Source organism: Triturus cristatus, chromosome 2_1 (assembly GCF_964204655.1).
Source record: "Triturus cristatus chromosome 2_1, aTriCri1.1, whole genome shotgun sequence".
In the NCBI taxonomy this organism is placed as follows: domain Eukaryota; kingdom Metazoa; phylum Chordata; class Amphibia; order Caudata; family Salamandridae; genus Triturus; species Triturus cristatus.
In genome coordinates, this window is record NC_140581.1 from 60,571,724 (window position 1) to 60,643,812 (window position 72,089).

A 72,089-nucleotide genomic window follows, 5' to 3' on the forward strand; every position below is an offset into this window, starting at 1 on the left:
AAAAGAAGGAATTGAATGTTTAAAAATAAAATTTGATCAGATAGAAGAAGTTAAAGACATTTGTCGTTGTTCAGTTCGTTTCATGCTTGTGAAAGACTTATATGTGCGTAGAAAGCAGTTTCCATTTTCTCTAGCATATGCTGTAACTATTCACAAGTCTCAAGGATTGACTGTAGATAGTGCTTTTGTAAACATTGGTTCTACTGTGTTCAAAGAAGGTATGGCATATGTTGCTCTGTCACGAGTAAAAACATTATCTGGTTTATTTATGATAGACTTTGATGACTCAAAAGTTAGTGCTGATACAAACTGTGTAAAGGAGTATAATAGATTAAGAAGAACCTATGCTCCTCATTTAGGACAGTATCCTGTGATTGAAAAACATGTTGTTTCTCGGAAAAGGAGATTTGAAAATATCTGTAATGTGGATGAACAGAACAAAAAAAAAAAGGACAGTGATGTGATAGCAAGGAAAAAGAAAAAGGACAGTGTTGAAGAGGTTGTTGGTTGCCATTTTGAAAATAGCTCTGGTGTCAACTGCTATGCAAATGTAGTGCTGAATGTTGTATTTTATCTTGAAAAGTTGCTAGAACAGATAATAGTAAATCATGAAAAAAGATTGTGTTCTCTGCTGAGTCTCCTTTATGAGAAGCTGAGTACTGATAAAACTGAAATAGAAAGTGCTACTGATGTTAGAAATCTTTTAGATGTATGTTGTGGTTCTACACAGTTTAAAGAAAATGTCCAGCAAGATGCACAGGAATTCTTAATATATTTTTTGAGTGTACTTGAAGATGAAGGAGTAGAAGTAGAAAACTTATTTGGTGTCTCTTAGAAATGGGAACATTGCTGTGAAAACTGTATGAACACATGTAGTAGTAATGTTGATTCAGAAAGGTTCATATTTTTACCATTACCACAAAGTAAATCAGTGACTTTTAGTAAATTAGTTAAAGATGCCAATCACAACATGGAATGTTCTGAATGTAAATCTGACATGTTTTCCACGTTATTTTTACAGAAATATGGTCAGTATGTAATTTTAATGATGCAACGTTGTAGAGCTGATGGTTCAAAATTGGATACTTTAATAAAGAAGTTTACAGGACAACAATTATCAATTTCTGGAAAAACTTTTGTTACAGTTGCAATAATTTTTAATGAAGGACCTACTGTAACTTCTGGACATTACACAGTTTATCTTAAATGTGAAAAAGGCTGGACACTGTGTAATGATTCCCAATTGATTTTCAAGCAACGTTTGCCTTATGATTTACCCAATTCTTACTTAATTTTTCTGAAACCTAAATTTTGAAAACTAAAAACTGCATCTGAAGAAAGGATTTTTTGTAATTTTAAAGGATTATAATTGAAGATATCACTTAAAAAGGATTTTGAAATTACTATTTGGCCTAAAGGAAAAGTAATAAAAACAATTGTGGACTCCTTTGACAGAAATTATTTTGGCATGTGTGCTTTTGCGACAAGGTTTAAAGACGTTTATCTAGAAAAATTTTATTCATCTAGAAAAGTACTTGTAAAATATATGTAATATTTCTAACAAGGTATAATTTAGTGAGGATAGTTTTTGGGCTTCTTTTAATCAATCTTTCAGATTGTTTTTTTTTTGCCAGCTGTTAAATGATGAATACAATTGTTTTCACTATTTTAATTGAAAATTAAAAAATTCTGAAAACAGCAAAAAAAAGGGCAAAAAATTGCTTTGTAAAATATGTAAAAACATGTAATGCTTTTTGTAATGTATGATTGAATATTAATACTTTTTTGCAGAACTAGAAAGAAAAAATAAAAAAATAAATTCTGTTCCCTTGCAAAATACCAAAAATGTTTTTTTTCAAAATAATTTATTTTTTTTAAAAAAGAAGTGAAAAATATTTGTATTTCTCAATCCTCCCTTTTCAGGCTTCCATTTCTTCACCTCTTTTTGTACATTATTTATTTATTTTTTTTAATTTTAAAAAACATCCTTGGGTGCGCGCAGGGTGCGCGCACCCCAAAAAAATAAATAAATAAATAGATCGCCCAAAAAATTTGGGGGGTTAGTTTTTAAGTGGCTCTTAAAAGAGCCCTTGAGTTAATGGAGGGAAACAGGAAGAGAAAAACGAAAAAAAAAGAAAAAACATCTATGGCCTACTGCACTGATGCGCATCAAATTTTCTCTGATTGAGATCAAGACTGGTCTCACCCACAGAAATAAGTCAACCGCAATCAGTGCAGCGTGTGGACAACCTCGCAAAACAAGGTGGTCCAAAAAGAGGTGTGGAAGAAGGCAAAGGCACCACTGCAGAAGAAGTGCTCGCCTGAGCTGCCGAAGATGTGCTCGGCTGAGCTGCTGCAGATGTCGTCGGTTGAGCAGGTGGAGGGTTTGCTCCAGAAGCTCGACGAAAAGTCACTGGATGCATTTTGTCAACATGCCTCAACATAGTGTGAATGCTAAAAGAATACTTCTTGTTAGGATTCCCACGTGACAAGACTTTTTGACAAAGTACACAAGTAACTTTAGGTGCATTTACCTTTTTTTGTCCCTCTGGAAAAGTGAAAAACTGCCATATAAAGCTGTCTTTCTGCTTCCTGTTCCTCTGCCTCTCAAGAGTGTCCTGGTCACTGTCTGAAGATGGTTGCTGTTCAGCCATTGTCTCTCAACAACAGAATAGCTCCTTCTCCAAAGGAATCAGAACTAATAATGAGGGGAGTAGGTGTGGTTTGGGAAGAATATGGAACTGAAAGTACTTCAAACCAATCAAAAGTGATGATTCATGATCACATGACTTGCCATGAGGGGATTGGGTGTGGTGTTGAAACAATCAGAAACTGAAAGTAATGATAACCAATAAGAAGTGTTGTTTTATTAAGCATATAACCCGAGGTGCGCGCACTGCGCAAGCTCCGAGCGCGCACCTTGTGATTACGCATGCGCGAACGCGTAGGAGCGCATGAACATACGTCATATGCGCGTACATAACGCGCATACGTTGAACACGCGTATACGCGAACGTTATTGCGCGTAATTTAAGCGTATGCAGAAGTGAACCGCGTGGAGCGCGTATGACGCACGCACGCATACGGACGTATGTACGCATACGTACTGGGTGCGCGCTCCCAGCGCGCACTATAACCTATGTATGCGTATGTAAATAACGTACGACGGTATTCATAAAAAACTTACGAAAACATACTAGGAGCTCGCTCAGAGCGCGCACCCCAAGAATTTATATAAAAAAAAAGTGGAGAAAAATTAATTGCAAAAATTAAATACACTGTTCAACTTTATCCTAATTGAAATTTAAAAAAAAGAGCAAAAACAAATAAAAGGATACAGATAATATATAAATGAATACATAGGAATTTTATTTTTATTATAAAAAAAATATTTAATTTAATAATTCAAAAATTAGCATTTAAAAAACCGTACAAATTCACTGAAAAAACCAAAGGTTTCACACACGCTATAGTTAGGAATTAGCATTTAAAAAACGTTGCAAATTCACTGAAAAAACCATAGGTTTCACACATGTTATAGTTAGCTGGACATTTCTCTCATATAAAACCAATGAAATTCCCCCGTTATAGTTAGTTCAGCTAACTATAACTCGCGCGCCCGCAATGCACTGCTGATGACGTCACATATTACATCACTCATGACATGGTCAGTGACATCACTCATGACATCACTGATGACATCTCAAATGACATCACTCATGACATCACTGATGACATCATCCTTGTGATAGAGTGGCAGACCTCCTCTCACTCTAATATAACCTTTGATACACACACTCAAAAATAGAGACTAAACAATCGACATACCAATACCAGTTACAACAACCTGTTCAGTAATTCTAAGATCCACATACACATCCACTCATTCACCAACAGTCCTATACAGTCACTCATACATGTACTCACTCATCATATGTACTCATACACCTATACATCCTGTTACACAATGCCACTCATCCATAGAGTTACTCACACACAAAGTCCCTCATGCTAATAAAGAATCAAACATACATTTACTTGCATATACAGTTATACACACACCACCACACTTACTTCTATGGAAACTTACACATACTTAGTCTTTTAAACAATCACTTATAGAAACACATACTTATTCATACAGGAACTCTTTCAATCTCTCACTCTCACATATACTCACTTATATACACCGATAGTCACATATATTAGTTTAAAACATATGTAGTTACTCATAAAGACACTATTGAAACAGTCATTCACTCACTAACACACCCATACACACACTCATCCACCCATACAGTCCTGCACACATTCTGTGTTCAACACATACAAACAGTGAGTCACTCATTCATGCACCTATGCACTACGTAATACCCCCCACCGAACCATGCAGACACTCAGACTGATACTCAAAAAACGAACTAATAACCTATATAGACACCCATGTAGCTACTCACCAACCCATGCAGCCACTTATACACAAAGTGAGAGACTGATACAGATATTTACATATTTAAACATTACTCACTAAGCCATGTATTCACTATGATACACTTAATCAGTCAGTTACACAATCAATTTTTCAAAAACAAATCATCCATTTAGACACTTATATACCCATTTATTCTTCCATCGACCTTGAGATATACATATATAAAACATATTTAATTTTCAGAAAAACACACATTCACTGGATGATGTCATCAGTGATGTCCTCAGTGATGTCATTTGAGATATCATCAGTGATGTCATGAGTGACGTCACTGACCATGTCATGAGTGATGTAATATGTGACGTCATCAGCAGTGCATTGCGGGCGCGCGAGTTATAGTTAGCTGAACTAACTATAACGGGGGAATTTCATTGGTTTTGTATGAGAGAAATGTCCAGCTAACTATAACATGTGTGAAACCTATGGTTTTTTCAGTGAATTTGCAAGGTTTTTTAAATGCTAATTCCTAACTATAACGTGTGTGAAACCTTTGGTTTTTTCAGTGAATATATATATATATATATATATTAAGGGTGGGCGTAGTTCGCGAAGTAGCACTTCGCGAAGCTACGCAAAGTGAAGTTCGCACTACGCGAGCTACGCGTAGCACTTCGCGAACTGCGTAGTAACATGTTCGCACTGTGCAAGATGTTGTTTTCAATGATTGCACAGTGCGGACAAGCAACCGGCACTGTGCAATCATTGAAAATGGCATCTTGCACAGTGCGAGCTGTAGTTTTCTGCTGCTCGAGTAGATTTTTACTCGAGCTTCAGTTTTCTCAACGCGAACTGGTAGTTTCTCATCGCGAGCGGTCGCGAGCATACGCGACCACTCCAATGAGAAACCTGACCTCCTCGCGTTGGGAATCTCGCCGGGAGGTTTATTTTGCATGCTCGCGATCGCCAACTTGCAGTTGCTGATCGCGAACAAGGAAAATGTCTCGCCGGGATGTCATTTTGCTTGCTCGCGGTCGCCAACTTGTTGTTGAGGACCGCGAGCAAGCAAAAAATGACCGCAGCACTACGCAACACTACGCTACGCGTGTTCGCACTGTGCTACGTGCAGTTCGCGTAGTGCGAAGTAGCGCGAACTTCGCAAACTACGCGAGCGTAGCGTAGTGCTTCGCCCAGGCTTAATATATATATATATATAATATATAATATTTTTTTTAGGGTTTAGAGTAAGTGCTCATGGGAATTTGTGTTGTAGAAATTTTTTGGGTTTAGGGTGGATTTGGGGTGGGTTTGGGGATTTGGATAGTAAAGGAATGTTTAGAGTTTAGACTGGGTTGGAGATTTTGGGTGGGAATGGTGATTTGTGGGTTTAGGGTGGGTATGGATTTTTGGGTGGTAAGGTACATTTAAGGTTTTGGGACGGTACTGACCTGTCCCTTTCAACAGATTGGTCAGTGTGGACAAAAAATACATGTGCCTCCTCTTTGGCAGCTAAGGTTAATTTGATGCCTTCCTATTTTTCTCCCAGCAGCGGTTCAACATATTCGACACTACTAAGCGAGTAAATTGTTATAATATTTAACTGGGGTAGCTTTTACCGGTTTCAGCTTCTTCCCGCTGTCTAAAATGTCAAAGCAACGTTTTGAGGTATATTGTAGTATGAAGAAGACCAAGGTGCACTATGTTCTGGAATGTGCATGGATGTGTCAAGTGTAAATTATGAGTAGAAAGCAGACCATGGACTGCGTATGGGAATCTAACATTATTGTCTCATGCATGAAAGGTTGTTTCTGAGCCTTGCTTGAAAAGCTCCACGTGCTCATAAAATTGAGGTTGTTTGACCCTGTTGTTTCTTTTGGAGATGGTGGTCGCTGGCAGTCCTACTGTATCAGAGCCTTAATTAAAACAAAACAAAATAAAAAACAACTTAAGGAACTCTTTAAATAAAGTTTTCTTCACCAAACGAACAGTTGTGTAACTGATTTTCTGGTACTCACTAAACTGTTAATGACTATGCTATGCTGTTTTCTACAACTGACATAAGGCCACGAGCAGATCTTTGCAGCTAAGAATCAGTGAGCCTTCACTGAAGTGTCAATTGGGCTCAGCTGCATGTATGTGGCTTTGAACCGTTTGTTCCCCATGTGAGCTTTCTAAACTGTCAGTCTGGTGCTCCCAGGATCTTGTTAGTATGGACCCTAACTGTAAGCTCATATGGAAATAGGGCACAGCTAATGAATTAGTTGATCGCACAGAAGCAATGTTGCTTTTTAAACTGCTGCAACTAACTAAGGGGCATACCTACAAGGCAGCGATAGAAAATTATCGCTGCTTTTGCGGCCATTTTCAGCCGAAAAGCAGCGATTGTTTTATCACCTAATCAGCAAGGTCACGCTATCGTGTGAAACCTTGCATTACCGCACACATTCTTAACGCCCAGCTTTGCATCTCTAATGAGATGCAAAGTGGGCATTCCTGACCTTACATGACTGGAGAAATGTCGCTAAGCGACATTTCTCCTATAATCAAGCCCCACGCTATGAAGCATACCGGCAGGAAAAGTAGCGATAACCCCTGTTATCGCTACTTTCCTTACGCCTGCTTCAGGACTCACTCAGCCATGATATCCTATGGAAGGTGGATATCATGGCTAAGTATGTGAGGCCCTATTATCGCTGGGTTTCCAGCAAAAATCTCACGTTTGGCAGTTAGCACTAGGATTTTTATCGCTTTTGAGATAAGCGTTGCTAATAGCACGCTATCTCAGCGATAAAAATCCATGCTAGCCGGCGACAATTATCCTAGCGCTAACTGCGCTTAGCGATAATTATCGCCGGTTGTTGCTGATATGCCCCTAAGGGCCATATCTACAAGGCGGCGATAGAAATTTATCGCCGCTTTTGCGGCCGTTTTCAGATGAAAAGTGGCGATAATTTTATCGCCTAATCAGCAAGGTCACGCTATCTCGTGAAACTTTGCACAAATTCTTAACGCCCAGCATTGCATCTCTAATGAGATGCAAAGTGGGCGTTCCTGAGCTGACATGACTGGAGAAATGTCGCTAAGCGACATTTCTCCTATAATCAAGCCCCATGCTATGAAGGATAGTAGCAGGAAAAGTAGCGATAACCCCAGTTATCCCTACTTTCCTTACACCTGCTTCTGGACTGACTTAGCCTTGATATCCTATGGAAAGTGGATATCATGGCTAAGTTTGCCTTGCCCTATCATCAAGCTAACGCCAAACTTTGTCAGATTATCGCTGGATTCCCAGCGATAATCTCACGTGCGGCAGTTAGCGCTAGGATTTTTATCGCTTTTGAGATAAGCATTGCTAATAGCACGCTATCTGAGCGATAAAAATCCACGCTAGCCGGCGATAATTATCCTAGCACTAAGTGCGCTTAGCGATAATTATCGCCGGTTGTTGCTGATATGCCCCTCTACTTCTGCCTTTTCTGACTCTCCACTCCGGCCACTTTCATGTTTTATTTTTGTGTAACTGCATTTGCTTTGCATTTGCCTAGACGTCTCAATAACAAAAAGTCATTTTATCGGGTTTCACTTAAGCAGTTCACAACTCCATTCATTCAGGCATACAAGGTTCACCTCCAACTGAGCATGAATATCTAGAAAACCTATCTGATTTACTGGCTCCTCTTTATATCGCACTCCAATACAAAAATAAAAATATAAGTATAAAATAATGTCATTTACAATGCCAATAGCTCTAACTTTCACACATGTGAGACCTATTGCTTAAATAACTTTTTGCAAAGTATTGTGAAATGTTCTCAGAAGCCATTTCTTGGGCCTTCAAGTTGCATCAGCGTGCTGGGGGCACGGCAGGTGAAGACATTTGGCAGGCATGGGAGATAGCTGCAGGGGAGGGGTCACTGTGCAGTAGGACATCCCACCTTCTGTCTCCTCCTACAGTTGCATTCCAGGATCTTTAAAAGAAGAGTGTCTGTGGCAGAGGCATCCACTGTGCAGAGGGATCCTTCGAGCACAGACTGAAGCGCCTGTACCTGCAGTGACCTCTTCAGACACCAGGTAAGGGACAAGCAATGTGCGTGAGTCCAAACCAGCGCCCCTGCTGCAGGTACCTGAGGCAATGGCCTGGCCCTGACTGAGAGCAGAGTGTCTGTGCACAGAGGCGTGCACTGTGCAGAGGGATCCTTCGAGCACAGACTGAAGCGCCTGTACGTGCAGTGACCTCTTCAGACACCAGGTAAGGGACAGGCAATGTGTGTGAGTCCAAACCAGCGCCCCTGCTGCAGGTACCTGAGGCAATGGCCTGTTCCTGACTGAGAGCAGAGTGTCTGTGCACAGAGGCGTGCACTGTGCAGAGGGATCCTTCGAGCACAGACTGAAGCACCTGTACCTGCAGTGACCTCTTCAGACACCAGGTAAGGGACAAGCAATGTGCGTGAGTCCAAACCAGCGCCCCTGCTGCAGGTACCTGAGGCAATGGCCTGTTCCTGACTGAGAGCAGAGTGTCTGTGCACAGAGGCGTGCACTGTGCAGAGGGATCCTTCGAGCACAGACTGAAGCGCCTGTACCTGCAGTGACCTCTTCAGACACCAGGTAAGGGACAGGCAATGTGTGTGAGTCCAAACCAGCGCCCCTGCTGCAGGTACTAACCCAGACCAGTAACTAATGCAATGGACTGTTCCTGACTGAGTGAACAAAGTAACGCAGGGTCAGACCTGATTCTCTTATCATGTGTTTTTTTTACCATCTCTTCTGATTGTTCATGATAAACATTTCATTTCAAAATAGAGAAAGCGTTTTAGCTGTGCTGTTCTTAGGCAACCCCAAATGGGGAATGCAGCCAGGGGATTCGATGCCACACAGCCTGAAACAGTCAGTGCAATAGAGAAGGAACCAAGTAGAACAACCGCTGCCCACCTCAATGGTCAGCTGCACATTGACCATGCCTTATGCACATTAATCATGTCTCCTTGGATTATGTAAATAGGACACAGCATCTGTAAAGTTGTGTATAGTTAATATGTTTTTTTTTTAAAACAGTAGCATTTTAACTGTTAGCCGTACATATATTAAATCTTTGTCACACTTGTATTTTGCAGCCATGCTAAAGCTTTTTGTAAGGTGAAATGAATTGGCTGCGCTATCTTGAAAATATGTAATAAAGGAAAATCTGCACCATCGTGCAAGACCCATGTTTACTAAATGTGTTTATATTCAAGTGTTCTTGTTCTTAGGAAAGCCAGCTAGCAAATCTGCAAAAAATAAATTTGCACGCCTGAACTCACCGTTGATTACTTCACAAACTCCAAAAATGATGTAGACGTGACAATGAAAATAACTCATTTCCACCTCCGCTGCTTTCTCTCATATCAATGGATTTAGATGTGTGGAAATGTGCACTTGAAAGAACATTTTGTCCTGTTTTTCTCTCTAACGAGACAGTATTTTTCCATGTAGAGATAACTCTAAGAAACAGGAAGATTTTGACTACTTTAACTGTTCTGGTTTTTTTTCCAGTTGTCCATTTATATCGATACAGTAAGTACATGTTAGACTCAGTGACTGAACAAGAAAATATCTGGGCATGTATGTGGAATCTGTATAGCGGGAACCTCCCCAGACAGCAAGAGTGAGAGTTTCATGGTGTACTCCCATCATCCAAGGGAGAGGTGTCAGCATGTAGGGGGCTGGCTGCAGGGCCTTTGGTCATGCCAGGCAGGGGGTTGTATTTACATGGAATAGTTAGATATTACTTTACTTTAAAGAAACAACTTAAAATTAACTGAAAATAAAAGGTAAACAATCTATATAGTTTGGTGTGATAAAAAATACATGTTTTTTTTAAATACCTTACTAATTCACTAAGAAAACAAAAGGTTAAAGTAATGTAATGGTTAAGTAAATATATCAGTGGCAATAATAATGCTTTGAACTAAACAAAAACACAGATTCACCAGTTGCAATTAGCAGTGCTAGCCATAACTTGCAACCCCACCATGCACTGCTTACGACCTGAAATATTACATTACTCAAGACATGTTTTATGTCATCATTTCTGACATCACTGATGTCATCTTAATTAACATAATTTATGGCATTACTGATGACAGCAGACAATGAGTGTGTTTGTTTGTTTTATAATATAGATAGTGACGAGCGACTACCATATTACTTTTATACATATTTTGTAGATCCTGAGTCCAGGTAATGAGTGTTTACAAAACACAATTGCTCCTAGGTGTGTTGGGGGATTTAACAAGTTATAAATCTTGGTATTCAAGAGCCCTTCCTCTGTGTGCACGTGATAGTTGATTTATGTTCATTATGTTCCACACAGGTTTTTTGGTTCAGCAGAAAATGTATGCAATAGTAAAATGATACTTCCTAGTAGATGCTATCTTTTGCAAGCAGCCTTGACTTATTGGACAGAATTGTGTCAGCATGATAATTTCTATATTACCTAGAAGACTGTGAGCACCGTATGGTAACCTATGTACATGTGCTTGTTTTTATTCTGAAGATAGGCTATCTGTAAAGTTTTCACCACAGTATGAAAGGTGCAGGTAATATGATCTCCAGCACGTTTAGATCTTGGTTATTTCTAGCAAATAGTGTATTTTTGACAACTGTTGCATGGAGTGTACATTGGTCTTAGTAGATACTTTTGTAATATTTCTTTGATATAGAGTAAACTTTCTTCAGAGAGTAAACACTGTTTAGCGTACCCACTTTTCTACTGATATCATCGTAATTTTTCAGTGTAGGTTGGTTGAGTGTCTGGAGTTTAATTGGATGAGTGCATGGAGAGTGCCCGGGTGACTTGATAATTCTATGGGTAGTACCTGAGAGGATGCAGGAGTGTATGCATAGTGCCTGAGGGAATGGTAGAGTGCAAGGATAGTGTGTGAGTTATTGGATGTGTGCATGGGTATTACCTATGTTAATGATTGAGTGCAAGTGTAGTGCCTGAGTGATTGGATGAGTGCATGGGTAGTAACTGAGTAAATGCATGAGTTCTAGGATACTGACTGAGTGATTGGATGAGTGCAAGGGTAGTGCCTGGTTAATTGCATGAGGGCGTGGGTATGCCTGAGAGAATGGTAGAGTGTATGTGTAGTACCTGAAAGAATGGATGAGTGCAAGGATAGTGTTTAAATGATAGGATGAGTGCATGAGTTGTGCCTCAGTAAATGCATGAGTGTAAAGATAGTGTCTGGGTGATTGAATGAGTGCATGGGTAGTGCTTGAGTGAATGGATGAGTGCAAGTGTAGTGCCTGGGTCATTGCATAAGTGCATGGGTAGTGCCTGAGACAATGGATACGTGCATGGGTAGTACCTCAGTGAATGGTTGAGTGCAAGGGTATTGCCTGAAAGATTTGATGAGTGCATGGATAGTGCCTGGGCGATTTTGTGAATGCATGGGCAGTGTGTGAGTGATTGGATGAATGCCTGGGATGTGCCTGAGTGAAGGGATGAGTGCAAGGATAGTGCCTGAGTGATTGGATGAGTCCATGGTTAGTGTCTGCATGATTGGATGAGTGCATGTGTAGTGCCTAGGTGATTGGATGAGTGAAAGCATAGTGCCTGAGAGAATGCACACATTTGTGGTTAGTGCCTGAGTGAATGCTTGAGTTCATGGGTAGTGCTTGAGCAATTAGATGAGTGCATGGGTAGTGGTTAAGTGTTTGGATGAGTATATGGGTAGTGCCTGGGTGACTGGATGAGTGCATGGGTATTACCTAGGAGAATGGATGAGTGCATGGTTAGTGTCTCGGTAATAGAATGAGACCATGTGTAGTGTCTGAGTGAATGGTTTAGTGCAAGGATAGTGCTTGAATGATTGGATGAATATATGGGTAGTGCCTGGGGGACTGGATGAGTGCAAGAGTAGTATCTGCGTCATTGTGTAATTCCATTGGTAGTACTTGAGACAATGCAGGGGTGTATGCATAGTGCCTGAGTGAAAAAATGAGTGCAAGGATAGTGCCTGGGTGATTGGATGAGTGCATGGGTAGTGCCTGGGAGACTACCCATGCACTCATACAACCAGTCACTCACCCATGCCTTCACTGAGACACCTAATCACTCACTTATATAGTCAGTCACACACACACTGAGTCATCCATACACTCATTCATAAACCCACTGATTTACCAATACACCCTGGTATTTATATTTAACACTCATAAACTTTTAGAGCTTCTTGGCCTTCAAGGTCCCTCGGGAGTAAAGTGGACTTCATCCCCCAACGAGTAGTGCACCTCAAAGCCCGTGTGCAGAGTAGTGGTGAAAGGGGGGCATGGACTCCGAAAACCTCTTAGCAATCCCACTGTGTGGGAATTACTGGAGGTAACAGGTAGGATAGTTGGCCGAAAGGATGGCCTTTCAGGCCAGATACCCCTCTTATTACCTCCAGTAAGTCCCACACAGCAAAGTTGCTGAGTTCTGATACCAGGCCAGGCCCTCTTTATCCGCCAACCTGCAAACACACCTCCTGGTACACTCTTTGTTGGGGGATGAATACCCCATCGGTGCTGGGGGTAATTAGGGGCCAACTAACCTACCTAATACCTCCAGTAAGCCAGGAGCTAGCATTGCTATTGGACACAGGGAGCTGCTAACATGCAGCTCCCTTTGCAAGAAAACAATTCTGCTTCCCTTTATGGAAGTGAGAGCATTATCAATGCTCCTGCTTCATGAAGCGAAGTAGTGTTTGCTATGGAATGGCGGGTGGAATGAAGAGTAAGGTGCAAGGTAGGCTGGTTTCCCAGTGTGAAGAGCTTTGTGAGTAAGAAAAGCAGTTCTGAAACTGCAACAAACTTCAGTAGGGAGCCAGTTCAGTTATTTCAAGGCAGGGGAGATGTGGTTATATTGTTTGACTCCTATGTCCATTCTTGCTGCTGCATTGTGTGTGGTTTTAAGAGGTACATGATGGGATTTTGCTGTGTCTGTGAGGGTGGCATTCCTGAAGTCTAATCAGGATAGAACCAGTGTTTGTGTGGAAGATTTAAGATGATGCAGCAGTAGGTAGGGTTGAATTTTGTTTAGAAGTTCCAGGTTGTAGAAGACACTCTTTGCATAATTCTTTATATGATCTTTAATGTTCAGTTTACAGTCCAGTATAATTCCAAGAGACTTGATGGAGTCAGCTAGGGCTACCGTTCCATTAAGAGTGCCAATGGAGTTTAGCCAATCTTGCATCTAGGCAGACTGCTCTGCATTTGATATGAGAAGAACTTCTGTCTCATCCTGGTTGAGTTTTAAGTGGTTGTTATAGCCATAGTTGGACTTCTTTGACAGTGGAATATAACCGATGCATGTCTTCTAGTGAGAAGATTTCCATGTATAGCTGGGTGTCATCTGTGTATAAATGAAAGGGTATTTTTCCGGGGTTGAAAATGACGGTGAGGGGCCCTATGTTGAAAATAAACAGAGTTGGTGAGAGGAGAGAGCCTTGGAAGACACCCCAGGCATTGCTGTTGTATCAGAGGTCAGATTGTTTATTTTTATTTGTAGAGAGCATTTTTTTAAAAAGGGTGTTAACCAGCGAAGGACCATCCCATTCTCACTGATCCCTTTTTAGAGGTAGTCCAAGAAAAGCTTATGGTCAACCTTGTTGAAGGCTGCCGCTAGGACTTGGATAACGAGAAGGCAGCATTGGTTTGTATCCAGGGATTTGTGTAGGTCATCAACTATGTTCTTGTCTATTTTCTATCACTTTCAATCTCATTTGATCTAGTCACTCATGTTTAGCACAATGGTCTAAATGTAAAATATTCTTAGTGCTAAGCTATAGTTTCCAAGCACTCCAAACTTTCCCCTGAAATGCCACTGATTTAATCTTTGACCTGACTGACGCAAATAATTTGCTTAATGTTTTCCAGGAGCTGGGATTCCTCCAACTGATTGAAACAAATCAAAGGCATGGATTCCATTCGACTTTGGTCCTTTCTTTTAACAGTGATCACAGGTGAGTAACTTCCCATTTCAGAGCTCTCATAAATCTGCATAAGTAAACTATGAAGGCTTACCAGAGGGATTAAATACAAGGTAATTAATCATGGTATAAGGACAAGAGAAATAGACAGTCCACTCCTTGTGCAGAATGACCCATCCAAAACTCCACCTAATCACTCATTCTACATATCTGCACTTGTGTAGATAGCTACTTAAAATCACATTCTGGATTTGTTTATAGTAAAGTTATTTACTTAATAAATTAAATGAATTTGGTTGAATATAGGGTGTTTTACAAAAAACTAAGTGACTTATTTATGAGTTGTGCATGTGTGATGCAACTGTTTGAAGACATGCAAAGCCACTTTGAGTGACTCTGAACGTCTTCAGTTATCTGGAGTAACACACTCCTGTGTTGAATTACCCTGCACTTGGTATGAATTCCATGGGGACAGCATTGGTGTTCCCACTCAACTCCCATAGATTTTGGCGCATCCCGAGATTTGCAAGAACTTATAAACCGTGGGATGAGCCAAAACATTACACCTTCCAAAAAGCAGCGTAACAAGGAGAAATATCTCTATTTCTCCTTATTTATGTGTGTGCTGCTTTCTTCAGTACACATAGAAAGAGGAATATGCCTCCCAGGATTGTTTTTAAGCAGGAAGGTGAATAAAAACCATACTGCAAGCAACACAGACACCATTGCACCTTGGTGCAAGGCTGCCTGTGTTGGCACATGTCTGCCAAAATGGTGACAGCACAAGGAAAAGGACAGGAATGCACGTGTTGCCTTAAATATGACACATTATTGCCCTTTCCCTGTCTGCAGTGCATTGCAACAAGGTGACTTGCTGCGCTGCATCAAAAGCTCATAAATGAGCCCTTCAATTCAGAAATGCATCCCTCCATTTGAACTAGTAGTTAATGGAAAGTTGTACCATGCAAGTATTTCCTGGTACATTACAGTGTTATCCATAGGACATATTCCCTGGGGTGGCATTTCCCCAGAGTATAATTGTACACAGTGTTGAATTACACACTGGATAAATCGAGGCTGATGCATAAATGCATATGTTTCCCATTTCTTTTTTTCTCCATGGGCTACCCTCTTCTATTCTCCTCCCTCTCTTTTGAGTTTGGGGTGATCTGGTTTCCTTCCCACTCTGAAGGGGATTAGCACTAGCACTTTCCAGAGTATCTGAAATACTCTCCCCAACACTCTGGAAAACAATTTGTTAACAATGCCTTCAAGAAGGGGATGAAAGAGTTCTTATAAAATGGTCAACTCAGCATTAATGGGGGCATCAGGCTGATGGGACCTGGGATACTGGAATACTGGGTCCACTGTCAGCATCCACTGGAGCTATTATAAAACAGGTTTCATCCCATTCTATTGTCATCTAGATAGGGTGCATGTTGATGCTCAATTCATACATTTGCATTTACTTTGTTTGCATCACTTGGATGGAATGCAGCAGGACACTAAGACCCTGCATGGACTGTGCTTGGCACCAGAACCTGGTTCTGTTTAGCAGAGGCAGAAAGGGAAGCATAGGGACACCCTGTGACTCACTTATGAAACAGGGGTCAGGAGGGTAGGAAGTGGAACAAGTACCTTCCACGTGGCCCATGCTCCTCACTCCAAGGCTAGTGTACAATATCTTCCTAAGCCAATAGTGCTGTGATTGCATGCACACCCACCACCATGAAGGGTCCCACAAGTACATTATGCATCCACCACAGTGAAGTACCCAGAAGCAGTTCAGTGTGAGCATGGCTGACCTGGGAGTCATGTGCACTCCAGAAGCCATTGTGGCTGCCCTGAGGTTGCTGATGAAATTGCAAAGTCTATAGAGATTGCAGGGGCCATCTTGATGTCAGGCAGAATGAATGAAAACCTGCAAGAAAACACACAGATGATCAAGCCTGAGACCTGTGCCTCAACCTTGTGGGAGATTATGTGCAAGACCTGCTTGTAACATCCTCTCTTGAATAAATAACTACATACAACTACATACAAGGGTCAGATCAAATGTCTTACAGACACGTTCAACACCTCATGCCAACAAGTGGATATATCATGTAACATACTGTGAATTTGAAAGAGGAGGCAATAAGATTGCACATCTTTGAAGGGTGCTTTTCAACTGATTTTAGAACAAAGATTCTCATGCTTGACAAGACACTAGCCATGGCAAGGATGGAAGCCAGGGCTACATCACATTCCAACACCATGGAGAGTGGCCAAACAAGAGCCCTGGATAAAAGTCCACCACATGGTAGGGGAAGTAACACACATGACAACAAGAAGTATAACAAGGGCTATCACTGTGCAAGTATCTGCCAAAGTGGGCTCTAACAACAGACAGAGGTCTGCCTGAGAGGCTGAGGATGAAGTCAAATCAACATGCAAGACACATGTAAACAGTCAACCACTGTTCACCTGATGCCACTTTGATACAAGAGGTAAAGGAGTGCTTGTATCTCATGGTGGATGGTGATGTGGGTGGCAAATCTGAACACATACAGTTACTAGACAAGCAAAACATCAAGAAAACAGCAACTGCGGCCCTAAAGGTAGGAGGTCATATGGCACAGCTTGTGTTTAACACCGAAATCACATGCAACATAATGTGTGCCTAAGAATATGATACACTCCTCTCTTAACCATAACTATCACCCTCAAAGGTTGACCTCTTCAAATGGGGTGTGAAACATCCAGTCATGAACTTAGGCAAGTTTGCGGAAAAGTTCACGTACAATGACATATTGCAAGAAGAGTTACATGTACTACATGGAGATATCCCTGCAACATGCTTGCTAAGTATCTTTACAGCACAAGTGATGGGGATGCTGGCCATGACTTACCATGTGTCAGGGTATCACAGTATCTTGAAAGCCATTCCAGCACTGTTCAGATGACTTAGCAAACTGAAAGACATGCAGGTCACCCTTCACATCATTGTAGCCATAACACCCGTGGCTCAGCAACATCGCCAGGTTTCAGTGCATCTTCATCCTCAGGTGGAGGAAGAGCCTACTAGCAAAAGATGTCATTGAACGCATGGATGGGCCAACTCTGCGGTTCTCACCCATTTTCACTGTGTGGAAGAAAAACACACAAATGATATGCGTCTGTGTGACATGTGTATTCCAAACATAGCAATACATAAGGAAAGGTACCCAGGCCTCCATCTAAATGGCACGATCAGCTGCCTAAATGTTCTGTGTGTGTTTTCCAAACTGGACCTCTTCAAAGGCTATCACCAGTTTGAACAGGACCGCCAGTCACACTATATTACCATATTCTCCACACTCCTAGGGCTATTGTGCTACAAACAATTAAGATTTGGTGTGCCCTCCGCAGCTGAAACAATCTAGGAGCAGGTGAGGAGGATGGGAAAGTCAGTAAAAAGCAACTTAAATTATAGTGATGCCATTCTGGTGTTCGGCTGCACCAAAGAAGAGCATTGCACAGCACTGGTAATTGTATGCAGTCACTTGGAAAAAGCACGATTGACCCTAAACAAAGACAAATGTGAGCTGGAAAAAGACAAACTCATCTTCTTTGGACACATATTTTCCCACAATGGAAAGAGACCAGATCCAACATATGTTGATATGCTACACAAGACAGTGGCACATGCTGATGTTGCAAAATGTAGGTTATTTCTAGGGCTAGCAAGCCACTGTGCTCAGTACATCAAGGTCTTTGCCACTGTGAGTACCCATCTTTGGGAGCTCACAAAACAAGGGCAGCCATTCATCTGAACCCCAGAATGTGAAACAGCATTTGCAGACATCTGAAGTGCTGTCACAGCTATGTACCACCAAGGCTTATTTTGATGCTTCCCTCTGCACAGAACTGACGGTAGACCCAGCCCATTTGGTTTGATTTGGGAGCAATTTATGCTCAACACAAGCCTGGCCATGACTACCCAAGGCAAGTTGTTGCATATCCAAGCAGCAGTCTAACAGAAGTGGAAAAGGTGTACTCTTAACCTTAAAAAGAGAGTCTAGCAGTGGTGTCGGCATGAGAGCGCTATCACATGTTCATATATGGGAAGCTATTTACAATAGTGACAGACCACCAAGCACTGCTAACAATACACAGAAATCAGAATTCAAAAATATCATCCTGCATCGAGCAATGGGGGATACGTCTGATGTACTATGAGTTAAAAATTGTTCTCAAGCCGGGAAAAGAACACAGCCTTGCTGATTATATGTCGAGACACCCCCTGCCGACTACAAAACAGTTATCGTCCATAGTTGAACAGTACAACTTTCTGTTGTGACAAAACATGCCACCAGAGATTACCGTGGATAAACTGATACAAGACACAATTAAAGATGCCAATCTGACAGCAGTGAAGCACATCATGCGGCAACAGAGGTGGACACACGGGATAAACAATAGCCAAGATAATGAAGACAACAACAAGGAGGAAGTGCTTGTGTTCAGTAATGTGCAAGAAGAATTGTCAAAAACGGAGCAGGGGATACTACTCTTTGATACCAGAATAGTAATACTACAGACCCTTCACCAACAAATAGTTAGCCTAGTGAATGAAAGACACAGGGGACACAAAAAAAGTATGCTGAGGGAAAAAGTATGGGTCCCAGGTCTTGATCGTCTGGTGGAAGAAATGATCCTAACATACCACCTATGCCAGACCATAGGAAGGCAACCTAAGCCAGAGCTACTACGCATATCAGAACTCTCTGATGCAGTCTGGTCAACACTGGCCACTGATTGTTTGGACCAATGGACACTATGGGTACCTCCTTGTCATGGTCGTCGAATAGTCTTGCTTCACTCTAGAGCTGAAAGTGTCATTCACCTCAGTAGAAGGCATGCTACCTATCCTGTGTGAGATATTTGTGGCTTGGGGTGATCCCCTGATGCTCAAACTGAACAATGCCCCCCCCGCCCCGGAAGGAATTCCACAGATGTATGGCCTTCCTGGCAATATATCATCCGGAAGTAACAACACTATGGACACAAGCCAATGGCATGGCAGAGCATTTTGTGAGGAACATCAAAAAAGGAATTCAGAGGGCCAAGTTGATACTAATATCACCTGGCCAAGCATTCTATCAAATGCTCCAAAACAAATACATCCTGCCACAGAGTTCCACAAGGCAATGCCCATTGGAATTAGTGCTGGGAAGAAAAACAGAATGCGCCTTCCTCAGCAGGAAGACAAAGCCTTGCCAGACCACAAAGACATAGTTGTGTATGACCAGAAGGCCGAGCCAAACATGAAAAGGCTTTCAGACATGCAACTCCCTACCGGCTTAAACCAGGAGATTTAGTGCTTGAGCGCCAGAGTCTAATATGGAAGTCAGAGAGTCCCTTATGGAGCCAGCCACTGATGGTGACAGCTGTCAAAGGGACAATGATCACAGCAGTGGGAGGGCCCTACTCCATCACCAGGAACACTTCTCTAGGAGTTTCTGTTTCCAGAAAATTATGAAGAAGGAGCAAAAGTGACCGCATGCCGCTCCGGAGCAGCGCCACTTCAAAGGGTGGCAGATTGGGATCCATTTGCTAGTGTTGGTCCTTGTTGAGAAGAGAATGAGGAAGACTGACTTTTTCTCTCTCTCTTGTCTCTCTCTCTTGTGCCTGCTCCATTTTTATTTGTATCTTTTTTTTTGTTTTGTTAACAAAGAGGGGAGATGTCACTGGAATGGAATGCAGCAGGACACTAGGAACCTGCACTGACTGTGCTGGACACTGGTTCTGGTCAACAGGGGCAGAACAGGAAGTGGAGGGACACCCTGGTACTCACTTATGATACAGGGGTCAGAGGGCAGGACTCAGGACAAGAAGCTCCCACGTGGCACATTCCTACAGGGCCCCTTAAACACAAATAAAGCATATCTATGACATCCTGCCTGACTCTGTGTGCTTCCTTTGCTATGGGGCCACACAGCCTGACATTATTATGCATATTAATGCTTACATTTCTCTGTTTTTCATTTTTTCATCTGCATTCTCATTTTCAGACTGTTGAAAAGCTTTCTCAGCACTATGCTCAACCTCCCTGCTCAACCTTGCTACCTTACTGAGTCTCCTATGCTGTTGCTGCATGGGCCAACATCCTCTAACAAGCATTTGCAATGCAATAGGTCTCGCATTTATGCAAGTTTAAGCTATTGGTATTGTAAATGGCTTTGTGTTTCATTTATGTTTCAAAAACCAAAACATAAATAAAAGGCATTGTGATTTACAATGCCAATTGCTCAAACTAGGGTAATTGCGAGACCTTTTGCATTGCAAATGCTTGTTTCCGTTTCAAATTATGCCAGCAGTAGCATAATACACAAAGATATTTCTTTCACGAAGGAAGGGTGCAGGACCAGGGACACCTAGTAACAGCCTGTGGTACTGCGCCCATTTCTTCGTGAAAGGAATTTCTTTGCGTATTATTATTTTTTTTTTTTAGGATTAGCGGTTATGATCAAATACGTTTAGATAATCCAGGGAGGAAAAGGAAACCGCAAACATAGGGAGCAGATGGATGGCTTGTGTGATCAGAGATCCCAACATGCAGACAACGGGAAATAATCGTAAAATAATGGAACTCCAGAGGTTAATTAGCGGAGAGAAAGACATGCTCCCTCAGTGGAGATGAATCCTAAATGAAGCATTGTGTAAATGTGAGCGATTGGCGTTGCAGATGCTAATTAGTTGTTTTCCATTTCAAAGTATGCCAGCAGTACGCAAAGAAATTTCTTTCACGAAGGAAAGGGTGCAGGACCAGGGACACCTAGGGACAGCCTGTGGTACTGCACCCTTTTCTTCGTGAAAATAATTTCTTTGTTTATGCTAATACTGGCATACTTTGAAATGAAATAAAAATTAGCATTTGCAATGTCAATAGCTGGTTTCCATTTCAAAGTATGCCAGCAGTACGCAATGAAATTTCTTTGGCGAAGGAAAGGGTGCGGGACCAGGGACACCTAGGGACAACCTGTGGTACTGCGCCCATTTCTTCGTGAAAGGAATTTCTTTGCGTATCATTATTTTTTTCTTTAGGATTAGCGGTTATGATCAAATACATTTAGATAATCCAGGGAAGAAAAGGAAACCGCAAACATAGGGGGCAGATGGATGGCTTGTGTGATCAGAGATCCCAACATGCAGACAACGGGAAATAATCGTAAAATAATGGAACTCCAGAGGTTAATTAGTGGAGAGAAAGACATGCTCCCTCGGTGGAGATGAATCCTAAATGAAGCATTGTGTAAATGTGAGCGATTGGCGTTGCAGATGCTAATTAGTTGTTTTCCATTTCAAAGTATGCCAGCAGTACGCAAAGAAATTTCTTTCACGAAGGAAAGGGTGCAGGACCAGGGACACCTAGGGACAGCCTGTGGTACTGCACCCTTTTCTTCGTGAAAATAATTTCTTTGTTTATGCTAATACTGGTATACTTTGAAATGAAATAAAAATTAGCATTTGCAATGTCAATAGCTGGTTTCCATTTCAAAGTATGCCAGCAGTACGCAATGAAATTTCTCTGGCGAAGGAAAGGGTGCAGGACCAGGGACACCTAGGGACAGCCTGTGGTATGGCACCCTTTTCTTCGTGAAAATAATTTCTTTGTTTATGCTAATCCTGGCATACTTTGAAATGAAATAAAAATTAGCATTTGCAATGTCAATAGCTGGTTTCCATTTCAAAGTATGCCACCAGTACGCAAAGAAATGTCTTTCACGAAGGAAAGGGTGCAGGACCAGGGACACCTAGGGACAGCCTGTGGTACTGCACCCTTTTCTTCGTGAAAATAATTTCTTTGTTTATGCTAATACTGGCATACTTTGAAATGAAATAAAAATTTGCATTTGCAATGTAAATAGCTGGCTATTTTGAATAATACGAAAGGTTTTGCACTGTAAATCCTCTGAGCAGCCTCCTGTGTGGCTTCAGCAGTGAATATGTAATTGCGGCAGGAAGCAAAGAACAAACCTGCAGTTTGCCCAATATAAGTTAAAAGGTAGGACAAAGTGAAAGGAAATGCGCATCCACGAGGTAAGAATCTTAGGCAGGCTGAATGGAAGTGAAGTATCTTCTGATACAAAGAAACAGTAGGCTGCAAAGACAAGCGGCCGGAACGAGGGAGAGTAGGCACCCCTCCCCCAACCAGATGGCACACTGCAGGCAATTAAGTGCGAGCAGAAGCGGAAGAAAACTGTAGTTAGGCGCCGCTGCCTCGGGACTACACGGAAGTGACAATAGGGCCAACAGCCAACAGAAATCAAGAAAACATCAGCAATGCTAAATTTAAACCAATCACGAGGGGCAGGAGAAATTACACGGAGGTGAAGCCAATATATAAATTACTTTAAGTCTCGCTGAGACAGCGCATGCGCTGCCACACGCGAGACCTAAAAATGGGGCCGAAAATGCACAATGAATGGAAAAGACTAAACAACACTAAATGACACTGTGATTGAGACCATTCTTGGACTCTTGCATGCCACTGGGAGGATTGACACCTCCCCAGAGGGACATGCCACACAGTTTGAAGACCACTGTACTCTACTTTTATCCCAAGTATTTCTCTTTAATGTGGCTCTTTACATGCTCTACCATACCCCATGTTAAGAGCTTGCTTGATCACAACGATGTGGTGGGTGCCATACAGAGGTAAAAAACAAAATAATTTTAAAGGATTCCTACTATCCATGCAGCCTCATGTTAGCAGATAAGGAGGATACAAAAACTGTCTGCAATCATGACACCTGAATAACACCCTGAACCCACTTCTGCGATCATTTCTTCTCGCCTCATCAGTTTCAGGAATTCTCCTGCCCCATTTTCCACATTGGATGTCCGCTTACTCTTGCATTCAAGCTCTACCCCCATCAAGGATGAGGATCCTATAAGTCTTTGACTGCCAATGATAATGTGAGCATTCGCTTTGAGCAGCTAATTTTGTCCTTGAGCAAGTACACTTACCAGTCCTGTGAACATCTTTATTTTTTCATGAATTAAAGTATTAATAAGTCTATTCAGGAGTTCAGAATAACATCTAATGAATTGCTATAACTAATGTTTCACTTTGGTACCATAGTCTTGTCAGGAACAGCTGCAACTGCACCTCCAACTCTAGGATCAGGAATGTGCAGAACAAGCAGCTTTCATACAAACGTAGTGGACTATTTGAGTTGTACTTCTCGGCCGCTTGCATTATGATCATATGTAATACTTCATGTGGAAAAGTCATGCAAGATATCTACTACATTTAGGGGCATATTTACAAAGAATAGATGCAAAAAAGAACGGTAGGCGATGTTGCAGCTTTGGGTCAAATTGAGAGATAAGAATTGTGGCAAATTTTCAAAGATATGGCACAGTTCTGCTCTCTCATTGCAATGGTGCACTTTGGGATACCTATCACAAATAAAAGCACTCTTGTGCCTCGGCCTAATGGTGCCTGTTTTGTGGAAATAATATCTGTTTGGTAATGAAGGGCCTCTTTGTACAAAAAACTAACCGTTTTATATGTGCTGCAGACTGCAGCACACATGCAAAAAGGAAGTAGCAAGGAGTAAAATAAAATATTTCTCCTTGTTATGCCAGCCTCAGGTAGGCGTACAATTTTGGCACAAACGCATGTTAACAAGTATTGGTATATACCAGTTTGCATCACACTTAATAGGAATGCCCGTGTATCAACCAGGTAACACCCAACTGATGGAAGATAATGCAAGGCAGTGTAATGTCATAGTTTCCTTTACTTAATTTGTTTACAAACACATGCCAATCTCATTTGAGTGGCTTTGTACATTCCAAAATCAAATTTGTGTCAGGGCTGCATCACAAAAATGAGGCCCCCCCCTATTAAAATCGAATCTAAGTGAATATGGGCCTTATTCTCAAAATAGATTGACACAATGGACATTCTCTGCAAAGCACTTGCACACACAGTTTTCCTGCTACCTGCTTGTTTGCTTCTGTTTATATGAGTCTTCCACATGTAAATATTTTACAGAATGTGTAAACAGATAATACAACTAAAGTGAAGCAATTTAATTAAGCATTTTCTTCTGAGCCTATCCTGGACTAGAAACACAAAACATTTATCTTGGATATGATAGATTTGTGTTTGTATTTTTTTTCAAATTCAGTATCTGTTTCCCCTGAGCCCCATACCAGTGTTGGAGATGGTCATCATCCCTTTAAAAATTTATCAGATGTAAATTTCCAATTCAGTGTGGAAATGCACATGCATACTGCATATAGGGTAGACATGTCCATGTCAACTACATTGAGGGTGCAAATGTCCTTGACAAATGTCTTTGAGTACCCTCACCTACTTTGGTACATTTGAAATGTGAGCAAGTGGGTTTCCAAGTTCAGTTTTACATTTTGTAAATCAGGGATCTCAATGTGTAATTATAAGAGATGAATCTCAATTTTAAATCCCCCCTAGTTTTTTGTTTTAGATCTAAAATGGTTTACAGAGCTCAGAGCCTTGTGATAAATGTCTTAGATTCAACACCCTAAGCCACTTTCCAAAGATTCTACAGGGAAATTGTTCCAAATGACATTACCCTGCAAAAAAATAAAATAAGTAATAATCTTCAGTTAACCATGTCCTTGTGCTAGCCCATCAGCGGAGAAGATCCTTCTCACAAACACAAATATATCAATGTATGCAGACGTCCTCTAAATGGACTCTGTGAATGAACACACATCACTCTTTCCTGGCTCCCCTGGCAGTATTCAATATGCTGATGAACTCATAGCCCTTTTGAAAGGTTGGTGGAAGGTTAAGAAAGTGCTTTGGACAAACACATTTCACCACCATGTGATGAAAGCAAGTTTTTGTAGGAATGTATGATAAGAATGTTTATGAAGTTTTGTCAGTGTGGTGATACTTTCTATTTTTTTTGTGATGCTGTGTTTGTGTGCTGCATTCTTGCAATGTAACGTTGTGCTGGACTGTGGTTGCTGAGTTGGATACTTTTTTCACTGCTTTTGTTAATTTCATTGTTGTGCTGTTTTGAGTCCTTTATTGTGTTATGTCCTCTTGTTAATTTTAGATAAGATTAGAAATACTCTATTATTTCTATCTTAGAGCAAATGACTTTAAAATCCCATGAATAAGCAAACACCCCTTTGTAAGGGGACACAATAGCCCTGCTCCAGCTTTTCAAATGTTTAAGACATTTATCAGGCCAAATCAGAAGGTTATGTTATGTACATTTTCAGAGCCTCTATCACCTGGGAGGGTATTCTGGCACTGAGCACTCTAGATAAACTTAGAGCCTAGTGGCAATACCTGAAAAGCAAGGTTATGGAATTCAAGGAGTGATGTAGGTGAAGGCTCAACCGCCGGATCTGGTTTACCATACACATGATATGTGTGGAAGTATGAGTCTGGAAAAGTACTGGTGTCTGAAAAGTTTGTGAAATTAGATTCAGAAGTTCTTGGCATGAGTAGTGGGGATGAGTGTCATTCAACCTTAGCTCGGTTGACCATCAGTTGTAGTCCCACAGTAAAGTGATCTTCCCAAAGATCACAATTTTGGTCTTTTCAGGGTTCAACTTCAGTCAGTTGATCTTTATCCACTGGGCAATATCAGTCATGCAGGCATTGAACTTAATCCGGGTACTGGGAGCCTTGTCTGTGAGAGAGATAATGAGTAGTGTGTTGTCAGTGTGGGAAACAACATTAATGTCATCAGAGAAGATGATGCTGGCTCCAAGGAACATGCATGCATTGGAGAGGGTCAAGTTCAGGTATGATTCTTGTGGAACTCTGCAGATGAGTTGTCAGGCATCCGAGGTTTAGAATGTCAGGCTCACTAACTGGGTCTTTCCAGTCAGGAAGGAGCAGATCCATGGCAATGTGCGTCCTTGGAATTCAATGTTGTCTAGGCAAAGGATGAGGATGGGAATGAGGTGGGAGACCACGTCAAACAGTGTAGCAGATACCATCTCTTTAATTAGCATTCCAAACTCCCACTTCATGTGGTGCCACTCCATGTATCAGCCAATGACTGAAGGACTAGATTTAGCCCAGAGCATGACTGGAAATCAAGAATTGCAAAACAGAAAACAAAGAAGCAACTATTCATAGACTATGCCTTCTTTCTCTCAGAAATCACAGTTTTTGATTCAAGTGTTAATATTCTTCCCCAAATGTTTCTTAGATTGTAACAGTGTGTAATGAGATGTCAGGTTTCAGTTAGAGCTAGCACAGAGAATGTCTTCCAATTCACCATATGGAAAGTAATCTACAAGTTTATTGAATGTATTTTTTGTGTTATTGGGATTAAGCACACAATTATTTGAAACAGGCTTTGGTTTAGAATTTGAGACTAAAGAGACACCCCCACTTGTCCAGGAAACTGAGCAATATACAATATGTTCCTATTTGAGAGTTTACAAGTAGATGGGGAGGCTGCACAGGTAATTTCCCTCTTTGATACCCAGGGTCATACCCACCAAAAATATTTATTTAGGACAAAGCCTTCACTTTACTTTAAAATATAGCCTACCAATTCATTAATGTATCCTCTTGCTTTCGGGTAATCTATATAGTTATTCACTGAAAAAACCATAGGTTTCGAACATGTTAAAGTTAGCGGAAATTTTACTGATAAAAAACCAATGAAATTCCCCCTTTATAGTTAGTGCAGGCAACTATACCTCACGCGACCGCAATCCTCTGCTGATGCTAATACTATATTTAGACACTTATTTGCCCATGTCTTCTTCCATACATTTTTTAGCTATACATATATTACAAATATTTTTTTTTCATAAAGACACATATGTCATCAGCAGAAGATTGCGGTCGCGTGAGTTATAGTTGCCTGCACTAACTATAACGGGGGAATTTCATTGGTTTTTTATCAGTAAAATTTCCGCTAACTATAACATGTGTGAAACCTATGGTTTTTTCAGTGAATTTGCAAGGTTTTTTAAATGCTAATTCCTAACTATAATGTGTGTGAAACCTATGGTTTTTTCAGTGAATTTGTACGTTTTTTTAAATGCTAAGTTACTTTACGGCATTCGTGGTGTGCGCGCCCACTTAACGCAGTTCGTTCCGTGCGTGCACGGTGCGCTTCGCGCACCGTGCGCGCACAGTGAGCACGCGGTGTGCTTCGCGCACCGCGCGCCCACTTTACGCAGTTAGTGCCGTGCACGCACGGTGGGCACGCGGTGCGCTACGCGCACCGCGTGCCCACGTTACGCTAGATGGGCCATGTACGCACGATGCGCTTCGCGCACCGTGCGCACATGGAGGATATATGATGCAGTTCGATTTGGAAAGTAAAATTTTATTTTTTAACACATATGATGAGCCATTCACAAATAGTGCCCTGCGGGCACAATTTGCACACGGGGTGGGGAGAGTGTGGATATTTTTTTTTTTTATATATATTTTTACGGTACGCGTACGGTAAGCGTAATCGGCAAAATTAGCGAAAAAATAAAAATTCAGTTTTTGGCCTTGGGGGATCTTTGGGGACACCCTCTACATGGCTAAGTGTTTTGGTGCTGTCCAAACAGCCCCTTTACATGTTTTTGGTCTTTGTATTTTAATCATCACTCTCAGTGCGAGAGAGAAAATGGCGGCCGCCGCTTCCTGGTTTCGGCCGATTCGAATGTTTACTAAGATCTAAGAGCCAATCAGAATCGCGCTCGCGCACGCCACCGTACGCGTACGGTAAGCGTACCGTAAGCGCACCGTAAGCTGGCTCAGATATATATATTGATTTAAAGGCTATTTTCTCAGAATCTACTGAACAGATTTACACCAAACCAACAAAAGGCACTTCCTTGACCTGAGGACTACCTCTCTGCCAAATTTTAAGTAATTCTGTTCAGCCGTTCGGGCTGTAGCCCTGTCTAACGGTCATATGGAAAAATGCATGGGAAAAACGTGTTTTGGGACCCCCCTTTTATCTCAGCCCCCGCTTGACGAATCCCCCCGAGACTTTCAGGGTAGGAGCGGAGCGTAGCGCCCCACCTATTTTGAAAAATTCGCGAGGATTCGTCGACCGGCGCCAAAGTTATTCAAAATAGTATGTTGCGGATTTCCTATGGAAACGTGGTCCTAACTATAACTACCTACTGGCGACCGCCAGTAGGTAATATGGTTATAGAGATGAAAATCATCAAAGCTTCCTGAAACTGATGTATCACACTTTGTGCTGGAGTTAATAGCTGAACTTGATACACTGCTAAAGTGTGGTGATGATGAAGAGGTATGTTTGTGAGCTGAAGGATGGTTGCAATGCTCAAAGGTCATGCAGAACCATAAGATGCTTTCCACTGAGCAGGATCCGGTGTCTTGTCATGATTTACATTACTGTCTTCATCATGAAAAAGATCGTGTAGTGTCACTTCCAGCGATGCAGTGGCAATGATATTGGTCTGGCATTAGATAGGGTGAGGAATCACAAGCGAATGGATCTGAATATCAACTTCTACATTTGTTTTTTAAAACTGACACAAAGATATTGGCAAAAAAGACAAATGCAATAGTTATGCTGCTCAGGCTTGTTTCATTGTTGAAAACATGCTGCATTTTAAAACAGCATATGGGATTAATACATCCGCTGCAGAGGCCTTTGTGTCCCATGCAAGTTAGGCGGTATTAAATGAATAGGACACCTGTGGTGTTCAGTGCCATTGTTGGTGAAATCAGTATACACTCTGATCACCACTTTGACTCATTACCACATCGAATAGACAATTAGTGAGTCTGCTGAAACAAACACCATTTAGTGTACCAGTCACAGATTTGTATTTTGTGCCCACTGCTCAGCAAGTTACTGCTTTATTGACTGGCATCTAGGAGCTACATTTAAATAGTTTTAGAGCCTTATTGCTTATCTCAATGTTGTTTTAATCCAATGTTGCTAAAATTAATTCCTATGGCAAGCTATAAAGACTTCAAAGTAAATGTTTATCTGACATCCTTATAGGGCATCCATAGTTTTCATATAAATCTTAAAAAACTAAAAACCTGTATCCAATTCACAGTTTTCCTCTTTACTACCCGTGAAGATGATTGTGTTTGCTTTGTGGCATCAAGATGTGAAAGCTCCAGTGAACCCCCAGCCAAAACCTATGGCCAGACACATCAGTATTAGGATTTCCTAATTTTGATTCCATCCCAATTGCAATTAGGAAATCGGTATTCCTTATGTGATTCCTAGTGGGTCGCAAATCGACCTACCCCTTGCATATCTACCCCTTGCATACCTACCCCTTGCATACCTACCTCTTGCATACCTACCCCTTGCATACATACCCCTTGCATACCTACCCCTTGCATACCTACCCCTTGCATACCTACCCCTTGCATACCTACCCCTTGCATACCTACCCCTTGCATAGTAAGGAGGTAGGTCGCCATTTGCAAACTATTAGGAATCACAGCCTCACCATCGCCATGTCTGTGATTGCATCTAAAAAGGAAAAATGAAACTTTGGAGATGTATTTTCTTAAAAGTAGGCAGAGGTTCATGGTACTGCTGCCTCCTCATGTAAAATATATTTTTTCAATTTTCAAAGGAGTCAGTTAAATATGAATGTTTTGCAGCTGAAATTTGTTCGTGAAACATTCATATATCTGATTTAGATTCAGTATTTGAAAGGGTTGCTGTGAAAACGCCCCTTCCAAGTACCAAATCACAAACAGAAGTTGCGATTCGGTAATGTGTTATCGAAATGCAATTTGTGTTTTGTACATATGTACAAAAGCATTTTTGCAGTCGGAAAAGGCGCAAATGGCCCTTTCTGAATGCAAAAATGCTTTGTACATCTAGCCCTAAGGCTAAAATAAAAGGAAGGGTACTAACCTCTCACTCTAACCTCTTACTCGATGCAAAAAGAGCACCATATCTGTGATTGCTTTTTAATAAAGCCATCTTTTTTTTTAAATGCCCCCATTTTTCTTAAAGGGAAATGACATGCATTTAACAAAGAAAAGTAGGAAGCGCCTGCTCTTAAAAGGTATCTTTTTTCCTTTTTAAATGGTAAGGGGCCCTCTGGGCACTCCTTTGAGGAGTTGGTCAAATATGAATGTTTAGCAGCCCTAAACATTCATACATCCCATCCACATTCATTATTTGGAAAAGATCCCTCGAACACACCCCTTGCAAATACCAAATTGCAAGCACAAATTGCAATTTGTGTTTTGTACATATATAAAAGAATTTGGTTTTGCAAAAACTGTCTGATCGACCCTTTCCAATTGTAAAAATACTTGGTACATGTGGCCCTAAGACTCAATCAAAAGGAGGGGTGCTGACTTCTTATTTGAGCCATTCCTGTGGGGCCCAGCTGGCACTGAACTCAAGAGGCCTTCCTCACCCATTCAGCTTAAAGTGCTGAATTCAAAGCACACAATGTGCCGCTCTGCTGAAAGGGCCCTTTGTTAGGCACCAGGACATTTTGGCAGATATCAGTGGGGTTAACCGGATCTTACTTTGCAATATCTTCCAGATGGATCCCCTGCATTTCCAGCACTGTTTTGAAACCCAAAAATTCTTAGCTTTGTTAGTTGCTAAATATTCTCAAGCTGCATAGCGGTATCTTTGTAGTTTGATGGTGGCCTCCTCCTGAAAAGGTCTCTAACCTTTATTCTTCTCTTCTATCCTTTTAGGCACCGTTCTTCCGGGTCACATTCTGGGAGTCAATCCATTTACAGAAAAGAATTATGGACAGACTGTTGTGACACCCTTTGTGGATGCCTTAAATTCTTTGACGTCTGTTGCTGATACTTTGCTGACCAGCACCGATCTTCAGCAAGGCATGCAAAATGTTCACCAACTCCTAGAGTCATCACAGGAAAGTATGTCAAAGGCAGATAAGTTAACCGTGGCAGAAATGAAATCAGTGGGCGCTTATGTGGAAGAGTGCTTAAACAAGATAAGCCATCTGAATGAAGAAGAGAAGGTGCTACAAGCTCGGGAACAAAGTCTTAACTTGCAACTCTCTGCTCTGCAAGGGCAGGAGTCCATCCCCAGACAGAAAGTACAATCATCAGAGGAAGCTCTCAAGAATGCAGATGATGCTCTACACAGAGCAATTCAAGAATGGCATGATGCAGAGAAAACAAGAAAAGCAGGCATAGGCATGCTGACTCTTCCTTTTGTTGGAGGAATAGGAGGTATATATTGCTTTTTGGCTCATATTGAATGTCATAAAAGAAATAACACCCCCACATTCACATCACATAGTCACAAAAAACAACCAGATGAACATCTAGGGCCAGATTTACAAAGCTTGTATGCAACATAGGGCAGCTGAACTGTGCCATATCTGTGAAGAATTAGTACAATAATGCTCTCTCCATGTGCTGGGGAACATTCTACAGCCACGAGTCAATGTTAGCACCCTTAGACCTAGGACACTGGTGTGTAAGTTGTGGGCAGGATAGTTTTTGTACAAAAAGTATTTCCTTGCTGCACAAAAACTATGCTTCAATGTAATTTCTTCTGTTTATCCATGCTACAGAATGCAGCACAGAAGCAGAATGAAGAAAGGAAGAAACATAAACATATTCTCTCATTATGCCAGCCTCGGGGAGGTGTAATTCCATGTATACAAGTCTTGATAGCTATAAATTTGATCCAATGTGGGGATGAATAATACAAAAAGGAGTCTGTCAGTCTAAATGTTGGGCACGGTCAACAAAGAGATAGAAATAGATGTAGAGTATGAGAACGAACCTTAGAGTGCTGAATGGTTGTAAAGGATTTCCATCAATAACCAGTGATTGGTAGGTGTCATCATCTGGATATCCAACCTTCCCACCACTATAAACCACTCCGTCCTGGAGTATTATTTGTGGTACGGTGTTAACCAGAGCACTTGGATAAAGCCCGGGAAGGGGGAAGGAAAGAAGACAGCCAAGTCACTAGCTTAGGCAAGATGTGCAGGTATATACCGAAATGATATATAAACAGTGCAGTGCAGTGAAGTGAAAATGTTAAAAAAGGAGTTGGAGGAAGAAGATAGTTTAATGCAAGATATTCCTACCAATCCTTATTTAAAAATGGTGCAGAAACAGCTTTTAACAAATAGGCTGTTTAACAATGTGGTCGACATGTTTCAGCCTGCTTGACCCCATGGTCAAATGGCTTTCGTCAGGACCTTTAAATTATTAATTGCTACTGCAACAGTGAAATGTGAAAAAAGGAACAGTGAATATGTTAAAATACAACCTTTTGCGGTGTATAACTCCTTCGTGCACTCAGTCTATATAAGTTATTCTGTGGAAATACGGAAAAAACCAAAGACAACAGAGTAAGGTATTAACAAAAAACATACTCTCTCACGAAAAACTAGTTACTTTGTTGGCCCGGTGTGTAACCAAATCTCAAGTGCTTACCTGGTTAGCACGAGAAGTAAACCTCACCTCACCCGGAATAGACTCAGGTTTGAAGGAGGCCCCGCCCTGAAAAAATAGAAATTGTGGGGGGAATTGAAAAACTGTTAAACCCCAGAAGTAGTGAGTTCATGATTAAAAAATAGGATCTGAACAGAATGTCCTATATGCGCTCTGTTGTAACATCTATTGTGACTTCCCCTAACTAGCAGGTATAACAACCCCGAAGGCAAAGTATCGATTGCAAGTATACTGGCGGACACGCAAACGTAAGCGTTCCAGTGTAGATGGAACATACGATAAGCGGTTTCGCCAGTCTAAGTATAATATTCAGGCATTGAGAGTCAAAGAAATCCAATTCCTTACCTCTCCGTCGGTGCCTCGGAGTAGGTCTGAGCCGTTTGGGAGGTAACCGGCAACTCTGGTCTACGGTGTTAAAAATCATAAGGATGCGTGAAGTCGCATCACTATTCGTCGATCGGAAGCCAATCAGTTTCATTGTTATTATTTTCCTCGCTCACGGTCCAGCGAATCAGTATCCGGTATCGCTTGGGACTACAGAATGACGTCAGCGTACCTGGAAACCGTAGTTCCGCGGGCCGTGAGCAATCTTTATCAATCACGGTTGTATAAACGGACAAACAGCGTCGCCAGTAGGCTTGCTAACTAACAAACACCTAATCTCTACATTAAGCTATAATCTGCGGTGGCGAAAAAAGCCACAATGTGTACATAATGCTAATATGTAGCTTGGTGTCGTCAGTTAGTGTTCATACAATAGGGTAGGGAGGCCCTTAATGTCAAGTGTGCACATAGGTGTGGAACAGCGTAAAGGCTAGGACGGAAAACAAATAACTGTCTTATTTCTGTGAAGTCATGGACAGGTGCAGATGGCTTTTGGACTATATAGCCCACTTGTATATCACAATGAGACCCAGGGAATGTCATCATTTAAACCTTTTCGATCACTGCAAATTCTAAAAACCCATCGTTGTTCTTTTAGAAACAAGCAGCGAGATATATCGCTGACATGGGATGGAATGAAAGGTTTTTCTAAAACTGTCCACCAGAAATCATTAGCTTGATGTTTTGCCTCTTCAAAATGGCGTGTAAGTCTTGTGTTGGTTTTCTTGCAGCGGAAAGTGCTCTTGTGTTCTAGCATACGCAGTCTAACTTTCCGAGTGGTCATCCCTACGTATCGAAGTTTACAGGGACATTCGATCATGTAAATTAGATTCTCACTGTTACAATTGGTGAAAGTTCTTTGTTCCCACGGTCTTTGTACCTGTGTCGAATGATTTGGAATGACTGGTTTGTGGGCATATTGAGCAGGTGCTGCATGGGTGGTGTCCCTGTACTGCAGGTAGGTCCCATAAAGTGCCAATAGAGCGTGGTCTCTCATCTCGAGGTCTTGTATGGACCAATTTATCTCTGAGGTTGCTTCCTCGCTTCAGTGAAAATAGGGGTAGTTGTATCTTCTCTTTACACGAATTTAGGAGGCGCCAGTGTTTTTTCACGCTTCTCTGAATCCCATTAGTTAGGGTGCTAAATGTATGGACAAAAGTTAACCGTTCTAACGGTGGTTTGGCAAGGGGAGGTTCAATCAATGCCTCTCTGTTGTTGTTAGAGGCGCGTTTGAACGCTTTTTTAATCAGAGATTTCGGATATTTCTTTTCAATTAGTTGTTCTGTAAGGTTCCTTGCATGCATCTGATATTTGTCAGAAGTGGAGCAGTTGCGTCTTACACGCAAGAACTGTCCGTAAGGAAGATTGTCTCTAAGTGATTTCGGGTGTTGACTATCATATCTCAGGAGGGAATTACGAGACATCGGTTTTTTGTAAAGTTCACTTTCCAATCCAGTAGGAGTGCTAAAGATGGAAAGATCTAAAAAGGCCAATCTCTCTTTGTGTGCTTCCACTGTGAATCTCAAGAAATTATTTCTGGTGTTCAACCAATGTAGAAAGGGGGAAATTGATGACAAATCTCCGCGCCAGACTACAAAGATGTCATCAATGTAGCGCTTCCATAGTCTGATGGAGTCGCTGAAGGGATTGTCATCATTAAGCACATGTGTCTGTTCAAAGGAGTGCACATAAAGATTGGCTAGACTTGGAGCAAAAATGCTCCCCATGCTGGTCCCGGAGACCTGCAGGTATATGGTATCCTCGAATTTGAAAAAATTCTCTTTCATAGCCAGATGTGCAAGCGTCATAATAAAATGTACCGGAGTAATGGTATCCAAGTGTGTATTGTTCAGGATTGAGAAGATGGTTTCAAGTGTCTCGTCCTGAGGGATAGATGTATATAATGATTCTACATCAAATGATACTAAAAGGTCTCTGTCAAGATCAAAATCTACTGTGGGCAGTAGACGTAAGACATCTTTAGTATCTTGTAGGTATGTTGGCATATCTTTTACCAAAGGCCTCAGGAAATGATCGACAAAAGTAGATAAAGGTTCTAGTAGTGACCCTTGGCCCGATATGATGGGTCTTCCTGGTGGGGGTCGTTGGGTTTTGTGAACTTTAGGTAAAATGTAAAAGTAAGGCATCACAGGATGAGGAGTATGCAGGAATGATGCTTCTTGTGAAGTGATCCAGCCATTTGCTGATGCTTCTTCCACTGCTTCGGTGATGGCTCTCTGAATTCTCTTAGTAGGATCCTGTTGGAGAGGTTCGTAAAATCTCCTGTCTGCCAGTTGTCTAATGCACTCCTGACGATATGTTTCAGTGTCCTGAATGACTACTGCTCCGCCTTTGTCAGCTGGCTTGATTACGATCGTCTGGTCTTCCATAAGTCCTTTCAATGCCAAGCGTTCTTGCTTGGGTAGGTTGCAGTATTGATCTGATTTCTTCTTGTTCTTACATAAATTTGTAATCTCTTCGGTAACCGCTTGTTCAAAAGTTAAGACTTGTGGCGGTACGTCGTGTAGAGGTGGATTGAAGGTCGATCTATCTTTCAGACCAGTATTTGTTTCCCTAGGTGTAGTCAGGGACATATCTTTATTGTTAAAGTAGAAACGTAATCTTATTTTGCGGAAAAATTTGGCCAAGTCACACTGTACTTGGAAATCGTCTCCATGTGTAGTTGTCACAAAACCAAGTCCTTTATTAAGGATTGGTGTCTCATCAGGCGTCAAGATCTTCTTGCTCAGATTCAGTACTAGGTCGTCTCGGTACTCGTTCCTGGTTGTGGTTGTCCCTTCTTGGTTTGGCTGCGTGTGCTCATTTGTTGAGGCATTGATGTCGACAGGTTCCAGTGTACCTGTGGCTGTTGTCCTCTTCTTTTTCCTCTGGACCTCCCTCGGCCTGACCCTAAAAAAGGCTGGAAACTAGGGTCCTGTTGGTGTATTGGAAACGGATTAGGTTGAAAGGGCTGGAACGGCTGTGGGGGAGGGGGGTATCCCCAAGGTGTCGGAGGCCACCATTGTTGGAAATGGGGTGTATATTGTCCTCTCCAGTTCCTTCTGTTACCCCGTCCTCTGTATTGTGGCCTATTCACTTGTGGGCCTACATTATCATTGTCATTGTTGTCATCTTCAGAGCTGCTCCCTGAGTAATTAGACCCGTAGCGACGTCCTTTGTTGTTAAACTCGGGTGCTACATAGGAGTCACTGGTGTAAGGATATATCACCTCATGTTTAAATTTAGCCAGGTCTTTTTTAAACTTTTCTATTTTGGAGATCAATATTGAATCTTTAAGTTCTTTATTGCTTTTGTTAGCCTCATCCTGGTTCTTTTTAAAGAGTGTGGCTGTGACAGTGACTTTGATTTGGGCCTCTAAGACCTGTATCTCAAGAAGGATGGTGTCTGCGATGCGTTTGGCTGTGCTGATAATTAAGATGAGCCAATCACGCGTGCAGCGCCACGCTATGAGGGACCAATCTTTCAAAAATCTTTTGTCTTGTAAAAATAGGCGAGGGGCGTTGGTAACGATTAAGCCTGAGGGGGCACAATTCCCCCGTAAATATTCAGCCATAATGGCACCATGTATCGTTGTCCGTGTATGTGATTTCTTCAACGTTAATATCTGGCTCCAATCGTCAATATTAGTGCCAGGTATAACAAATGTGTTGTCTAGTATGCTGGGTGTACTGTCCAATATAGATTGGAGGGTGGAGTCATCATAAGCTAGACCGCTAAATTCTGCCATACTGGAGGACAATGAAGTGTCCGTCTACTATAAAAGAGGAAGTCAACAACAGAGCAAACAGTGCGAGATCTTGTCTGATCACAGACTGCCCTTGGCTAGTTAGATCAGCAAGATACTTGTGTTTGAAAAGGACCCGCAGCCATCAGCTGCACATTAATCAGAACAAAAAAAGGAAGGGTCCAAGGGAAAGTTTAAAGACCTGGACAGACTCAATCCCCTGTTCAGTAATCAATAATACAAAAAGGAGTCTGTCAGTCTAAATGTTGGGCACGGTCAACAAAGAGATAGAAATAGATGTAGAGTATGAGAAAGAACCTTAGAGTGCTGAATGGTTGTAAAGGATTTCCATCAATAACCAGTGATTGGTAGGTGTCATCATCTGGATATCCAACCTTCCCACCACTATAAACCACTCCGTCCTGGAGTATTATTTGTGGTACAATGTGGGGATGCACAGGAATGCCCATGCCCAATCTATTGAACACTCCTTTCATATAAAGTAATGCAATTCAGAGCCTTGCAAAGCAGCTCATCATTTGTGTTGATTTATAAATGCCATCCTGGAATCTGCATCAGGTCTGTGTTTAAAAAGAAACACAAGACTGATGCAACATCTGTGCAAATCTGGGCCCTGGTTTCTAACACACACATTAACATAGACAGGTACTTCATACTGGCTGACATAGTCACAGAAACTCACCATGCCCACACACATAAATACACATAGAGAGGCTCATCTGCAAAGACATAACTCCCAACACACACACACACACGCACACGCACACACACACACACACACACGTGCACACACTGGACAAATATCAAATCTCTAGGCATAACTATAGAAAGACACAAAGGTCCTAGGTGACAGAAGGAAACACAAGTCTACTAAGCCATGCAAACCCACCTTGAGTGGCTCTAGGTGGCTTAGCACAAATGACTGCCTTGCATTATGCTGAACTGAGAAGACGTAGCATGGGTTCACCTATGAATTGAGAAACGATTCCGTGTTTACTAAGGTCGATTAACCTGGGATTGCATAAGAATGTTACACCTTCCAAAGTGAGGTGAAATATCTTTATTTCTTATTGTTATTTACTAATATTCTGCAGCACACATAGAACGAGGGAAATGCATCTAAGGAATATTTTTGTGCAAAAAGGTTACCCTTTCAGTGAAAAAACAAGCCTGCATGATGCAAGGGTAACTGCACGGAACAGGAGAGAGAAGAAATGCTCAAATCTTCTCAAATATGGAACATTTCTGCTCTATCCATTTTATGCAATGCAGGGCAGCACAGCATCTTTACTTGCTGCCCTGCATTGCATAGACATTTAGTTAAGGTACCTCCAGTATTCCTACAAGTTATGTTTCACTCACTGTGAATCCATGCAATATTCAAATAGATGTATATTAAAAGTTTCACCTAGGCCATGACAAGTAAAGTTTAAAATCGAGAGCACATGGCACATCTGCGTGGGGCATACAAAATGCAACGTCATTTGAATTGTTTTCAAGGAATTCATCTTTTTTCCACATAATAACACATGGGGGGCAGAAGTGGCAGAGTTTGATTCTGCTGAATTCCATTATAATTCTGTGCAATTCCACAGAATTCTGATGGGGTGGAGAAGGCATTTGGCACTCTTTGCTTAACACAAAATGCACCCTTGCATCCAAACAATTGATGTGAGGATGCATTTTGAACTAAGAATTGGCACAGCCAAATACCAAATGCACTGCATTGCATACCCCTTGGCGACCTTACGTACATTCAAATTATTACTGCAGAGTACTTACGGGCATGGAGGGGTATGCACTGCTGGCCAGTGGTTTCTAAACAGGGCTGGATGTGGGAGTAGTCCATCAAGTTAAACAACACTGCAGATTAAAGTTTACTCAGTAGTGTTTTTTAAACATAGAAAGGCTACTTCATCCTTCCCGCCCTCTTTAGCAAACACAGTAGTGCACTCCCTTCAGCACCCTTACATACTCTGCAGTAATCACTTCAGTGCAGTCTGTTTCCAAACAGGGCTGGAAGAGGGAGCAGTCTCTATATGTTTAAAAAATATAGCAGATTTAACTTTAATCTGCAGTGCTTTTTCAACATCGAGAGACTGCTCCTTTACCCAGCCATGCTTAGAACCCATCCACTGCAGATTAATTCCACCAGCGGAGTGGTAGAATTTATCAGTAATTCTGCACAACATGATAACACAGAATTAACAAATTCTTCTGATTCCACTGGTGGAATAAAAAAACCGTCCAGGTCAAATATTAATAGTTAGAATGTTATTCTAGAAGCAAAACATAAAATAGAAGTTGCCTTATAGCCAAATAAAAAAAAATGCAATTGTATGATTTGTACACTGGTAAGTGCATCTATTCACACACTTCAGTGTTTCAGTGTGCCAATAAACATGTAGTCTTTTTTTCCATTTCTGTTAGGTGGTATGATGATCAATAAAGCAAATCAAGCCACTAAAAAAGTTGTGGATGCAGTTAAAGAAGCTGCAATAATGTACGGGAACCACCAGGATGCTGTGGCCAAGTATGAATCTCAGCTTCAATCCTACAGGGAGACAATTGATTCCACGGAAAAGACCATTGCAGTTAACTCCGTGGAAAGTATCGTCCTGGAAATAAATTTAAACTCATCAAGGGAGCTGTCTCAAAATTGGAAACATTTTCTCATCTCGTTGAGGACATGCACCAGTTTCTTCAGCATCCTGATTGACAATGCCAGTGTGGACAAAATGTACAAGGAGTTCAGTGAGATGTTTGATGGTATGATGGGAGTCTCGGATGACATCATAGCGAATTTTCAAGCCCTGGCTATCATTAATAAAGATTACTCAATCCTACTCTCTGATGGAATACCAACTCTCAAACATAAGCTGGAAGAGGCTAGCCAAAGGTTAAAGAAAGCTGCAGCAGTCTAAAGCAGTGTGTTCCTATAACACTGCAGTGTGTGGCAATCCCTATAACTGCTTCTTTTCTCGCATCTGCATTGTGCTTTTCAATACCTTTGGGTTGAATTCTCATATCTCCTAAGCTTCTCTCCTTAATTGTGAATGTGCTGCTAGCTGAGCAGGGCCTCCAGCCTAAAGAAGGAATAAAATCAAGAACAATATTAACCCCCTGCCAGACCCACCTTTTCCTCATCACACAGAAAAGTGTGATCCCATTAACCTCTTCTTCAGCCAAATAATGCAGAAAAGCCAACAGCACTCTAAAACCATCAACTCTGCTTCATCTCTTGGACCAGCACCTTCCCATAAAATCCAGCAATAGACTGTCTTCAAATTCATATCTCTCTCACATTTCACCATCATATTGAACTCCCTCAAATTCACTTTTTGTAAAGATAATATCTTACTCTCGCCCTTCATTAAAGCTCACTCAAGAAAGTCCATCTCACCTGTACTCTCCATTGCCAATGCCTTCCTCACTCAAAGTATCTTCTCAGAAGCTCTCAATACAGGCAAGATACTCCCACTCCTAAAGAGTCCTCCACTGGACACTGATGACCTCATCAACTATCAGCCCATCACTTACCTTCCATTCATCTGGGTTCATCTGCAAGCTCATTAGATCTGGCTGATACTGCAGCTGTTGTGGGACATTAGGCAATCGATCCAAAAAACAACTTTAAGGAGGACTTACAGATAAGAGTCTTTAACGATGTCCTCATGTTGGTAGCCTGGAGGACTTACCTTGATTAGGCAAAGGATATGTGCTTCTAAAAAAGAAGTGCTTACCAAACACACAGATGAGATCATTTTGTTTATTTAGCCAGCTGCATTTGTATGGCACACACAACATCATCTTAGATAACAAGATGCTTTACAGTGTGTGTTCCTCTCTGGCAGCAGCACAGCTGAGAGGAGGGTGGTCATTACATGTGTGCTTCAGCCTGCAGCTTTGTGTTTGAAACCCAGGGTTTCACTATCATATATGGAATTTTTTTCTAGTATGAAAGTGAAACTGTTACCTGATCTTATATGGTCATCAAAACAGAGCTTTGGAAGTCTTAGGAAAGAGGGGCAGAGGCGCCTCCCACATATTGGTTCTGTACTGGATGTGAATTGGCACAATTTGTGTGCTTTTAGTTAAACACTACTTGTATTGCACTTTGTAGTCAATGGCAAAGTGTAAACTGCAGTAGGACTAGGCAAATTATAGGGTCAAGCCAGCGAATATGACTATAGGCCTGGACTGTCCATGAGTAAATATTATGATAAAGACAGTAGGCTGATAGGAATTTAAGGGTGGAATGTTCCTAGTCTATTTTAAAGCCTACAGATAGGTATGATGTAATATGGAATCTCACGTATGTGCCATAGTAGGCAATGGTCTTAGTGTCAATCACTCAGTGTGTGGATATAGAAGGCTTGTTGTGGGAGAATCCTTATTATCTGGTCTTTGGACAGACAGTAGTTTGGATAGATTTCTGGTTTTATGGCTGTGTGTCCGATGGTTTAATAGTGGAAAAGCTTACTCTCAAAACTGTAAGCCTCAGATGGTTAGAGTGATAGGCTATACGGCTGTTTGTTGCGTTGGAAATGTTATGTCAGATGACTTCGGTCTGGTGTTCTTATTATGAAACATGATGACAAAGGCAATTGGTCTAGCTTACTAATTGTGTAAAGCATATGTTAAAGTCAGCAATCTTTCATAGTTGGTTATTACATGGTGTTACAAGCTACAGACAATATTTTTAGTTACATGTAATCTCACAGATTACTGTAGTGGGCAAGGTTTATTGCATCAGCCACTCACTCTGGCAAATGTTGAGGTGATTATCCTTAATAGACCACATCTAGAGGGGTTGTTTATTAATTTGTAACTCTTTTTTTACATATTTGTAATTTTATAACTGTATGCATGGGGTGCAAGATAATGAGCACTCAAATAAGCCTGACATGGTTAAGGTGTGAAACATAAAGGTTAAAGGTGAAAGTCATGACAGATTTCATAGGTTTCATCTGTTTATCATGAAACAATATGAGAAAGTCAGTCAGCCCAACCTACCTATTGTGAAAATCATGTGTTAAAGACAATAGCCTGATAAGGATGGATTGCTATTATACTGTGCTCAGTCTATAGGCAGGTGTATTGATAGATGGAAATTTCACTGGTTTAGTAGTAGGCAAGGGTTTTGGTGTTGGTGATCCCCCCGAAAAACTCTGTGAATTCAATGATCCTTGTTAGGCTCTCTTCGGAATGATTGTCTTGTCCTTTACCAACTGTGATTTTCTTTACACTTGTACATGTATGACTGTATGCTGATAGTTGGCATGTGGAAAGCTTACAGAGGATTTTAAAGACATGATTTGCTTTAGATATGGAAGAAAGGCAATTCACTCTGCAGACGATGGAATTCTAAAGGACATTTTACTCCCATCTGCAAAGGAGGCAAGAACACTTCCTTTAAGTGCAACACAAATGTGAATAGTGTGGCTTTAGAGGATCCAGATGATGATGAACTATAGAAGGCTTGAGTTGGCATGGTGACAAGCCAATGATAAAATTAATGGCTTGAATGTTTATAATGAAAAGTTAGTAGGTCTGACATATTGATTGTAGAATGCATATGTTAAGGTTAATTGGCATTTAGGATTAGAACTCTCTATTTAAACCTACAGAGAGATATTTTGTATAGCATTTTGCTTTGTCAACTGTTACTTAATGCCTGACAGTTGCCTAGTGGAACACTTAAGCTCAGTACAGGAGTCCTCAGTTGTTTATGGTGATGAGACAATTATAACAGATAGAGGCCTGATGGGTTCACAAGGAGAAAAACATTTCTGATGACATAGGATATAACTGTTTATTATGGAAAGCATATGTAAAAGGCAACACACATTAAAGAACAAATTGTTATTTCTCTATATTAAAGCCTACATATAGATATGTTGGTATCTTTAATGGATCTATGTCAATGTGCCGGCTCCATCATTTATAATGAGGAAGACACCAATGAATCTGGCAGAGACCCTTCACCTGTGAATGTCCTGTGCAGCATCTAAATGTGAAGAAGAGTCTACTGAGCAAAGCTGAAGCCAGTTTTACTATAGAAGGCATTGTATGAGACCACTTAGCCTGTAACTGTACTTTGGAAAGATCTGCATGACAGGTGCAATGAGATGTGGCCTAGTGGCTTGAGCTGGCAAACTTTAGACTTTGGAAGACTTTGGGTATATTTATTAGGTGTTCACAAACATAGGGCAGCAAGGAAAGTTGCAACTCTTTGGTGCATTAACGGGCGAGAGCTAAATATCTCCTAAGCTATGGTTCCCTTCACCTCTCACCTAGCACCTTGAAGCTGCCCCACACCAATGTAGTCACCAAAGCACATAGTGGAAGGGTTCCTGTGTTATGGGCAGGATTGCGAGCAAAGGAATACCTTCCTGCAAAAAGCAATCCAAATAAGCAATTTCCTTTTTCAATGAGGGATGCAGAATGTGTCATGTATTGAAAGAGGAAATAAAGAGGATAAGTACAAATATTTGTCCTCATTATTTGCACCATGGTTGGAATGCTGCACTATTTTGGTGTAATCCCATGTTATCTGAATTCAGTAATTGTGGATGCATGGGAATGCTCATGCTTCATGTGGATGCATCACCCATCAAATACCTGTCAATATGAATGTTAAAGCAACGCGGAACACTCCGTTGTGCTGCAATACATTTATTTACAAAGTCATGCATATTGCCTCTTGTGTTGTTTTGTAAATTGTACCTAAGCCTTTACCTTGTTGATGCAAGGATAAGGCAAAGACTTAGTTTATCTAGGCCCAGGTTAGAATTCTGGAACTCGGCTCAACATTAGGCGAATCTGGTCAAATCACTTAACATCCTCATGGATTACACATTGTCCTTTTGCAAACTGTTCCATTGCCCTCAATATGAAGCTCTGAGAGAAAATTACTAAAATTATTCCAACCTGAATGACATCCACTAACCATGATAGGAAACAGGGAAGACTTGTAATTCTGACTCTATTAGTCTGAAGAAACTTAGACTTTTTTACACACTAACTTGTATTTTTCAATTGTAATAGGATCTGGGATTATCAGTATAATGCACTGCATATGGCCACTTTCATATGATAAACACATGGGGCCCGATTCACAGAACTAACGTAAGACAAAATCCTAAACTTACTACTTATGGTATTCACAGAATGCACTTACTACTTTTGGTATTCACAGAATGGATTTACGACTACTAACTTTACATCTGCACTCGGGCTGCAGATTCCGGCCTGGAGGCGGAGATTCCAGCCCGGAGGTGGGACTTCCGGCCTGGAGGTCGGAATTCTGGCCAGGAGGTGGGGATTCCGGCCCAGAGGTGGGGCTTCCGGCCGGTGGCGGTGATTTAGCCATGGCCAAAATCTTCACCTCCGGGCCCGAATCCCCAACTACGAACCGAAATTCCCACCTCCGGGCCGAAAGTCCCACATCCGTGCCGGAAGTCCCACCTCTGGGCTTGAATCTCCGGCCCGTGTGCGGACATAAAGTTAGTAGTCGGAAATCCATTCTGTGAATACCAAAAGTAGTAAGTGCATTCTGTAAATACCAAAAGTAGTATGTTTAGGATTTTGTCTTAAGTTAGTTCTGTGAATCAGGCCCATGGAAATTTAATGTTTCCAAATTAAAGGTGGCACCTGTGTTTCTCTTGCTATGTAATTTATGACTCTTAATGATGATGCCATTGTGTTTTTTTTACAGAATATCTGCACCTAATGAGATCACCACTTTTCTGTCTTATTATTGACTGTTTAATAAGTAATGTTTCTGACTCTAATAGCCGATTTTCACTGTTTTGCTTGCAAATAAAAATATCATATTACCGAACAGTGTGCATTGACTTATTCATAATTTGCATGGGTCAGACTCATTGCAGCTCATGCTCAGCCCTTTAATTTTTAACAGGAGCAAAATGAAAGCCACACCTAAACAATGGATATATTATTTTTGTTCTATAAAAACATACTGTTATGTTTCTCTGCAACTCGCACCGGGAACATGAATTAAACATGAGAACTCAAACGATTCTCAAAATATTAAGATTCCATGAGCTTTTTATTGATGATAAAAACATATTCAATTGTTTGCAAAAAAAAATCTTTTAACCTGAAATAACCTTCACTGCACCACTGGTTGAACATATACTTTCAGTTACATTTAGAGAAGTGTATTCAATATGTCCTAAGAAGAGACAATTTTATTAAACAAAATGGACAAAGATCTTCAATAAAATACCTTCAAGGGCAAAAGTAGAAGGAAATATATAAAGAATACAACATGTTTCAACACCAAATGTGACACGATCATATCACAGTTATGGATTTTTTATGTTTCCAATCTATATATTTCATGGTGAAATAACAGACTGTGTATCAATCGCCATTCATAGGGTAATGTCAGAGATTTAACATAAGGCCCATCTTTCTATTTTTGGCAGTAATAAACAGAAACATTCCTCTTTGGTAACTCCGAAGGCTGAGATGGCAGGCGGCTGCAACATATGTCAAAGGCCAGATGCAAAGAATTAAATTCACCTTTCACTGAAAAAAGTGCCATGAATAAAGAAGTTCCACCTCATTCCAAACCTGTCCCAGCACGAATGCAACAACCCTGATTATTGAATAGTAATGGAAGGTTTGAAGAAGGAACATTTGAAGGATTAGGGTGAAATACAATGCTAGAGAAAGAAGCTGTAATGAGAAAAGAAACAAAGAGAGACTTATGCATTTAAAATATGAATAGAGTTGAATTATACATTGAATAAAGTAATATCTGCTGTACATTATAAGTCTATTAGAGGTCAGAGATGAGTTCTGTTACCAAAAGAGCAAGGAAGCCAAAGGAAGATGTGACATGCAATACCATTTTAACATATGGCAAAAGGCATTGTGTTCCTTATAATTCTAGGTCACACCAATATCATTCCCAAATTGCTTACATTATTAGAATCGTGCTCCCTTTTGTGAAAGAGAAAGTATGGTGCAGACATGAAGAATAAAAGCAGAATCTTTAGTATGAAATAATTCACCAAAAAGCATTTAGTAATATTTTGCAAAAACATATTAGAATTGGTTTAATATAAATCAGATTACTAATTGTTAGAGCTTAAAATGAATAGTGCCATGAAGATCTCCTTTCTACTGGCCATTCTTCATTGTACAAAAACTGTTCATAAATCTAAAAGTCAGTTTTTATTGTTATTGTTCAAGTGCACCCTCCTGATGCTCCATGACTTGACTTCAAACTTGGCTGCAGGCATTAGGACATCAACTGTAATGAGCAAATGAGTTGTTTATATTGGGATTTATGATTCCCATGACATATAATGATACTGAAACTATGGATGTTAAGTAATGACAGGGGTGTGCATGTGTGTCTGTGTGTGTTTGTGTGTGTTTGTGTGTCTGTTACTATCCTTGTGGAGACTTGGATGAGATAATACACTCACACTTTGAGAATTTGATTGCACAGCGTAGACCTGAACCCAGGTCCCTACAGGGCAACATTCTTTAAATGATAAAAAATTACTTCAAGAATATGTGTGTCAATTTTATTTAAATTATCTTGTGAGGACCAGAGTCAAGTATGTTTTTATTTTTGCTTACCTCTGCCTCTGTAGACAGAAGATGGTACTGCAGTCTTAAACACAGTTTGCATTTAAACACACTTTGCTCATCAGGAAGGGCAAACGTTTCAAAGAGAAACATCCATAATCCTTTATCTATCCAAATATTTTTTGTGAAAACCTTCTTTCTATTTATTAAAATAAAAGTTTATTTACTTGAGGCTAAGTGAAATTAGACTGTTAGTGTCTTAAAGTTGTTTGTGGTTTTATAAATATTCCTAAACACAATTAGTGTCCATTTCTAATCCCAGAATACTTCACTATTGCCGTTTGATCCTTATATGCAATTGCACTCCACTGAGGTAGGATATAAATGGATCTGATTGTTTGTTGTGAATAACCCTGAGGCATCAATGCCTATTGTTACTTTATAATGCTTGTATCAGGAATTATGAGCTTTTATCTTGCTTTGCCTCTGTTCACATACTAATATGCACTTTGGAATACGTTGTATTAAATGGTGGCTAGATGAATGAGTGACTATTGCTGCATTGTGCTAAGGGCTAAATTTTTTCATACAATGAATGTAATGCCCACAGCATGGGGAAGTATATTTTTACCAGAAGAGGGATGTTCTTATGAAATGATTTATCGTCTTATATATGTACAAATACTGTGATAATATTTATTTTCAGTGATTTAAAGAGCGCAATAATATGCAGAGAATAGATTGTGCGTAAGGAATTTGTGATGAGGGACAGTGTGGAATGTGAGATGTGGCACTGCGGCAAGTTGTTTGATACCTTTGCAGTAGGTCATCTTTCGTAGTGAATACTAAGTTAAACAGAATGTTTAAATTTCTTTATTTACATATATATGGTAGAACTGTTAAAATTATAGGTGTATTTTATTGTAATCTTTTTGATTAGATGCACTTAAACAAAAAGAGATGAATATATGTTGGGTGGCTGAGTAATGAGAAATTTCTGGTAGGACACTTACTGTTGTGTCCCAATTGGCCCATGGGCTCAACCAGTTTATCAATTAATTAAGTTGCTGACATCTAAGAATGTTCAGGTTTTTAATGTGGTGTAATCAAAGGGGAATGAATCACGTGTACTGTATGTTACCAGGGTCTGGGGTTCTTGGTGCCTTAAAAACCCTCATTCACGAAATAACCGTGGTCTTGGTTATGCTTTCCTCCACCTGGAGGATGACCAACTGGTATTTACAGTAGTGATAAGAGAGAGTCAGGGTGAGAGTGCAGTATCATTAAAAGGACACCCATCCGTCGATCTTGGTTTCATTGTGTCAGGGATGGGGTAAGGGTAAAAACAAGGTGGTGGTAGAGTGATAGAGAAGGCCTACTCTTCGATCGCACCTATTCAAAATCATGGCTGGTCAACATGTTTTAACCCAAGAAACTCCGAATCGGGTCAGCGGGCCCGGTTGAAGACGGCACCAGCATAAGTTGCTCACAGGACCCACAGAGAAAGAGTTTGACCACCCGTCCCCCGACAAAGCCCAATTGTCTTCCGATAAGTTATAGACGCAAATTCATCTATAACTCGCAAGTGTGCAAAAGGAAGCACTTAAGAAGAAGGGTGAGTGCACTACTTACCTTTGCACGTTATTACCTATCAGCTTGCTTTTCTTGGTCCTGAAGAAAGTCTGCTGACCCGATTGGGCATACTTGGGCTGAAACATGTCGACCAGCAAGAAGGCATTTGATTCCTTAGAATGGGAGTTTCTGTTCTAGGTTCTGTGACAAGTGGGTTTCAGACCACACTGTTTGGCATATGTTAAGGTCCTCTATGCCCAACTTCATGCACAAGTGTGGGTAACTCGGTACATTGAGTTCTTTCAGGTCAATTTCCCACTGGTTGAGGAACCGGCAGGGCTGCCTGGTCTCACCACTGCTGTTTGCCTAGGCAATTAAGCCCCTGCCACAAGGATCTGCTGTGATGCTCAGCCTTTGGGTTCCATTCGGCCGATGACTAGGAGGAATAGATCTTTCTATATGTGGATGAGATCGCCTCTTTATGGTTTTCTCCATTCCACTGGGCCCCATCTCCTTTATCTCCTTTATCTCCTCCATATCCTGCATCTATATGGCAGGGTCTCTGGTCTCTGTTTCAAATGGTGCAAATCACAGCTGCTTTCCCTCAGGAGAGATGACTTGAAAATCAACTTGTAGTCCCAGATCTCAATCTAATGTCTTAACTTTAAATATCTAGGTATCCAGATAACTTTTAAGCTGAGCCTGACATGGAACCTCAACTGCTGCCTCCTAAAACTGTGAATCCACAAGGACATGGCCATATATATCAATCTACCACTTAATATCTTGGGGCGAGTGGCTCTCCTTAAAATGATGATCATGCCTCAACTTTGATGTCTTGCTGTGGGAATATCATCTTTTTGCCCTGATCACCCCCATTTTTTGACTAATACTGGTGGTTACTGACTCTGAATGTACCCTGGGCCTTGCTAACCAGGCCCAGGGCAGTGCTCTGTTTAAAAAGGTATATGATAATTGATGTGATTACAATTGGGTCAGACAACAAGACCACAGGGGAATCTTTGTACTTAAGTTTGCACTGCTGTGGTATCCAGAGTCATTTACAAGTCAGCCCTGCCTTGCATGCTGGTTATAAAATAAAACTGTGCCCAAAATTAAGTTTTGAATTAAATGTACTTTAAAAGTCTAAAACTACCATTTCATTACATATACATCATCCTTAAGGCCTCCTCTAGTTGCCCTAAGGGTAGGGTGCCTTCTAATATAAAAAAGGGACATTTTAAAACATGATTTATATGTCCTGGTGAGGGAAAGCAGCCAATTGTTTTCCCCATTGTAGCACTGCTAGTTCTATAGGCTAAAATGGGCAGGCTTTATTAAACTTTAATAAAGTCTAACTTTTGACAAGGGTGAGCATGCAACATAATTCAAAGTATTACATTAATAGTTACAATAACTGCAACAACATACCAAGGTCGGATTTATTGAAACTATTGAAGGGAATGAGTTTTAGAACTTACTTTCCTGAAGTCACCTAAAGCAGCCCTGAAGCAGCCTCTTCTGATTGGCCTGCCTTTGACAGGCTGAGACAAGGTTTTCGCTGAATATGTGTGAAGCTTGGGGCTGAAACAATACATCCATTTAGTGGGAAGGGATCTCGTTTGTAGAAAAAGCCAGGGACAGGAAGGGGGCTGGGGAGATGGACTTGTCTGAGAAGCTCAGATGTCACAGGACCCAGGCCAGCCGCCACTTCTGTTATCCCCAGCCAGATGGAAACCTTCTAATTAGGTTAGGAGAGGGGATGGAAGAGGAGGTTAGGAAAAAGTTAGCCACACCTTTGGGTTGGGTTAGACAGACCCGAACTCCAAGAATAGATTTTCTCCATTATGATTTGTGCTGAGATGTGCATTTTGGGATAGAAATTAAGGGTGGGCGTAGTTACGCAAAGTGAAGTTCGCACTACGCGAGCTACGCGTAGCACTTCGCGAACTGCGTAGTAACATGTTCGCACTGTGCAAGATGTTGTTTTCAATGATTGCACAGTGCGGACAAGCAACCGGCACTGTGCAATCATTGAAAATGGCATCTTGCACAGTGCGAGCTGTAGTTTTCTGCTGCTCGAGTAGATTTTTACTCGAGCGGCAGCTTTCTCAACGCGAACTGGTAGTTTCTCATCGCGAGCGGTCGCGACTATACGCGACCCCTCGCAATGAGAAACCTGACCTCCTCGCGTTGAGAATCTCGCCGGGAGGTTTATTTTTCATTGCTCGCGATCGCCAACTTGATGTTGCTGATCGCGAACAAGGAAAAAGTCTCGCAGGGATGTCATTTTGCTTGCTCGCGGTCGCAAACTTGACGTTGAGGAACGCGAGCAAGCAAAAAATGACTGCAGCACTACGCAACACTACGCTAGGCGTGTTCGCACTGTGCTACGTGCAGTTCGTGTAGTGTGAAGTAGCGCGAACTTCGCAAACTACGCGAGCGTAGCGTAGTGCTTCGCCCAGGCTTAATAGAAATATACAACACTTCTCAGGAAGTAGTCATGGCAGAGCGTGACAACCTAAAACCCATTGTTTGAGGTGTCCCCCATCTTGCACCTCCAGAATGGGGAATAAATATGGGAGAGCTGAAAGAGCACTTCAGATCCCTACCTGAAAATATCTGGAGAAGACGAACTGCCCTACCGGACCTTTGTACTAAACAAGAGAGGACTGCACCTGCTGCACTATAAAGGTTCCAAAACAGAAGCACATTTCCTGTCTTGAAAGATAAGGAGTGAACTCCCTGAGCAACAACAGGTAGAAAAGTGCTGGAGGAACTAACGTGCAGCATCCACATCAAGGACAACTGCAGTGCAAGCAGTCCTCTAAACAACTACACACTTGTCTTTCACACCTTCAATTCCCCAGTCAGTATCCATACATTTCCAGAAAACACCCTGTCACTCCCCTTGGACTCCTCCAGTGACCCATTCAGTACCATGTACTAATCCATTCACTGCATCAAAACCCTAACACTTATAAATTCACCCAGGCACTCTCCTTGCAGTACTCTAATCATTCAGTCAGTACCCAAGTACTCATGCACTGAGCCAGGCCTTAGCATATGGACTGCTTCAAACGCCTATCCACTATGCATGCAGTCCTCTAACCACCTACACATTTGTCTTTCATACCTTCAACTCCCCAGTCAGTATCCATACACTTCAGCAAACACCCTGTGACTCCTCTTGCACTCCTCTAGTGATCCATTCAGCACCATGCACTAATCCATTCATTGCGACAAAACCCAACCACTTATAAATTCACACAGGCAGTCTCCTTGCAGTACTCTAATCATTCACTCGGTACCCAAGTACTCATGCAGCGAGCCAGACCGTAGCACATGGACTCCTTCAAACCCCTATCCACTATGCATGCAGTCTTCTAACCACCTACACACTTGTCTTTCACACCTTCAATTCTCAAGTCAGTATCCATACACTACCAGCAAACACTCTGTCACTCCCCTTGCACTCTTCTAGTGACCCATTCAGCACCATATACTAATCCATTCCCTGCGCCAAAACCCAACCACTTATCAATTCACCCAGGCACTCTCCTTGCAGTACTCTAATCATTCAGTCAGTACCCAAGTACCCATGCACTGAGTCAGGCCTTAGCACATGGACTGCTTCAAACGCCTATCCACAATGCATGCAGTCGTCTAACCAACTACACACTTGTCTTTCACACCTTCAATTCCCCAGTCAGTATCCATACATTTCCAGCAAACACCCTGTCACTCCCCTTGGACTCCTCCAGTGACCCATTCAGTACCATGTACTAATCCATTCACTGCGCCAAAACCCAACCACTTATAAATTCACCCAGGCACTCTCCTTGCAGTACTCTAATCATACAGTCAGTACCCAAGTACTCATGCACTGAGCCAGGCCTTAGCATATGGACTGCTTCAAATGCCTATCCACTATGCATGCAGTCCTCTAACCACCTACACACTTGTCTTTCATACCTTCACCTCCCCAGTCAGTATCCATACACTTCAGCAAAAACCCTGTCACTCTCCTTGCACTCCTCTAGTGATCCATTCAGCACCATGCACTAATCGATTCATTGCGACAAAACCCAGCCACTTATAAATTCACACAGGCAGTCTCCTTGCAGTATTCTAATCATTCACTCAGTACCCAAGTACTCATGCAGCGAGCAATACCATAGCACATGGACTGCTTCAAACCCCTATCCACTATGCATGCAGTCTTATAACCACCTACACACTTGTCTTTCACACCTTCAATTCTCCGGTCAGTATCCATACACTACCAGCAAACACTCTGTCACTCCCCTTGCACTCTTCTAGTGACCCATTCAGCACCATATACTAATCCATTCCCTGTGCCAAAACCCAACCACTTATAAATTCACCCAGGCACTCTCCTTGCAGTACTCTAATACATTCAGTCAGTACCCAAGTACCCATGCACTGAGCCAGGCCTTAGCACATGGACTGCTTCAAACGCCTATCCACAATGCATGCAGTCCTCTAACCACCTACGCACTTGTCTTTCACACCTTCAACTCCCCAGTCAGTATCCATACACTTCAGCAAACACCCTGTCACTCCCCTTCAACTCCTCTAGTGATCCATTCAGCACCATGCACTAATCCATTCCCTGCGCCAAAACCCAACCACTTATAAATTAACCCAGGCAGTCTCCTTGAGGTACTCTAATCATTCAGTCAGTACCCAAGTACTCATGCAGCGAGCCAGGCCGTAGCACATGGACTGCTTCAAACCGCTATCCACTATGCATGCAGTCCTCTAACCACCTACACACTTGTCTTTCACACCTTCAATTCCACAGTCAGTATCCATACACCATTACAATTATACACTCATTCATATAGTTACTCTCACAATCACTGACTCTTACACATGCATATTTATATACACCAACTCTCACATACAATGCCTTTTCTCCTTTTTACTTTGTTCAAGATGTACAACTAAAACATATATTCGCTCACCAACACACAAATAAATACACTCAGTCACCCAAACAACTCGTTCCACATGCACTCTTAAACCTATACACCTAGTCAATCAACCATTCACACATCTATCCAACCATACACAAACTCAGTGTCCCATACAAATACTCACCCAACTAATCAATAACTAATATGCACACTCATGTAGTTAGTGACCACTTGATGCAGCATGTTATACAACAACAGAGACAGTGATGCACACATTCACATAGTTTAGTTAATAATCCATGTATTAAATGAGAAACTTTTAATTACTCACCAAAACAGACAGTCAGACAGCTACTAAATCCTCCATCCAGACAGTTATATATCCACTCAATCTTCAATACAGATTGGTATATATATAATACATTTTTAAATTTCAAACTAAACCACATTTACTGGTTGATGTCATCAGTGATGTCATCATTGATATCATTTGAGATGTCATCAGTGATGTCATTGACCATGTCGTGAATGATGCAATATGTGACATCATCAGCAGTGCATTGCAGGCGTGCGAGTTATAGTTAGCAGAACTAAATATAACGGAGGAATATATATATATATATATATTACCTACTGGCGGTCGCCAGTAGGTAGATATAGTTAGGACCTATTTTCCATAGGAAATCCGCAACATTCTATTTGGAATAGCATTGGTGCCGATTGACGAATCTTTGCAAAATTTTCCAAACTTTTGGCCAGCTCCGGTCTGCTCCTATCCTGAAAATTTCACGGTGATTCGTCAAGCGGGGCCCGAGAAAAAAGGGGGGTCCCAAAATGCGTTTTCCCCATGCATTTTCCCGTAGGGCCTGTTGACGCAGCTACAGCCCGAACTCCTGAACGGAATTACACCAAATTTGGCAAACAGGTAGTCCTTCAGACTCGTGCCTTTTGCTTAAATGGTGTAAGTCCGATCAGAAAATCAAAAGTAAAATCATAGATGTATCTATGGCCTAGGAGGATCCGCGCACCCTCCACGCACCCAGCGCGCACCCTGCCGTGCACGAGCTATATTCTGATTGGCTGTCAACACTCCAGATCAGGAAGTGTTGGCAGCCATCTTGTGCCTTGGTAGAACCGAGGCACAAGAAACCTAAAAAACAAACGCAAAAAACGCAAAAAGGGGGCAGGGTAGAAACACCCTGACCCCCTAGGTCTGCTCAGGAAGTCCCACAAGGACCTCCATGGCCAAAAAAGAATTAAAAAAACGTCAAGATTCGCGCACCCTGCGCGATATTTGGCCGAAAATAAAATAATAATTCAGCGCTGGCTCCCGTGCTGAATATTCTAATTTCCCCCCAGGGGCCACATCCCGGGGACATAATTAAAAAAAAGTGTGGGGGGTCCCAAACCCCCCCACACTGCCCTGGGAAACACCAACCCCGGGGCTCGAAGATTGTATATGCGGGGGGGCTCACGGCCCCCACAGCCCCGGGGACCGCCACCCCCGGGGCTTCCTTAACATAGGTGGGGGGGCTCGCTGCCCCCCAGCCCCGGGGACCGCCACCCCCTGGGGCTTAAAACAATTATACTTACCAGTAACTTGTATTTCCTTTCATAGGAATCCATTGTGTGGTTTTCACCAGAAAAGTTTCTAAGTGTCCATTTTTGAAACTTACAAATATTCCTCTAAAATCAGCCGAACTACGAATTCCAATTTACTCACCTGTTATCAGGAGAGAACCCAGGGCTGCATCTTTTAGCCCAGCTCTGACCCTGAAAAGTAATTCTAAGCGTACTGACTAGTAACTTGTATTTCCATCCATAGGAATCCATTGTGTGGTTTTCAGCAGAAAAGTTTCTAAGTGTCCATTTTTGAAACGTACAAATATTCCTCTAAAATCAGCCGAACTACGAATTCCGATTTACTCAACTGTTCTCAGGAGAGAACCCAGTGCTGCATCTTTTAGACCAGCACTGACCCTGAAAAGTAATTCTAAGCGTACTTACAAGTAACTTGTATTTCTTTCCATAGGAATCCAATGTGTGGTTTTCAGTAGAAAAGTTTCTAAGTGTCCGTTTTTGAAATGTACAAATATTCCTCTAAAATCAGCCGAACTACGAATTCCGATTTACTCACCTGTTATCAGGAGAGAACCCAGTGCTGCATCCTTTAGACCTGCACTGACCCTGAAAAGTAATTTTAAGCGTACTTAACAGTAACTTGTATTTCCTTCCATAGGAATCCATTGTGTGCTTTTAAATAGAAAAGTTTCTAAGTGTCTATTTTCGCAAAATATTCCTAAAAAATCATCTGTATGACTTAAACACATTCTTTCAACTGTTTACAGGGGATTCACCTGTGCTGGATCCAGGATCCACCACTGAGTAAGAAAAAGTAACGATAACACTACTTTCCTGCTAAGTGAATTTTCTGCCATAGGATAACATTGGTGATTCTATGCTAAAAATGTTCTGTGTCAACTTTTAAAATACAATAATAATCCTTAAAAATCACTACTGTAACAAAAACGCTTTTACTCAACTGTTTACAGGAGATGTCCAAGGACTGAATCTAGCATCCAGTCCTGTGGTTAGATAAGTAATCCATAAAGTAACTAATTGCATTTGACTAGAAATTCACATTGAGCTCAATGTTGCATTGTGTTTGAAATTGTTTTGCCCATTGCAACAACTGTAACTACTGTACTTAAAAGTCTATTGCCTATTTGAAAAGTAAGTAAACTAAAGTAATTCATTCTGAGAAAGTATATTTTGTATTGTATTGTATAATTTAATTGAAATGTAATTAAAGAAAAATATCTAAAAATAAATAGTTTAAAAAATGTAGTCAATCAGTATCAAAAAAATCAGTAGAACAATTAATTCATTAAAAATTGTCATTTACAATCTTTTGAAATTCACTGAAAAAACCATAGGTTTCAGGCCTGATATAGTTAGGAATTAGCATTTAAAAAACCTTTGAAATTCACTGAAAAAACCATAGGTTTCAGGCCTGATATAGTTAGGAATTAGCATTTAAAAAAACGTAGAAATTCACTGAAAAAACAATAGGTTTTAGGGGTGTTTTAGTTAGCTGGACATTTCACTGGAACAAAACCATTGAAATTCCTCCGATTTAGTTAGTTGTACTAACTACATCTCGCGCGCCCGCAATCCACTGCTGATGATTTCACATATTACATCATTCAAGACATGGTCAGTGACATCACTGATGACTTCTCAAATGACATCACTGATGACATCACTGATGACATCATCCACGTGACAATCACATACACCTCATCATACACTAGTATAACCTTTCATCACTCACTGTAAAATAGAGTGCCAGATTTAAAACCATTGACACACCAATACAAGTTTCTAAACACCCACTCAGTGATTCCTAGATCTATACACACATCTAATCACTTACCTATAGATTTACTCATACATGCTGTCAATGATCAATAGAACACTATCAAATTTACTTATACACCTATATCTCCCGAGAAATGTGCATGCGCAGGCGCCCGCTCATGCGCATTTGTGAGGAAGAAGTTAGCGAGGAAGCAGGAAGATGGAGCCCCGGGACGCCGCAGCTCAGGTAAGTAATTGTCTTTACTTTTAAGGTTGAAAGTAATTTTAAAATGAGGGTGTGCGGGAGGCGGGTGGCGGGCAACTCTGCTCCGCCGTGGCGTGTGCGTAGTCTGCCTGCTACGCCTAATTAGCAAAGCACGAAGTAGGCAGCACCACGCACACTCCGCGTGCGGAGCGGAGAACTGCGCCCACCTTTAATTAAAACAGGATCTAAAGAACTCGGGCCTGAATAGATAGTGCTCATGTAAATTTTGCCATGAGAAACGCTTTAACTTCTTTTTTTAACGATGCGGTAGAGGCATTCAGTCTGGTTTCAGGGGGAAGAGTGTTCCATATTTTGGGCGCCATCCCAGAGAAGGATCGTTTATAAGTTTTCTTCTTGTTGAACCTTTGTGGTTTCAGTAGAAGGTTTTCAGCACTCCTAGAGAATCTTAGACCACCAGAGATCATCAGTTTCTGCGCGACGTAGCTGGGAGTGCTATGATGTAAGGCTTTATGAGTCATGCATGCAACTTTTAGGTGGATTCTAGCTTCAAATGGTAGACAGTTCAAGGTTTTTAAGTCAGAGGAAATGTGTGCACTTCTTTTCAAGCCAGTGATGAGTCTTGCTGCAGCGTTGATAGATGCTCTTAGTGGCGCTGTTGCAGCTTTTGGGAGGCCACATAAGGAGACATTTTTGTACTCCACATGAGGGATAACTAGAGCTTGCACTGCCAGCTTGAAGTCCTCGACTGGCAGGAAGGGTTTCAGCTTCCTCAATGTATTTATCTGGAAATTAGCTCCCTTTGTAGCATTACTGATGTGTTTTTGCATCGTGAGGTTGCTGTCAAGAGTAATTCCCAAGGATTTTGCTGAGTCCACGATGGTTGGTTGAGCGTTGAAGGCGGTAAGCTGTTTGATCAGGTCATGCATTAAGGGGACTTTGACCAGTGGTGCTATGAGGAGAAATTCTGTTTTCAGCGCGTTCAGTTTGAGATGATTTTCTGACAGCCAAGACTAGGTGATCCTGAGTGTGGAGTTAAGCATCTTAATGTCTTCTAGGGAGTTGATCTTGAGACATAATTGTGTGTCGTCCACGTACATATGAAATTGTACGTTAGATGCCTGTAGAATAAGGTCAGCAAAAGTGAGGACCCTTGCGGAACCCCAAGTGTTACAGGTAAGGAATTGGAGAGCGTGTTGTTGGCCTTGAATTTTTGTGTACGGTTATGGAGGAAGGAGGTAAACCAGTTTAACACTGTGCCTGACAGACCCATTCTATGCTCCAGGAGATCTATTAGTTTCTGGTGTTTGACCGTATCAAAGGCTGAGGAAAGGTCTAGCAGGATGAGTAAGCACGGTCCGTTCTGGTCAAGGATTTGTAACGCATCATCAATAATGTGTGTCATGGCTGATTCTGTGCTGTGACCTGCTCTGAAACCTGATTGGTGTTTATTTAGGAGGTCAAAGTGATCTCTGTGATTAGTCAGTTGTCGGTGTACACATTTTTCCAGCAGTTTGGCCAAGGTGGGAATATTGGATATGGGACAATAGCTGTTAAGGTCCGTAGGGTCAGCTGTGGGTTTCTTTAGGATAGGTGAAACTTGACCTACTTTGAGGGAGTCCGGGATGCAGCCTTGTTGAAGTGAGCTGTTAATGATTTTGGTCCAAAGTGGAAGAAGCCAAGGTGAAAGGTCTTTGACTGCATTGGCAGGGAGAGGGTCAATGAAGTGATTGGCCGGTTTCAGGGTGTTGAGAATCTTGCCTTGTGTACGTATCAAAGGAGGACCATGCTGCCTCGTTTTTAGGGCCAGGCTTAGAGAGGAGTTGGCATGGTGCGGTTGGAAAAGAGGTGGTGATTTCCGTATGAGGAGCAATGTGTAGTAATCGGTCATTGAGGAGATCCTTCATGATGTTGTCGATTTTCATATTAAAGAAGGTAGAGAATTCTTCACAGTTTGGTTTTGGGCGAACTAGGTCTTGTAGCCGTTGGGGTGCGTCCATGCATTGATTTTTGATTAATTCGAAAAGTTTTTTGGGGTGTTTTTTTGCTTGGTCTAGTTGATGGCTGAAGAAGTCAGCTTTAGTTCGCTTAATCTTTTTGTAGTATGCATTTCTCTTTTTCCTTAGAAGTTTAAGGTGGTTAGCTGATGGGATTGATCTCCAGTTGCGTTCCAAGGACCTGAGGGCCCGTCTAGCGTTGTACCAGGGCTTGGAGTCTTTAATGAGAGCTCTCTTAAGTTGCAGAGGGGCTACCTCATTAATTATCGTGGTCATAGCATTGAGATAGTGGTTGGTGAGATCATGGACGTCAGAGGTGCCCACAGGGGGCTGGAGCAGGTTGTAGCTGGAGGAGGGTAGTGTGTTGGGGTTGAGTTTTTTCAAGTCTCTTTTCCAGATCTTTGGTTTTGTGGATTGCGCTGAGTTGAGTTTAGTGGTTTCCTTGATATAGACGGCAATATTATGATGGTCCGACCAGTCACAAGGTTGGATCGAGTCCACATGTATGACGTCAGATTTGGAGATTATAAGATCAAGGGTTGAGCCTTTATTATGTGTCGGGCTGTTGCAGGATTGGATGAGGGCTAGATCATCCAGGAAGTTTTTGAAGCTGTTGACCACTGAGTCATTGTTGTCGTTCCAATGGAGATTGAAGTCGCCAAGGAATATTTGGGTATTTGGCCACCCATTGTTAGAGGAGATCAAGTCCATGAGGTGTTCGATGAAGAGGAGGTTGTCTCCTGGGAGATGATAGATGATGTCGAGTGAGCATACTGGTTTGCCATTGCAGCTAATGTCCAGACATAAGCATTCACATGATGGGAAAGTATGCGATATGGCTCTGTTTATGGTGATGCTGCTACGATGTATAAAAGCTATGCCACCCCTAGCTTGTCCGTTCTGTCTAATCTAATGATGTTGTAGTCGGGTGGTACTAGGATGTCGAGGAGAGGGGTGGAGGATTCTGTTAACCAGGTTTCAGTTAGAAATAAGATGTCCAGCTCCTGAGAGATAATGAGGTCAGCTATGTCAGCTGTGTGTCTGGAGGCCGATCTACAGTTTAGCAGAGTGCATATCAGATGGGGTGAAATGAGGGAAGAGGAGGGGTCCTGAGTGATAGGGATTCTTCTTAGGTTATTATCACTGACTCCTCTGTTGTTGTGTGTAGCGGGTCTGCGGGGGTTGAGGGGGATAGTTGGGATGGTCATCTGAGAGGACGTAAGGCAGTTGGGGAGGGAGGGTACGTAAGAGTGCAGAAGAGAGAGATCGCTCTCCGGAAACGGATTGGTGCTGCGAATTGGGCGTGTTAGTGTGTTGTGGGACAGAACTGTTTTCCAGCTGGGTGGGGGCATTTTAGAGGCAGATGAAATGAGGTCCGGGTGCTCGTGCAATTTATAGGTCTTTGAGGGAGTGAAATGCAATGAATGTCTCGACAACATCACCTTGAATGAATGCTCCGCTTTAATTTGGTGCAGGGCGATCATAATTTCCTCTAGTCTAGGGTCTGGTGTGGATGAGAGAGAGGTTGGTGAGTGTGTTATGCCTTAGGATGGCTGTGTGGGAGGGTGTAAAGTGAGGGTGGCTGGCTGTTGTGAGGGAGTAGGGATGGTATGGAGGGTGGATTGCTCAGAAGGAAGAGTGGCATCAGAAAGGGGGTGAGGTGATACGTTATTAGCCTGCAGTCTACGTGGGAGTGGGTGTCTGTCAAAGGGGAGGTGGCGGAAGAGATAGATAGTGAGGTATAGACTGTAAAGGGGGAGAGGAGTGGTGGTCTTCAGAGGAATAGGTTCCCCCTCTAAGGGAGGCGCATAGGCTGCCTCAGTTGTGCTGGGCCGTAGAATGCCCTGGTCAGGTGCAGTAACGGGAGGAGTGTGGATGGTAGGGGTGTACAGGGGGGGAGTGCCGTAAGGCACCGGTGCCAGTGGTGGCCGTGGTGTATGCAGCACGGGGGTGTCAAGCGAGTAGGGTGGTGAGGATGAGGTGAAGCATGGTGTGTGGGAGAGGGGGTAAATTGTGTGGGGGACAGACGAGGACAGGGCGGTAGCGGGGAGGTATTGTTTGCCAGGGTGGGGGGGGGCTAATCCACTCTATGTTGCAGCAGGGAGCAGGTTGAGAAGACAGCTGGGATATAGACACCCGTTTTTTAATGATGGGGAAGATGTTGTCTAAGAGATTTAAATTATGGTCTGTGACTTGAATGAGGATAGTGCCGTTATTGTATATGGTGATGTTCGCTGTCGCATGAAAGAGTTGGGAGGGGGAAATACCGAAGGCTGTCCCATGCGCGGTTTTCCTCACAGAGGAGATCGAGAGAGAAGCTAGGAATGCTTTTCTCCATTGGGCTCTTTGTTTAGTGTGGAAAATGAAATCAGTGGTAGTAAACCCGCTACAAAGTGAGAAATAAGGGTCCAAGAAGAGAGTTTCGGGGTGGAGTTTTATGAAATTATGCTTGAAACATTTGGCTTATTGTTTAGTGAGGTTAGGGGGATAAATGATGCTGTAGGTGTGTGTACCTGCACGCTCCATGATGCGAACCACCCAAATGCAGTGTGAAGCATGCTAGGGGGGCGATATGGGGGGAGAAGCGAGAAAGCTGAAGCCAGGGGCTATGTAGAAGTGGACTGAAAGGAAAGGTGGGGGGTGGCACACTGGAAGTATATGTAAGCCCTGGGTGCGGATTGCAGATAAGGAAGAGAAGTGCAAGAGGGGGGAAAGGAAAAGAACAAGTATTTAGAAGAAAAGAGGTCAACGATATGTCGAGTGAGAGATAAAAAGAAAATCGGAAGTGTGGAGAGAAGTAGCTATGGTCAGTCTTATCAGGGGTAATGGGTGGGGGCAGTCTAAGATGGCTGCCTCATTGGGACTGAGCCAATAGCGCAATTGTGTGGTCCATTGTCAGTTTCCAATGATCAAGTGAGCAACCTTGTAGTCCTATGTCACTGACTATAGTGGAAGGTGGGAGCTCTGGGCGAAAGAGGGACCAGCTATGTAGATTAGCTATAAGGGCTATGGTGCTGAGAGATAGTCCTATGTCAGTGGTAGTGGCTCAGTGGTGAGACATTTATGGTCTCGTCCATTTTAGGCAAGCATAACTATGGTTGCCGCCATCTTAAGGAAATCTAAAGGGACAAAAATGAGCACACCAATATGGGGTGGAGTAGTAGGGTGCCCAAAGGGGAACGGTTGCCTTAGAAGGAAAAGTTACCTTAGAAGGGAGGAAGAGGTGCCAAAGTGTAGATAACTTCGATATAATGACAAGACATCCGATGGCTTCATCCAGGACTTGTTGAGTTGGACGGGGAATTGTGGCCGCAGTATGGGTGAGACCTTTGCACTAAAGATATGAATGACAGTCAGCGGTGAAGCAACAACGGGACAAATAACGTGCTATCTGCGTTATTATGTGGATTTGGGTCTTTCCGTTTTCTTCATCTGTGACTTCATAAGGAGGGCGGGGCAGGGAAGACGGCATCAGTCGGTATCATATGTACATATGTAAAAGGCAGTGTATGTGAGACTTGGAGTATATAAATGACTATATGTGAGAGTCAGTGACTGTGAGAGTGGCTGTATGGATGAGTGTGTACTTGTATCAGTGATTGTATAAGAGAGTAAGTATGTGTTAGTATATATTTGAATAAGTGAGATGGTGTGTGAATAACTGTATAGGTGAGGAAATGGGAGTATTATTGATTCTTTGCATGACTGACTAGGTGTGTTAGTAACTCCATGTATGAGTGGCAGTGTGTGAGTGTCTGTACAGGTGTATGACTGCATATGATAGTGTTGTATTGATGAGTAACTATGTATGAGTGATTGTATGGGTGAATGCTTGGATGTGTATGTAGACCTAGGAATCAGTGACTAGTAACTGGTATTGGTGTGTTGATGGTTTCGAAAATAGTAGTCTGTATTTTACAGTGGGTGTATCAAAGATTATATTACAGTGTGAAGAGGTGCATCAGATTTTGACGTGGATGATGTAATTAGTGATGTCATCAGTGATGTCATTTGAGATGTCATCAGTGATGTCATCAGTGATGTCACTGACTATGTCATAAATGATGTAATATGTGATATCATCAGCAGTGCATTCCGGGGGTGTGAGTTATAGTTAGCTGAACTAACTATAACGGGGGAATTTCTTTAGTTTTGAGTGAAATGTCCAACTAACTATAACGTCCCTGAAACCTATGTTTTTTCACTGAATTTTTAAGTTTTGTAAATGCTAATTTCTAACTATAACCTGCCTGAAACCTATGTTTTTTTCAGTGAATTTCAATGATTTTTAAATGCTAATTTCTATCTATAACATGCATGAAACCTATGTTTTTTTCAGCGAATTTCAATGATTTTTTTAATTCTAATTTCTAACTATGCCTACAAAGTTAGGACTTGTGACGAAAGAGGAAGAAAAGCGCAGCAAGAAGCAAAGCAAATGCAGAAAGATGCAACAGAAGTCCAGAAAGACAAAGAAAAGTGCAGGAAGAAGCAAGAGATGTGGGGAAAGAACCAACAGAGGAGCAAAAAGTCCTCCTGTGCCCCCAGCGTTTTAGTGACAGGTACTGGTGGTGACTGACTCTGACTAACCAGGACCAGAGCCAGTGCTATGCTAAAAGACACTTAGAATACAGTGAAAATATCTACATACACTAGGGAACACTATGCGTTGGGGTACCCCTGTAATTGGCATGAAACATTTGGCTTATTGTTTAGTGAGGTTAGGGGGATAAATGATGCTGTAGGTGTGTGTACCTGCACGCTCCATGATGCGAACCACCCAAATGCAGTGTGAAGCATGCTAGGGGGGCGATATGGGGGGAGAAGCGAGAAAGCTGAAGCCAGGGGCTATGTAGAAGTGGACTGAAAGGAAAGGTGGGGGGTGGCACACTGGAAGTATATGTAAGCCCTGGGTGCGGATTGCAGATAAGGAAGAGAAGTGCAAGAGGGGGGAAAGGAAAAGAACAAGTATTTAGAAGAAAAGAGGTCAACGATATGTCGAGTGAGAGATAAAAAGAAAATCGGAAGTGTGGAGAGAAGTAGCTATGGTCAGTCTTATCAGGGGTAATGGGTGGGGGCAGTCTAAGATGGCTGCCTCATTGGGACTGAGCCAATAGCGCAATTGTGTGGTCCATTGTCAGTTTCCAATGATCAAGTGAGCAACCTTGTAGTCCTATGTCACTGACTATAGTGGAAGGTGGGAGCTCTGGGCGAAAGAGGGACCAGCTATGTAGATTAGCTATAAGGGCTATGGTGCTGAGAGATAGTCCTATGTCAGTGGTAGTGGCTCAGTGGTGAGACATTTATGGTCTCGTCCATTTTAGGCAAGCATAACTATGGTTGCCGCCATCTTAAGGAAATCTAAAGGGACAAAAATGAGCACACCAATATGGGGTGGAGTAGTAGGGTGCCCAAAGGGGAACGGTTGCCTTAGAAGGAAAAGTTACCTTAGAAGGGAGGAAGAGGTGCCAAAGTGTAGATAACTTCGATATAATGACAAGACATCCGATGGCTTCATCCAGGACTTGTTGAGTTGGACGGGGAATTGTGGCCGCAGTATGGGTGAGACCTTTGCACTAAAGATATGAATGACAGTCAGCGGTGAAGCAACAACGGGACAAATAACGTGCTATCTGCGTTATTATGTGGATTTGGGTCTTTCCGTTTTCTTCATCTGTGACTTCATAAGGAGGGCGGGGCAGGGAAGACGGCATCAGTCGGTATCATATGTACATATGTAAAAGGCAGTGTACGTGAGACTTGGAGTATATAAATGACTATATGTGAGAGTCAGTGACTGTGAGAGTGGCTGTATGGATGAGTGTGTACTTGTATCAGTGATTGTATAAGAGAGTAAGTATGTGTTAGTATATATTTGAATAAGTGAGATGGTGTGTGAATAACTGTATAGGTGAGGAAATGGGAGTATTATTGATTCTTTGCATGACTGACTAGGTGTGTTAGTAACTCCATGTATGAGTGGCAGTGTGTGAGTGTCTGTACAGGTGTATGACTGCATATGATAGTGTTGTATTGATGAGTAACTATGTATGAGTGATTGTATGGGTGAATGCTTGGATGTGTATGTAGACCTAGGAATCAGTGACTAGTAACTGGTATTGGTGTGTTGATGGTTTCGAAAATAGTAGTCTGTATTTTACAGTGGGTGTATCAAAGATTATATTACAGTGTGAAGAGGTGCATCAGATTTTGACGTGGATGATGTAATTAGTGATGTCATCAGTGATGTCATTTGAGATGTCATCAGTGATGTCATCAGTGATGTCACTGACTATGTCATAAATGATGTAATATGTGATATCATCAGCAGTGCATTCCGGGGGTGTGAGTTATAGTTAGCTGAACTAACTATAACGGGGGAATTTCTTTAGTTTTGAGTGAAATGTCCAACTAACTATAACGTCCCTGAAACCTATGTTTTTTCACTGAATTTTTAAGTTTTGTAAATGCTAATTTCTAACTATAACCTGCCTGAAACCTATGTTTTTTTCAGTGAATTTCAATGATTTTTAAATGCTAATTTCTATCTATAACATGCATGAAACCTATGTTTTTTTCAGCGAATTTCAATGATTTTTTTAATTCTAATTTCTAACTATGCCTACAAAGTTAGGACTTGTGACGAAAGAGGAAGAAAAGCGCAGCAAGAAGCAAAGCAAATGCAGAAAGATGCAACAGAAGTCCAGAAAGACAAAGAAAAGTGCAGGAAGAAGCAAGAGATGTGGGGAAAGAACCAACAGAGGAGCAGAAAGTCCTCCTGTGCCCCCAGCGTTTTAGTGACAGGTACTGGTGGTGACTGACTCTGACTAACCAGGACCAGAGCCAGTGCTATGCTAAAAGACACTTAGAATACAGTGAAAATATCTACATACACTAGGGAACACTATGCGTTGGGGTACCCCTGTAATTGGCATGACCGCCTCTGTATTTGCCATGAGTTAGTGCCTGGGCCATTGCATGAGTACATGGGTAGTGACTGGATGATTAGAGTTCACCCAGGGACCCTCAGGATTGAAGGGGACTTAATTCCCCAATTTACAATGTGCCAGAGGGTGCATTTGCACACTTGCGATGTCAGGCCCTGCCCCCTCCCTGCACCACTGTGCAAATGCACCCACTGGCTCATTGTAAATTGGGGGATTAATTCCCCTTTAGTCCTGAGGGTTCCTGGGGGGCCAACTATCCCACCAGGTACCTCCAGTAAGCTCCACGGAGCTGCTTTGCAGAGAGGTGTAAAAAGGGGCATGGCCTCTGAACACCTCTCTGCAACGCAGCTCCTTGGTGCATACTGGAGGTACCTGGTAGTCTAGTTGGCCCCCAGGGACCCTCAGTATTCAAGGGAAATGAATTCCCCCACCTACAATGCACCAGGGGCGCATTTGCTGAGTGCTGCAGTTAGGGGGCGAGGCCTCTGCCGCCATGCTGGCTTTTTAATAAAAAAAAAATTCAAGGGGGGCTGTGTGGCCCCCCTCCTTTTAAATAATCTGGGGCCCTGGGGACCACATCCCCCAGGGCCTGCTTTAAAAAAAAAAACGGGATGGGTCCTCGCGGCCCCCCTACCGACGCCAATTTCGGCCCCGGAGACCCCATATCCCAGGGCATGGCCACATTCTGTTAAACAAAAAAATTAAAGGAGGGGGCTACGGAACCTCCCTCCTTCGGCCTTGAGTGGCCCAGGGACCCCATCCCCCGGGGCTGTGCCTCATTTAATTCTTTTTTTTTTAATCATTGATGGAGGGGGGCCATGTGGCCACCCTCCTGGGCCACTCAAGGCCCCAGGGACCACATCCCCTGGGGCCTGGCCTCTTCTTTGTGGACCATGGGGGGAGACCCAAATCCCCACGGTCCTGCCGGCTCACTGCCTCCTGCGGGAGCCAGCATTGCTTTTCCACACGAGGAGCTGCTAACATGCCGCTCCTCTTGTGGAAAAGCAATGTGGTTTGGATTTTGTAAGCGAGAGCAGGAAACTTGCTCTCGCTTAAAAAATCCAAACTAGAGTTTGCTATGACGGGGGGGAACGGCATGGCTCCCGCCATGCCTTAGTAAACAGCAGTGTCCCGGGGTTGGGCACCTCGGGACACTGCAGGAGCTGGCCCTGTTGGGTGGCGGTCCCCAGGGCCATGAAGGACTCCACACACAGGCTTATAATTATTTTCATTGAAAAGCCCTGGGGGTGGTGGTCCCCGGGGCTTGGGGGAACCTTGGAGGCCCGCACACATTTAAAAATTAGCCCCAGGGGGTGGCGGTCCCTGGGGCTGCGGGGGGCTGTGTGCCCCCACGCAACTCTTAAATCAAGCCCCGGGGAAGTGGTGGCCCCTGGGGCAGTGTGGGGGGATTGGGGCCTCCCACACACATTTTTTTCAGTGCCCCCGGGACCTGGCCCATCCGGGGGCTTCAATACAATGAAGCGCGAGCTTCTTTTTTTAATTATCTCGGCCAGATTTGCGACCCAAGTGCGAATTTGGCTGATTTTTTGTCAGGATGTTTCTACACTGCCCCCTTTTCTTTTTTTTCACCTTTGTTTTTCTGTTTTCTTGTGACTCGGTTTTCATGAGTCACAAGATGGCTGCCAACACTTCCTGGTTTGGAGTATTGGCAGTCAATTAAAATGAAGCTCATGGTCAGGAGGGTACACAGATCCACCGTACCTCTAGATATCAATATTTTTATTTTTTGAATTTCTCAGCAACTACTGAACGGATTTACACCATTTTTTAAAAAGGTCGCTTTCTGAACCAAGCACTACCTTTTCAGAAAATGTGGTGTAATTCCGTTCAGCAGTTCGGGCTGTAGCCTTGGCTAAAGATTCCTATGGAAATTAACATGGAGAAAATACATTTTGGACTCCCCTTTTTTCTCAGGCCCCACTTGGTGAATCACCCCCAAACTTTCAGGATAGGAGCTGACCTGGATAGACATTGTATGGGGAGAATTGCGCGAAGATTCGTCAAATGACGCCAAAGTTATTGGCAAATCAAAAAATTATTTTCCTATCTATATCTATATCTATATTCACTGAAAAAACCATAGGTTTCAGGGGCGTTATAGTTAGCTGGACATTTCCCTCGTACAAAACCCTAGAAATTCCCCCGTTATAGTTAGTTCAGCTAACTATAACTCGCGCCCCCGCAATGCATTGCTGATGACTTCACATATTACATCACTCATGACATGGTCAGTGACATCACTGATGGTTTTTTAAATGCCAATTCCTAACTATAACGTGCATGAAACCTATGTTTTTTTCAGTGAATTTCAAAGGTTTTTTAAATGCTAATTCCTATCTATAATTTATCACTAAAGCTATGATGTTTAATGATTTTCATTGGATTTCAAAAAATTTCTATTTCAGTCTGTCAATTCCTTTAATTATGTTTGTTTGAAATTCATTTTTATCAACTTTTTTTTACGTATTATTTCAATTAATTCTTTTAAAAATTAAAAAATATTATTTGTATTTATTGGTTTTAAAAAAAAATGATAATGTTTTCACATATATTTTTATATTTTTTTTAAATATTTTTTTGAACTATATTTTCAAAAGTCTATTTATTTATTTTTTTCCATTTTTTTGGGATCTGCGCACCCTATGCGCACCCTTACCGACCCCTACGCATAAGCATCCGCGTACGGTAAGCATTTTGTACATGTTTGGTGCGCGATTGCAATGCGACTGGTTCCAAGCCTATACGTGACACGTACGATGCTTGTTACGCGACGCTTGCGCGCTTCCGCGATGCGTCATGTGCGTGCAAGATGCGGTGGGTGCGCGAATCCCGCAAAATATTTTACATTTAAAAAATCATATATATGTATTTTAAGCGAATATTAATTGAAGACAAACTGTAAACTACTCATAAAAGTAATATATTTTTACATTTAATCCTATATTCTTTTTAAATTCAATTTTGCGGATGCACGCTGGGTGCGTGCTCTATAAGCGCACGGTGCGCGGATCCCATGTGACCTGAAAAAAAGAGATTTGATTGGTTCATTACACTTCCTGTTCTAACTATTGAAAGACCCCACCCATTTCAATCATTCTTCTTTGACCTTCTTTGGAGGAGTATCTCTTTGCAGAGAAGAAGCTTTTTTGACTAGGTTTTAACTTAGCTCAAACTTTTTTCTAACCAAACAATGGCTTCAAGACAGCAGGCATCTCCTGGATCTCCTCATTCATCTGAGGATGATTTTTTGGAATAGCCACCACGCACACCTCGTTTTTCATCTGTGGTGGGGAAATTTTTCACATATCCAGCGGGGCAAACAAAGACCAATTCCACCGAAGGATGAGAGTCCTTCCTGCTCCTACGGATTCATCACAGCCAAGCACTTCAAGAGTGCATCCTTCTGCACAAAATTTCGACATCCGTCCGCAGCTCCAAAATTTTAAAGTGCTCTGCATAAATGCAATGCTACTTCATGCTACGGGGAGCAGTCTATTGATCTGATCAGCCACAAGCAAGAAAGTCACCATTGTTAGTTTTTTTTTGTTTTGTTTTTTTCCCTGAAAATCATTGTTTTGTTCCTCCAGTTCTATTTTTTCCTTTTTTTTCTCAAGAAAATCCCCAAAAAATAAAAAATTGTTCAAAAAAACTAAAAAAAATATAAAAGAAAAAAGAAGAAAAAAAGATCTTCTAAGAACTAACTTTCCTGGTTTAAAAAAAGAGCAATATTATTGTTTGTTGGTGTGTGAAAGTTTAGATGCATGTATGTGTAGAACTTAATTGACTGAATGAATGCATTAATAGCGTATGGGGAATGTATTAGTGCAGAACTATGAGGAAGTGCTGCAGCATCACACAGTAACCTCTTTAACTGCAGTGTGGTGTAGTACTTCCAAAGCACAGGGATGCAAAATATGTACATAAATATGTTGCACATCTATGCTTCTCTCTGCACGGCTGCTTAAATTGCAGCCATGTGGTGACACAGGCACCCTTGCACCATAGTGGAAGGATATCTGTGTCATGTGCACAAAAACAATCAATAAACGCATTTTTCTCCTTCAATGCATGCTAAACATTTTAGCATGCATTGAAGATTTAAAAATGAGGAGAAAAGAAAACAATTAGCCTTGTTGTGCTTTCGTACACCAATTAGAGAATGGTGCAGCATTCACACACATATCGAGATTTATGATTTCTGATAAATCTGGAGATGTGTCTTGTTCTATGAGCATTCTGTGCAATCATGCAAAACAACACTTATAGAACAACCTTTCAATGCAAAGTGGTGTGTATGATCAGGTTGTATTTACATGGAGTAGAAAAAGTACACAGAGCGCCTTTTCCTCTCTTTGTAAATATGAAAGAGTGTCTTGCGCAATAACTATGTTACAAAAAGTGACATATTTCTGTTTTAAAATTGCTTCCGAATGATAGAAGGTAAGCACAGAGTTTTTTCTGCAAAGATGCTCTAACAAGAATGATTGAAATGATTGCGGTCCTTCAATAGGTACAATGGGAAATATTATGAACCACTCAAATCTGTTTTTTTGGAGGTCACATAATATCCGGTAACAGAGAGATTTCAAAACTACATCGGTATAAAAATTTTTTTAAAAACTTGTTCAATCTTTGTAGGTTCTTTGTAGGTTCTTGCAGATCTGCCCATTCTGCATGTTAATACTTAGTTAAACTTACCTTCACAGTATTAGAAATTAAAAATGGTATACATTTTTTTCAGATTTTTTTTGCAATAAAAAATAATTTAAACTGCTTATTTTAGAATTAGGATCTGTAAAGAAAAGAAAAAATAGTTATTACATGTAATAATAGATTTTTTACAACACAGCATAATTTCAACAAAGTAATTTGTTTGCCTTTTTTGCTGTTCTCAGAATATATTGAATTTCACTAGAAATAGTGATTTCAATCGTACTCATCACTTAACAGCGGGCAAACAAAAAAACAATCAAAAAGATTGTTTAAAAAAAACCAACATGCTATTCTCAGTAAAATACCACAAGATACAAATCACACATATATGAAATGCTTGTGGCTAACAGCATTTTATAAGTTTAACTGTAATTGATGTCGCTTAAAAATATTCACCGAGTCAATGAGCACAAAAAAGTCCATAATTCAAACATATACCTTTCCTTGAGGCCAAATCGTATTTTTGCACTCCTTTTTATGTAAATTTTCAAATGGTAGTCCTCTTAAATTATAATAATACATTTCTCAGAGAATGAATTATCTTCCTAAAACTTTGACTTTGAAAATATTATGTAGGAATTAGGTAATTCCCTAGGCAAACGTTGTTTGAAAACCAACTGGGAATCATTACAAAGTGTCCAGCATATGTCACATTTTAGATAGGCAGTGTAATGTCCAGATGTGGTGGAAGGACCATCATGGAAAATTATTGCAATTGCTACAAAAGTCCTTCCTGTTATTGATAGTTGTGTTGCTACAAACTGCTTTATTAAAGTATCCAATTTTCTTCCATCAGCTGTACAACGTTGCATCATTAAAATTATGTATTGTCCATATTTTGTTAAAAACAATGTGGATAACATTTCTGAATTACATGGGCTACACTCCATGTTTTGATTTGCACCTTTAACTAATTTATTGAAAGACACTGATTTACAGTCTGGTAATGTTAAATACAGAAATCTTTCAGTGTCTATATTAGTGGAACATGTATACATGCAATTTTCACAATGATTTTCCCATTTATAAGAAAGGCCAAAAATATTTTCTATTTCTACACCTTCATTTTCAAAAATGGTAAGCATATACATTAAAAATTCCTGAGCATCTTGTTGGATATTTTGTGTAAATTGTGTAGAACCAGAACACACATCCAAAAGATTACAAACATCTGAAACAGATTGTATTTTACTTGTATATGTTGTCAATTTTTCATAAACAGAATGCAACAGAGAACAAAATCTTTTTTGCCGATTCTGCATAATTTGTTCTTGCAAACCTTCAAGATAAAAAACAACATTGACCACTACATTAGCATAGCAGTTGACACCTGAACTATTTTCAAACTGATAACCAACAACCTCTTCAACAGTGTCCAATTTATTTTTACTTGCAATCACAACATTATCTTGTTCTATTCCCTTCTCGACACCTTCAGAACAGATATTCTTAAACCTTCTTTTTCGACCAATCACATGCTTTTCAAATACAGGATATTGACCTAAATATGGAGCATACACCCTTCTTATCCTATTATACTCTTTTACACAGTTTGCATCTGCAGTAACCTTTGTCTCATCAAAATCAATCAAAAACAAACCAGATAATGTTCTCACTCACGACAGAGCAACATATGCCATACCCTCTTTAAATACAGTAGATCCAATGTTCACCAATGCACTGTCTACTCTTAATCCTTCAGATATATGAATAGTCACAGCATATGCCAGAGAAAATGGAAATTTTTCCTACGAACATATACATTTTTAACAAGCAAAAAACAAACTGAA

At 41.6% G+C, this 72,089-nt stretch overlaps 1 protein-coding gene across 2 annotated transcripts; it reads left to right on the plus strand.

Annotated features, from left to right (window-relative positions):
• Positions 1-8,790: 8,790 nt before the first annotated feature.
• Positions 8,791-44,796, plus strand: LOC146863730 (uncharacterized). 2 transcript variants are annotated; one of them, XM_085627888.1, is made up of 4 exons: positions 8,791-8,856; positions 14,327-14,412; positions 31,052-31,558; positions 39,381-44,796. In XM_085627888.1, the coding sequence occupies exons 2-4, from the start codon at positions 14,367-14,369 to the stop codon at positions 39,872-39,874; spliced, it is 1,047 nt and encodes a 348-aa protein (XP_085484014.1). In that variant the 5' UTR covers positions 8,791-8,856; positions 14,327-14,366; the 3' UTR covers positions 39,875-44,796. The 2 variants fall into 2 exon arrangements, with proteins under 2 accessions (XP_085484014.1, XP_085484013.1); XM_085627887.1 differs by lacking the exon at positions 8,791-8,856 and adding an exon at positions 8,961-9,034.
• Positions 44,797-72,089: the final 27,293 nt, after the last annotated feature.

What these genes read in the sequence shown, in the direction of transcription:
- LOC146863730 (XM_085627888.1), top strand. Translation starts at nt 14,367, where the DNA reads ATGGATTCCATTCGACTTTGGTCCTTTCTTTTAACAGTGATCACAG. An exon ending in TCTTTTAACAGTGATCACAG is followed by an intron (nt 14,413 to 31,051) that starts GTGAGTAACTTC and finishes CTATCCTTTTAG; the next exon opens with GCACCGTTCTTCCGGGTCAC. An exon ending in TTTTGTTGGAGGAATAGGAG is followed by an intron (nt 31,559 to 39,380) that starts GTATATATTGCT and finishes CATTTCTGTTAG; the next exon opens with GTGGTATGATGATCAATAAA.